Source organism: Lutra lutra, chromosome X (assembly GCF_902655055.1).
Source record: "Lutra lutra chromosome X, mLutLut1.2, whole genome shotgun sequence".
Lineage (NCBI taxonomy): Eukaryota > Metazoa > Chordata > Mammalia > Carnivora > Mustelidae > Lutra > Lutra lutra.
In genome coordinates, this window is record NC_062296.1 from 60495725 (window position 1) to 60567813 (window position 72089).

Consider the following 72089-nt stretch of genomic DNA (forward strand, 5'->3'; position numbering starts at 1 on the left):
TCCCATCAGTATGGTGTGAGGTAGGGGGTCAAGGTTGATTTTTTTTTCATATGGATATCCAGTTGCTCTATCACAATCGCTTGACAGTTCTCCCCCACCCCCAACATACCCCCCATGTTGGATTTTTGGCTTTTGTGCCTCTGTTGAAAATCACGTGCCTGTGTATGTCCTATACCTTACACTTTATAGTTTTCAAAGCTCCTGAACGTTTGTTTTGTTCACACAACTTTGTGAGGTAGGTAGGGCAGGTATCATTAACCACATTTCACATATATGAAACAGAGGCACAGAGGTTCAGTGGCTTGTTTAAACTCACAGACCCATCAGTGGCAGAGAGGGTAAGATATACCCTCCAAGGGGTCACCCAGTCCTCGTTGCTATATATTCTGCTTCCCATCTCCTGGTTCACGGTGTAGGGCTTTCACTTCAATCTCTACTTGCTTGCTGAACTTTTGAATGCTTTTTTTTTAAGATTTTATTTATTTATTTATTTATTTGACAGAGAGAAAGAGAGGCATAGCAAGAGAAGGAACACAAGCAGAGGGAGTGGGAGAGGGAGAAGCAGGCTTCCTGCTGAGCAAGGAGCCTGATGTGGGTGGGGCTCAATCCCAGGACACTGGGATCATGACCTGAGCCCCCGGGTGCCCCTGAACATCTGAATTCTTCACAACAGCCTGAATTCCCCACATCCAGATGGAACTCACTTCTGGCTGCTTCCCCTTCCCGCTACCAAATCTGTGTCTCTTCAGCCACCAAGGCTCAGAACATTGGCTTAGGACTTTACCTTCTTTTCTCTTTTCCTCACCTTCTGTAACCAACCCAACTGCACTACTGGTCAGTTTTCCTCTGTGTTGTTCCTCCCAGCTCCCCCTTCCCCTGGGACTTGTCCCACTGCCACACCCCACCACAGTCCCTGCGGTCTGGGTCCAAATCACAGCAGAAGTCTCCCTTTCTCTAGACTAATGGCTCTCCGCTCTGGCTGCATGTTGGGATCTGCTGGGGAGCCTTCTTTCTCTCTTTCTCCTTCTCTCTTATTCTTCCCCGCTCCTCTCCCCTTCCTTTCTCTCTCTCTCTCTCTCCCTCTCTTTTCCTTCCTTCCTTCCTTCCTTCCTTCCTTCCCTCCCTCCCTCCCATTCCTTCCTTCCTTCTCTCCCTTCCTTCCTTCCTTCCTTCCCTCATTCTTTCCTTCCTTCCTTCCTTCATCCTTTCTTGCTTTCTTGCTTTCTACTTGCTTTCTTCTGAGATAAAATAAAATCCCCCCCTCAAGATGTACAACATGGTGCTTTTTAGTATATTCACAAAATTGCACAACCATCATCACTATCTAATTCCAGAATATTTCCATCACCCTCCAAAGAAATCCCATCCCTGTTAACAGTCCATTATTCTGGGGAGCTCTGAAAAAGTATTAGTGCCTGGGCTACACTCCCAGAGATTTAGATTCAGACAATCTATGGTGAGGCTTGGGAATCGGTATTTTTAAAAAGCTCCCTCAGCGATTCTCACGTGCAGTTAGGGCGGAAAAGCACTGCGTCTGGTCACATCCTCTGTAGTCCATCCCCTGTACGTTTGCAGGCACAGCTTCCTAACACATTACTTGTATCAAGTTATCATCCCCAGCTCCGAAATGGTCACTAGTTGTCTGTTTGTTCAGAGCAAAATCTGTTCTGATATTTAAGGCTTACTGGGACTGGCTCCCCATTTCAGAGCTGTCTGCCAAGTCACCATCTTTCCTCTTCCATGGCTGCCCCACCTCAGCCAAACTGGTTTAGCTTTTGTGTTTTAAAGATTTTATTTATTTATTTATTTATTTGACAGACAAATCACAAGCAGGCAGAGACGCAGGCAGAGAGAGAGAGAGAGAGAGAGGAGGAAGCAGGCTCCCCATGGAGCAGAGAACCCGATGTGGGGCTCAATTCCAGGACCCTGGGACCATGACCTGAGCTGAAGGCAGAGGATTTAACCCACTGAGCCACCCAGGCGTCCCAGTTTTTGTGTTTTAAAACCCCAAATGTGTGATGATCCACATTTCAGCCTAAGCTCCTACCAGAAATTCTATGGCTGTCTGAGGTGGGGGAGTCCCTAGGATTAGGGCACTTTTTATGGGAAGATATAAAATGTGGAGCTGTGTACCTCAGAGCAACCCAGAATGATTACGTTTACCAGAAATAAGACTATGTTATAAGTATATAATATTAATAATATAAAAAAACCACACAGCCAGGAGCAAACATGTCCCTGAAAAAAGGCAGTGTTTACCCTCACTATTTCATTTATTTTATTGACTTCTCCCAGATAGGCAGCAGCAAGCACCAAAAAGAGAACAACTTCTAAGCGATTTATCTGTTAAGTTGTTCTTGTGTGTGCATGCTTGCCCAGGAGAGAGAGACAGACAGACAGACAGAGACAGAGATAGAGAAGTGAGGAGAGACCATCCCTACTGGAGTTGGCTGGGACCCCGGGTCCCCTGCCCAGGTCCCCCTGTAATTCTCAGGCATGCAGAGGACATGTACTCTCTCCCCGGTTGTAAGTCCTTCGGAGGCAAGGTTGTGCCTTTCCAGTGTTTGTACCTTCTGTGTGTAACACAGTGAGTGCCTGACTGTTATCTGCCCTGGGTACTTAGGGATGTGGCCCAGGCTTTGGGCTCACACAGACCTTGCCTCCTCACCTCCTAGACAAATTAGCTTCGGGGCCTCATGTTTCCTCATCTTAAGAATGGGGGCAACAATGACTGTTTCGGCTTAAACCAGCTACCATTGTCGGGAGACAATTCTCCACGGGTCTCTTGTATATCTGCAGGTCGTAGGAGCAGAGATATTGCTCACAAAAACAGAGAGCTTTTGTTCCAGAGTGTGTGTTCAAGGGTGTTTGTACAGCAAACCGCTTCAGAAGATAGAGATAGTATCTCCCACCAAAGGAGACGGCCGATTTGTTTGCTGTCCTGTATTGTAAAGACAATGTCTCTTTCTGGAGCAAAGTTCAGGAAGGCTTACTGCCCATTAGAAGAGATTTGGGTTCCTTAAGACTGGAGTTCCTCTCCTGGAATACAGCCACTGTGTGTGCCAGGCTTCACGTGGTCTTCACAGTATCACCTTTAGGGAATTGGAGCTCAGGAAACGGGGATGAATGATGATACTCTGGCTACTGCTACTGTTATGATAATAACATGTCCTTTGTTGGGGCGCCTGGGTGGCTCAGTCAGTTAAGTGTCTGCCTTCGGCTTAGGTCATGATCCCAGGGTCCTGAGATCGAGCCGTGCATCAGGCTTCCTGATCAGCGGGGAGTCTGCTTCTACCTCTTCCTCTACTTCTCCTTCTGGTCCTGCACTTGTGCACGCACACACACTCTCTCTCAAATAAATACATAAAATCTTAAAAAGAAGAAGAAGAAGAAGAAGAAGAAGAAGAAGAAGAAGAAGAGAAAGAAACTCAGCTCCTCAGGCCCCAGGCAACAGCTTCTCCCTCTGACTCTGCTTTCTGACATTCAGGACTTGGGAAGGAAACAAGGGCTTGTGTGGGACACAGGAGCAGGAGTGCAAGAAGGATTTCTAGAAGTTCAATGTGTTAGGAAGGATACATGGGAAGGATGCGCCAGAGTCCCAGGCTCCAGTATCAACTGTGTCTGGATGGAGGCTATCCTGAACCAGCCAGCATTGTCCTCCCCCAGACAGAAATGCCCTCAGCTTCCATCAGGAGAGGTGCTCAGAGTGCATCTCATTGAATAAGTCCCGCCTCCAGTCCGCAGAAGACTATGGAACAGGTATAATGTCCAGAACCCAAGGAGTTTCCTGTGAGCACATGGAGAATCAAGCAGTGCTGAGAAGGGCAAGGGACCTGCTCTCTGGGTCGCCACTCAACACCTCTCCAGATTCATCCCTGTTTCCGCTAATTCCTATTCAAAACAATTTGTGTGTGACAACATAAACAGCTGTCTCCTCAGAGCCACACCTTTTCTCTTGAGGAGGGCTGCCTTTATTTCCCCTTTCAGAATCTTTGTCTTGTAAGCTTGCTAAATAGTTTACGTATTTGTTTGGCATATCTTTTCCCTATTAGAATGTAAACTCCACAAGGGCATGGGTTTCCCCTCTCTTTCTTGTTTCTTTCCTTCCTTCCTTTCTTCCCCCCTTCCTTCCTTCCTTCCTTTTCTTCCTTCCCATAAACCGAAAATTTTAACTTTTTCCGCAGTTTAATTGAGATATAATTGACATATAATATGTGTCAGTTTCAGATGTGCCATATAATGATTTGATATTTGTATATCTTGTGAAATGATCATCACAATAATTTCAGTTAACATCCATCACCTTCCATCGTTATAATTTTTTTGTGATGATGAGAACTTTGAAGATTTACTCTCCTAGGAACTCTCAGATGTACAATATTGTTAACTACCTACCCTTATAATTGGAAGTTTGTACCTTTTGACTACTTTCACCCATTTGCCCCACCCCTGACTCCCATGCCTCTGGCAATCATCAATCTGTTTTCTGCATCTGTGAGTTTGTTTTTTTTTTTTTTTTTTTTTTTAGATTTCACATATTGGTAAGATTGCACAGTATCTGCCTTTCTCTGTCTGACTTATTGCACTTAGCAAAATGCCCTCAAGTTTCATCCATGTTGTTACAAATGGAAAGACTTCCTTATTTCTTGATGGCTGAATGCTATTCTGTTGTATCTATATATACCACATTGTCTTTATCCATTTGTCCATCGCTAGACACTTAGATTGTCTCTAGGTCTTGGTTATTGTAAATAATGCTGCAATGAACATGGGAGTGTGGATTTTTCTTCGATTTTGTTTCCTGCAGATAGATGCCCAGAGGCAACCCACAGAGGTGCTGGAAAACACTGCCCCCAGATTCTCAAACATTCTCCAATGCTTCCCCCCAACCCCCACCAAGAAAGTCAGATTTAAAGGGCTGTGAAAAGGAGTGAAAGTGAAAGGAGAAGGGCTTCCTGAGCTTTCCGCTAGGACATACTGACTTGACCCCCTTATCCTGAACCTTTGAGTGGGGTTGTTGGAAGGAGCAGGAGTGATGGGGAAGTAGAAGTCCGTCTTTGGCTCCAACCCCTCCCATATCCCATAGCCTGCCCTGTCATTCAGATCAAAAGCCAGATTGTTTACTGTGGCCCATAAGGGCCTACAGAATGACATTCCTATCACCTCTCTGCCCTACTCTGCTGATCTTCCCCTGGTTCGTTCTGTTCTTACCACTCTGGCTCCTCCCTGCTCCTAGAATGGGCCAGGCTGACTTCTCATTTTTTACTGGCTGGTTTTTTCTGCCAGGAATGCTCTTCATTTGACCCTTCATCTCTTTTAGGTCTTTGCTCAAAAGTCATCACCTCTGGGAAGACGAGTTCTCTGATCATTCTACTTATTTATTTCTTTATTTAAAAGGTTTTATTTATTTATTAGAGACAAAGAGAGAGGGAGCACACAAGTTGGGGTGGGAGGGAGGAGGGGCAGCAGGAGAGGGAGAAGCAGACTCCCTGCTGAGCAGGGAGCCGGATGCGGGGCTCGATCCAATGACCCTGAGATCATGACCTGAGCCGAAGGCAGACCCTTAACTGACTGAGCCACCCCAGGTGCCCCTCTGATCATTCTATTTAACATTTCAACTTTCTCTCTCTCCCCCATCACACTCTCCATGCCCCTTTTCTGGTTTGTTTTTCACCGGAGCTTTTCCCACCACCTCTGTGTTAAATATTTTATGCATTTATCATATCTTTTTCCCACGAAAATGCAAATTCCATGAGGGCATGGGTTTTTCATCTATTTTTTTTATTACTATAGCCTCAGAGTTTAGAACAGTGCCTAGAATCCAGTAGGTAGTCAATAAATATCTGTTGAATAAATGAATTAGTGAAAGAGTAAATAGTGCCTTCCCTTCTGTTTCTTCAACTATGAGATCTGTGTGAATGATTGCATGTATGTGTATGAGTGTGGTGGAGGGCCTTAAGAGATAGGTCACATCTAATCCCAAATTAATGGCGTGCGGGGCAGCAGAGCCTCCAGAAATCCACAAATTACCTGCGGCACCTCAGATTATTGGAAGGAATGATAGGACAGTGGGCTACAGACCAGGTTTCAAAGTTAATCTTTACCACTAACTGGTCAAGTTATTTAACATCTCTGGGCTTCAGGCGAATCATCTGTAAAATGGAGAGCTTGGAATAAATAATCACTGAAAACAATGTAGAGCTCTTTATGGTTAAAGAAATTTTTTTTACAGGGCACCTGTGTGGCTCAATTAGTTAAGTGTCTGACTATTGCTCTCAGCTCAGGTCTTGATCTCAGGGTCGTGAGTTCAAGCCCTAGGCTGGGCTCCATGCTGGGTGTAGAGCCTACTTTAAAAAAAATTTTTTTTTTTTGCATTATCTTTGAATCTTGTGAGGCAGCCAGGGCAGGTCAGTAGAAGTGAGAGAACACAAAACCTTTTTGTTTTGTTGGGTTTTTTTTTAAGATTTTATTTATTTATTTGACAGAGAGAGATCACAAGTAGGCAGAGAGGTAGGCAGAGAGGCAGGAAGAGAGCCCAATGCAGGGCTCTATCCCAGGACACTGAGATAATGACCTGAGCCGAAAGCAGAGGCCCAATCCACTGAGCCACCCAGGCGCCCCATTTTGTCGTTAATTATAATCCCTGACTGGACCCTAAAGAGGAGGGTGGGTCCCATAAATGGAGGACCCTTTGTTTGCTCAGCAATTGATGGGGGACAGATTTGGACTTGCCAGAGGGCTAAACTGTGTTATATAAGATAGAATCAGCTAAGACACTGAAGACAAGGTAAGAACCTGGAGCAGGGGTGGGAGAAGCAGAAGATGGGGCAGAGGCCCATTTGTGTGTTTGGGGAGGGGGCGTGGGGGAGGGGTTGTCAAGAAGAGGCAGTTTTGTGGCCAGATGAGCAAGTGGGGTATGGGAGAGAAAAAATAGAGGAATTGAATTTGTTCTGCCAAGCTTGATGTAATCCCTTCCTACATCTACTTCAGAAAATCCAAGTTACTTCTGAATGCTTTGGCCCAGCTGAATTCTCTCTGGAGAACAGAAATCCCTACAAACCCTGCTTGAAGGCTGCCAAAAGGGAAGGGATTGCCAACATCGTGGCCACATGATGGAGAAAAGGAGAGCTCAGGTTCACTGAAACAAGGCTCTGGCCCAGAAAGTGGGGCTATGACAGGCAATACCACCCGTTCTTGTACTGATATATTCCATTTTTCCCCCAATATTGTGTAAAGGGTCTGCTGTAGACTGAATGTTTGTGTCCTCTTCAAATTCACATGTTGAAACCTAATCCCCAAGGGGATGGTACTAGGAGGTGTGGTCTTTAGGAAGTGGTTAGGTCATCAGAGTGGAATTGTCATGAATGGGATTAGTGCCCTAATAAAGGAGGCTCCAGAGAGCTTCCTGGCTTTTTCTACCATGTGAGGATCTGGCAAAAAGATGGCCGCCTGTGAACTAGGAAGTGGGTCTTCATACTTGATCTTGGACTTCAGATCTTATTATTTTACTGTGTCATCAGTTTATTCTAATGACACACTCTATTCCCTTGAGCTCTGTAATTGCTTTAAGCAGTAGAGTCTTATTTAGTCTGATAAAAGAGTCATCATGTTAAGAGTCATTAGGGTTGGAATTGAAGAAATCTAGAGCTTTAGCTTAGCACTTTGACTTCACAATTAAGTTTTTGATTTTGCAAACTTAGGTAAATGGAAAAGCACTTTGAACTCACTTTTGGATAATTAGCAGAAAGAGACAATGGCTTTGCAAGTCACAGTGTGGCAGGGTTCAAACTGAGCAAATGAGAACAAAAATCAACACTTTCATATTCATACAAACCTTCTGCCACAAAGAATTTTCATTTAACGTAGGGTGATAAATCTGGGTAATTATGTGATAAGATTATTCATAAAACTGTTAATCAAACTCATATATTTTGTGGCATCTCATACATAACTCTGCAATTGGAATCTTAAAGGAAAATACATTATTTGAATCTAAAAATATCACTCCATTGTAACCATTTATCAGCAAAAATGGAAAAATGTCTCTTGGCTAGTTCTGTTTAGTCACTTACTGCAGTAGGAGGTGTTATAGCCAAGACATACAATTATAAATAATACAACGTATGCCTGTTTCTAATGCGTACTCCCCAATAAACATCCAATGTAAATAAAGAAATACACTTTTGGTCTAGAATAGATATTAAAAAAAATCCTTTTAAAGTCAGGGTTTGCCATGGATAAAGACAGAAAAATCCTTTCTCTATTTTATTTTGTTAAATCCATACATAAATACTTTTGGAGGGTATCTAATGCTTCTACTAGCCAGGATCTTATTCAGGCATTTGCCATCTGAGATAGGAAGGTATAAATAACACCAGAATGAAGATGGCAAGTTTGAAGGTAATTTAAAAAGCTGGATGTGTGCTAAATCGCTGAACATGATACCCAGGGCTAGTACATTCGGAGGGAATCCACAGACTGACTTTCAGACACTAAGCTTCACTTATGCTTTTCTCTTTATATGAAATTAATTCTCACGTGGTCTGGGGGAGCACCTTTCAAAGGAATATTCCCTTTTCGGTAGCTTAGAAGCATTCATTTGCCTCCCTTGGATTACCCATATTCTCTTTCGGCTCAGCAATTTCCACCTCACTGTAGAAAGTCATTTCATCCTTGGGCAGAAGTGCATTTCCGGATATATTGGGCACTTTTGATCCCTGTTGGCTCAGGGGACTTCTTTGAAGATCACAGTCAGGAAAAACATTTTTCTGTGGATAACAACAATTGGGAGAATTCTGGGTAACTCTTAGAACCACTGAAATCAGTGCATTTTCAATAGGTGTGGTTCTCTCATAGATTAGCAGATGGGTTGGCAGTCAAGATTAAAGCAGCATATTGAGGACTGAAAAAAAAATGAGAACTTAATTAACTTCATTCTCCTGTCGATGGACATTTTAGATTGTCTGCTCTTTTTCAGTATTACAAATAATATTGCATTGATACTCGTGGCTGTGTAAGATTTCCTCTAGACTATATTCTCATAAGTAGAACTGTTGGGTCAAAGGGTATATACATCTTTAATTTCACTAGATATTATCACATGGCTCTCCAAAATGCCTGTACCAATATACTCCCATCAACCGGACGTGAGATTTTCTGTTATTCTACCTCTTCACCAAAACTCAGTAGTATCTGAGTTTTACATTTTTATTGGTTGTCCAATGGTGGTAAAATTGCATTCCCTTACTGTTTTAATTTGTACTTCTCAGAGGAACAGTCATATTGGATAACTCCTATATCCTTTGGCCCTTAAGCTTCCTCTTCTGTGAGTTACCAATTTCTATTCTGCTGGCTTGTTTTTTTTCTCCTATTGATTTGTAAGATCTTCTTTAAAAATACCCTTTGTAATTTTGTTTCGCAAATAGCATCTTCTAGTTCATGGATTTTCTTTTCATTTTATCTTTGGGAGTATTTTGTAGGTCTGAAGTATGTAATTTTAGTGTAGTTGAATTTATTGATCTTGCTTTTTGTATATTTAAGAAATCTTTCCCTATACCTTGGTCACAAATATATTTTCCTAAATTGGGTTCAAAAATGTGTAAGGCTTGATTTTTCACAACTGGAATTTATTACTTTTGTTTATTGTGTATTAGTTCTCTATTGCTGTGTGACAAATTACTACAAACGGCAGCTTACAGTAGGACAGATTTATCAGCTCAAAATTCAGTAGGTCAAAAGTCTAATACAAAATAGTTGAGTTCTCTGCTGATGATCTTAGGAGGCTGAAATTTAGTTGTTGACTATTTGTGTGTTCATCTTCCAAGATAACATGGTTGTGGTAGGATTTAGTTCTTTGTAGCTGTAGGACTCAACTTCTAATTTCCTTGCTGGCTATTAACCAGAGGCCACTCTAGCTCTTAGAGACCATCCACCTTCCTTACCATGTGGCCCTCCTCGATCTTCAAAACCATCTTTAAGGCCACTCTCTTGTGTTAAATCACTCTGCATGCTTCAGATGTCTCTGACTGAGAATCTCTTCTTCAGGAAGAGTCCTGTCCTTTTTAAGGGCTCACCTGATTAGGTCAGGCCCACCTAGATAATCTCTCTATTTTAAAGTCAACTGATTTGGGATCTGAATTACATCTGCAACATTCCTACACAGCAGCACCTAGATTGGTGCTTGATTAAATAAGTAAGAGAAGCTGTGGGTATACCATGGCCTCCATAATTTGGGGGCCATCTTAGAATTTGGCCTACCACATGCTATAAAGTAAGGATGCATATTTTTTTTTCATTTGGATCACTACTTTCATTTTGGAAAATTTAAGACATATACAAAAGTAGAGAAAATAATTTCATGAACTGTTATGTTCCCAGTACCCTGCTTCTGTAATTTCACATGGCTAATTTTGTTTCATCTACATCCCTTCTCCCCATACCCCACCTGCAGATTATTTTTCAGCAAATCTGAGACTTAGTAGTCTGTAAATCTTTCCATATGTATCTTTAAAGACAATAATTTCGTTCTGCCTGGAATTAGCCAAACTCGGGCACCATTCTTCAGACTGCCAAGTCTGCCCAAGACTTCTGACACCAACTGCAAGTTCAGAGGTTTCCTAAAATCACCTTCAGTTTTGATAATTTGCTAGAAAGTTGCAGAGCACTCACAGAAACTGATTATATTCACAGTCACATTTATTATAGGCAAAGAAAGCAAACTAGAAGATACGCATAGGGCAGTATCTTGGACTAGGAGGGCTCCAAATGTAAAGTTTCCATGTCCTCAGGGATGCATTACCCGTCCAGCATTGATATGTGGCAATAAGTATATGGAGTACTGCCAAGTCAGAAAGCTCACCCAAGCTTTGGCGTACAGACTTCCCACTGGGGTCTCATTATGTAGGCATGATTGATTGAATCATCACCCATGTGGTTGAACTCAATCTCCAGGCCCCCTCTGCTCCCAGAGGTCAAGCTGATACATGTGGCTCACAACCCCAACCCTCTAATTACACGGCTGGTCTTTCTGTCGGGGCCAGTCGCTACCCTGAGTCATCTCCTACCCTGAGTCATCTCATTAGCATAGACTATCAGGCAAAGGCTAAAGAACCCACCATGAATAAAAAGACATTCCAATCATTTAAGAAATTCCTAGGGTTTAGAGGTTAGCTCCCAGGAACTGAGAGCAAAGGCCAGCCAAGTCTGTCCATCCATCCTTCCTTTCTTTCTCCTTCCTTCCTTCCTTCCTTCCCATGATACCACTATGACACCTAAAAAATTAAAACAATTTCTTATTGTCATCAAATATCCAATAAAGGTTCTAATTTCCCCCCATTGTCTCTTTAAAAAAAAAGCCAGTTGATATCTATAAATCAGTATCCTAACAAGCCTCACACATTGCACTTGGTTGATATGTATCTTAAGTTTCTTTTAGCTTATAGGTTCCTCTTCCCTCTTCCCCCGCCCCCCACCCTTGCAATATATTTGTAGAAGAAAATGAGTCATTTGTTCTATAGAGTCTACCATGTTCAGGATTTTGCATAAATTACATAACCATAAAACACCGTTTACACGTGACATATTTGAACTCACTGAGCTAGAACAGACAGTTCAAATACACCTTGCAGCACACATTTCACAGGCACAGGCAAACATTTTAAAGACTCTTGTGAAAAAGCTACTGGTTGAGGGAACAGCTGGGTGACCTGGGAACTCTGGAATATCTGTTCTGGTCTGTCCTTGATCATCTTCCACGTGGAACGGCATGTTACCCTCTTGTGAATGAGTGGTCCAGTGCTTGGAAAGCTCTAGGACTTCAAGGCCTGTTTCTGTATGACAGATAACTTCAAAGAGGCCTGTACCTATGGCCCTGCCTAAGGGGATTTTCTTTCTTTTTTTTTTTTTTTTAAGGGAAAGTGAGAGACTCTTTTTTTTTTTTTGACAGAGAGAGAGATCACAAGTAGGCAGAGAGGCAGACAGAGAGAGGGGGGAAGCAGGCTCCCCGCCGAGCAGAGAGCCCGATGTGGGGCTCGATCCCAGGACCCTGGGATCATGACCTGAGCTGAAGGCAGAGGCTTTAACCCACTGAGCCACCCAGGCGCCCCTAAGGGGATTTTCTAAGAATAAAACGAACTGCGTGTCTGTCAGTGACTTGGAATCCCCCAAGACTTCTGCTTGTCAGGAAATGAAGATTTGACCAACAAGGGCTTTGGAGATCTGTGGTCCAGCTGTATAAACTCTGGAAAAAAACAAAACTGGGACTCTGGCTGAATTGGGAATCAGATGGGCCCAAATGTGGGCCCAAATGACTTCTAAGTCAGAATGACACAGATTTATAGAGTTCAACTGTAAAAAACTTGACTAAAGAAAACTGGCCCTGTCTCAAAAACAGACATGTCTTTCAACAAAATTCTTTGAGAAGTGCTCAGAGGTGAGAGCTGAGCCCCCAAGAAGTGCCTTTAGAGATCCCATCACGATTGTCTTGCTGCTGATAGATCTGCAAGTCTTCAAAAGAGCTTTGGTGTCGTGGGAGAAATCGGTCCCCCACAATGAGTATGAAGTCAGTGTTCTTAATATATTTTCTTTTTTAAATTTTATTTTATTTATTTATTTTTGAGAGAGAGAGAGAGAGAGAGAGAGAGAGAATGAGGGGGACTGCAGAGGGAAAGGAAGAAGCAGGCTCCCTGCAGGGAGCCTGATGCGGGACTTGATCCCACGACCCTGGGATCATGACCTGAGTCAAAGGCAGAGGCTTAACCACTGAGCCACCCAGGCACCCTCTTAATATATTTTTTTAAAAAGGCAAAGCTACTTCTTTCACTTGTGGCTTCACTCTGGGCTTTTGTCCTGGTGAACACACCATTTGAGGGTGGGATGGATACCATGGCCAGGAGCCTTCAGCTTATGGGACTGCATGAGGTACTCTGACCAAATAAATGCCAAGGTGTTTGGCAGATTTAAAATGTAGTTATACAAGCTGATCTGTCACAGTGCTGAAACTCTGAAGCACATATGCTTCCATATTCCAAACCCAGAACTCGCTCCTTCCCAAGATCTGCCTGTCTATTACCTGTCTAGCAACACAGATGTGAAACCCAGAGCACCAGCTAAGCTCCTTTTTAGGGAGCATGGGCTGCTACCCATGGTGGGCTTCAGGGATGAAGTTAGTACCTTTCTTCCTCCCTGGCTTCTATCACCAGAATCTCCATTTGGACCACGAAGGCCAGCTTCTGGAAAACAGAGGTTTGCTCATTGTGGGCTCGGGACAGTTTCCTTGGCCGACTGTCCCATGGGGGGAAGGTTATATACATGGAAGCGCATTTTCCATGAAGAAATGGAGCTCACTGGATCGTTGTTCCTCCAGAGGAGAGCTGCTAGGAGAAACCCTGTGTTGGGAGCCAGACCCAGCGAGGGCAGACTTGTAGGATAGCCCTGAGGAGCTGGAATGTCATCTTGCCATGTGGCTCGGGGAGGTGGAGGATGAAGCTGGGTTCTTACAAGAACCGTGCTGGGGGCTGAAATGCTTCCTGAAGAGGATGCTGGGGAGGAATGGACTCTGAGACTCAGTGGAAGACTTCAGGTCTGGGAGGTTGTTGCCAAATGGAACTAGGGGGGTGGGGTTGGGAGTGAAAGTTCTGTGCTGCCCAATGCCACGTACAGACTGACTTGGGTCCAGGTTCTGTGGTGCTGCAATGAAGACTGTTGTTCTTCTGGAAAGCTTTGCTCAGGGGAGCCTGGCAGGAGCGCACTTTGTAGCCAGAACTCTTGGGACTTTTCTCCTCAGACTGCTCCAGTGTCACTGTTCATTCCACCAGAAAATTGAGGGTGATTACAGAGAACCAGAGCAGGGTGGATGGTCCAGAGGGTTGGGCTTTGGAAAATTCCTTTTTTACTATACATAAAGATCTGAGACTTTGATGCAAAGCAATGGTGTTGCCAGCTTTGGCTGAAAGGATGAGGACCATGTTATGAGGCTTAATCTATGATTCCTTCACCCTGACTTTGAAAGAGCCATTCCTTTCTTCTTGGTCAGTATTGATGTCAGCAGCCCATGATGTGGTCTACTCTCCTTACATGGAGACGTGGTCTACACCCAGCCTTGGGGCCAGAGAGTTTGGATCTCAGCATCCAGGAAAGGTTTCACCCTTCTATTCCCCAGAATGGCTCTTGTTTCTTTCCAGACCACTGTCTGACAGAGCACCTCCTTGATTTCAGCATTCTCTCCCAATTTCTTCCACGCTCTCTTCCCCTTTTCCTCTTCTTTACCAGAACAAATCTGTTCTCTCTGCTCTGTGTCTTTCTCCTCTTCCTGCGTCTCTGCAATCTTTGCTTGTGTGTGTGCCTGGCATTCATCCTGGTACTTGGCCAGCTGCTCTGGCATCGCCCTGCCAATAGCTTCTTTCGGTTTCTATGGTGGCTCCTTCAGATGCACTGGCCCCTCCTGCCACCCCCCAGCTCCCAGAGAAGTTTTAGAGACAGTATAAGCAGGATGTTCTTGCTGCAGAGCAGGAAGGAACTCCCATGGCCATGCATTTCAGAATGGACTTGGCTGCTCAGCTCCCACGTTTGTACCTCCATATCTGATAGGATCCCATTAATATCCTAGGCAAAGGGCTTCCTTTGTACCCTCTCTTAGTGGTTCTGGAAGCCCGACCCAACTCCTCAGTACATCTCTCCAAGGCACTGACAGGTCTTTGCAGAGGAAAGAGAACTCTTTGAATTCCTGGTTCAATCCACCCCATGGGAATCTCTTTCATCCCCCATATCACAGAGGGGTCTTCCTTCTGTAGACTCACTGAGCAGCTACTTCAAGTCCAAATCAGTGAGAGAGACCATGGCAGTGACCTCCTGGACAAATCATTGTCAGAAGCAGAGCAGAGGGTTGAGATCAAGGGGTGGGAGGTGCTCCCCTATTCCCACAGGCTTATGCCCCTCATGCCTGTTTTGGGGGTAGACTATTTCTCTTTCTGAAATTTTTTTACTGTCTCTTTATCATTTGGTGCCCCTTGAGCACTCCTCTTCCTTCCTCCTCTTCTTATTCCTCCTCCTCTCCTTCTTCTCTTTCTTCTCCTTCTCCTTCTTCTTCCCAGCATTAAGGGCTGTGAAACCAGTTTAGGAAAACCTGGGCTTTTTTCACTTCTTCTCCCTGTTGAAAGTGTCATCTTTTTCCTTTTTTCTCTTCTTACTCTCTTCCTTCAACTTGTTCAGTAATTTTCCTTCTTTAATGAAGTTGTTGTCAAATTCTGTTGCTTGTCATAATTGCAGATCCTCAGGTTGATGTAAAGTGCTCCCATACTTCATCAGAGAAGCAGGAAGAAGCTCATTACATGCTTCAAGTCCAAATCCACAGGCAGAAGAGTCAGATGCATCACACTCATGCCCCATACCAATCAACTCCCATATTTGGTCTTTTCCATGATTCTTTCCACCTCATTTCCAGATTGAAGACCTTCTCCTTTTTCCTGCACACTCTTCACTAGCCCTGGGTAGAACTCTGGGCACCTTCATCAGCTGGGTCAAAGACATGAGTGTAATCTGAACAGTTGCTGCAGCCAGCTTAGAATCTCGATGCTCTTCTGCTCTCCCAACTTCCTCATGCCCAGATTTCTTTAAAAATTTGAGATTTGGAGGGCCTGGGAAAGAGGTGAACTGGATCCTGTGGTGTTCCAACATGACTACAAACAAACGTTGGCAGCTATCACTGTCACAAGTGTAACAGCACGGTGGGCTGCAAATGTTTCCTTGCTAGCAGGCTTGGCCAGATGCATTGGCTGCAACTCTTGTTATCAATTGGACCCAGAAGCAAGTCTACCAATGGTGCCCCATACAGTTCCACAGTCCATGTCCATGGATCAAAATACTCCCATGGGAGTCAGAAAGGAGAAGGAAAATCCCAACTCAAGGTCTGTGAAACGTTTCAGGGGACAGTCTGGTGGCTTGTAGTTAATGCCCTGGGAGAACTTGGAAATTAGGCTTTTCAAAAACTAGTTGTTAAAGAAGAGCCCTCACTTAAGACTCAAAAATAAGAAAACAAACAACCCAGTTAAAAAATGAGCAAAAAGACCTGAACAGGCACCTCACCAGAGAAGATATACAGATGGCAAATAAGCATATGAAAAGATGCTTCACATCCTATGTCATTAGGGAAATGCAAATAAAAACAACGGAGATACCACTGCAGCCCTATTAGAATGGTCCAAACCCAGAACACTGACGACACCAAATGCTGGCAGGGTGATGGAGCAACAGGAACGTGCATTCATTGCTGGTCGGAATGTAAAATGGTACAGCTACTTTAGAAGACAGTTTGGCAGTTTCTTACAAAGATAAATATACTCTTATTATACCATCCAGCAATAGTGCTCCTTAGTATTTATCCAAAGGAATTGGAAACTTATGTCTACACAAAAGCCTGCATATGGATGCTTATAGCATAATTGTTCATAGTTTGTTCATATTTTCCAAAACTTGGAAACAATAAAAATGTTCTTCAGTAGGTGAATAGATAAAAATGGAATGTTATAATAGAGTTGTTCAGTGCTAAAACGAAATGAGCTATCATGGCACCCGGGTGGCTCAGTCAGTCGGGCATCTGCCTTTAGCTTAAGCCATGGTCTTGGGGTCCTGGGATCAAGCCCTGCATTAGGCTCTCTGCTCAGCAGTGGGTCTGCTTCTCCCTCTCCCTTTGTGATCTTTTGCTCTCTCTTAAAAAAAAAAAATTAAATCTTAAAAAAAAAAGAATGAGCTGTCAAGTCATAATAAGACTTAGAGGAACTTATAGTGCCTGTTCCTAAGTGAAAGGAGCCAGTGTGAAAAGGCTACATGTGTGCTTCCAACTATATGATCTTCTAGAAAAGGCAAAATTATGGAGACAGTAAAAAGATTGGTGGTTGCTGAAGATTGGGTAGGAGAGAGGAATGAGAAGGGGGAGCACAGAGGATTTTGGGGGGCAGTGAAACTATCCTGTATGACACAGTAATGGTGAATACATGTCATTACACATTTACACTATGGACTTTAGTTAATAATATACCAATACTGGTTCATCCATTGTAACAAATGTACTGCATTGATGCAAGATGTAAATAGTAGGGGAAACTGGGTTGGTGGTGGAGGGAGTAGGCATTTGGGAACTCTCTGTACTTTTCAATTCATTTTTCTGTAAATCTAAAACTACTCTAAAAAATAATTTTTCAAAAAACCCTCACAACCATGGAGGAAAAGAAAAGACCTTCTGTAGGAAGTCTCCCAGATGAGAGTGGCATCTGGAGCATAGTGGAGAGTGCTCACCGAGCCCAGAACCTGGAAGAGAAAAGGAGACCAGGCTTTCCAGGGTCATGACCAAGCAGAGCCACCACGGGCAAAGGAGTAGCTCTGCATGGGATTCATGGCCTTCAGGGAGAGGGGAAGCAGGTCTTGGGGGTGAGAAGGCACTGAGGGGGTAAGTGCTTGTGATCAGAAGCTAAGAGTGGGACACTTAACTGACTGAGCTACCCAGACGCCCCTGCAGGACCCCTGCTCTTCCTCTAATGCATGTTACACCTTCACTGATCTAGAGCACCTTAAACATGACTATTCTGAAGTTTCTTTCTGTTCCATAACATTGACTTCACCTGTACTGAGTTCATTATCAGATTATTTTGTTAGATTTTTTCCTTAGCATACGACTTCTTTATGTGCTCTAGATTTTTTGTTTGCACATTCATTCGGAGTGCCTTTTCCTTGCTTTTTGTTTTCCTTTTCCTTTGTTTTTCACCTACCTTTTGACTTCCTTGAAAGGTATGGCAATTGCCTCAACTCAGCCCTCCTTCACAGTGGGAAATTGAATGGAAGTGGCACACACACCCTGTTTCCTGAGTTTGTTACTCTGTATACCATCGTGTGTGTGTGTGTGTGTGTGTGTGTGTGTGCGCGCGCGCGCACGCGCGCATATGTGCATGTTTACTTCCATAGTGAACCCGGGGCATCTCTTGGAAAATGATTCTGTACCAATTCAGACTTCTCTCTTACCAGATTCCCAGCCATGCCCTCTTTCCAGCCTGAAGCTCCAGCCTCTGTGTGCACAGGCTGCATTCAAATTTTGGTGAACTTGACCCCAGTCGAGGTTTGATGGAAGAGAATGGCTCTCTTCCTATTTCTACCTGCTTCTTCTATATAAACTATTCTAGAATCTTTGCTTCCATTTGCTGGGGAGTCAGAGAAAACCTTTCTGCAGTGAAAGGGAAGAACAAAGCAGAAATTCAGAGAGAAATAAAAACATCTAAAGATGAAGAGGGAGAATTCATGAGTACCCCATTTTCCTCAAGCCCTGTTCTCTCTGCTATTCTTGAAGTTTGATTGTCTAACTCTACCTTCTATTCCAGGACACACCTTAGTATCTTTATAATACCCCTCTCATACATTTCTGCTGAAGCTAGCTCCAAAGGGTTTCTGATACTTAAAATCAAGAGGCACAGTGAATATGTGTCTTTTGGGCATCCCTTGGTCCAGGGTGCTTATGATTGCTGGATCCCACACTGTGGGAGTTCTCAGTCCCAGAACCCCTGCATTCAAGTAGCAATGTTGGCTCTCACTGTGCACCAGGAAGGTTTGGATATCTCTCAGTCTAAACAAACTTTGATGGGAAGACAGGGTTTGGTTTGGTTTCCTGCCGCACTGTGCATTGCAGGAAACTAAGGGCTTAAGGGTTTACATGATGTGGGGAACCTAGGGGAATGAGGGTCTACAGGTTGTGGATGGAAGATTGGAGTAACAGCCATCAATGCTTCCAGCATGAAGCACTGGCCAGGGACACGCCATTCTCAAAAGTTCTCCGGGCAGGGGGTGGGGGAGGCTGGGTGGCTCAGTCAGTTAAGCGTCTACCTTCAGCTCAGGTCATGATCCTGGAGTTCCAGGGTGGAGTCTCACATCGGGCTCTCTGCTCATCGGGGAGTCTGCTTCTCCCTCTGACCCTCCCCCTGTCTCGTGCCTTTTCTCTCTCATTCAAATAAATAAAATCTTTTAAAAAAAAAGTTCTCCAGGAAATTACAGCTCTCAAGTGTCCAGAAATGACCCAGCCAGCTTTCTCTCCAGCAGGGAAGTGGGAACCTGAGACGTTCGGGAAGTGATGGCATTTGTCCACGGTGACTGCCAAGTGGGAAGTGGCAGGCAATTCCAAGAGTCTGGAGTTCACAGAGAGCTCTGAGAAAATGGAGATTGTGGAGAAGAACTTCGAAGTAGGAGGTAACCATGCAAAGCTGACAACAAACAGTTGAGCCCAAGGACCCTTGAAGACAAGAAAATCGTGTGTATTGAGAACCAGAGGACTCCTGAGGTGAAAACGGATGAACCAAATGATCTCTAAGGCCTTTTCCAGTTTTCAGATCTGGCGAGTCTTTAACACAGTCCACTCAGTGTCCCCTGTAGACTCATTAATAGCAAGGAAAACCCAGAAGGGTGCAAAACTGGACCACTCTTAGTAAAGTGACAAGAACCCTTTGCACACTGGCCTATGATTGGGAAGGTGGTGCCCAGTATTTCACTATGGTTTGCTTTTCTTGAACTTCAGCTTTCCTGAACAAACCAACCCTTCCTCCACTCCTTAGCTTTCTCCCATTATTTCGGTCCCTTGCGTTTGGTGCTGTGACCTGCCATTGAGGACACACTATCCTGCCCCAACTTACTTGCTCAATGTTGGTTCATTAATGGTGTCCTTCTTTCCAGTTTGGCTGGAGGGGAGAGAAACCCATTTGCCTCCTTTGGCTCCTTGACCAATCTGCTTAACCGAATGCACCAGGTGCCGGGACAAAGACCCACGCCTCCTTCCCACTTAAAAAATTATCCCATCTTTTTTCAAACTGCTTCTTCAGCCAGCCTGTTTTTCTCTCCTCTCTTCACGGAATATGTAAAATCTTTCTTGTACATTAAGAGCTTGTGAAAGATTTCCTTGCCTCAGCCACATGATTTCCAAAATGTGTTAATTATGCATTACTCACACACTCTCTGAGCTTTCGCTGCTAATGTCGTTTTACTGGACTGGGGAGAAGGCACTTATAAGTGATTACATAATCTTCAGACTTGCTGACAAGGAACTATAAGCCACTATAATATGCTTAAGTGGGGGGGTCCTCGTTTTTGATTTATTGTCCTGATGAAATAAAATCCTACCGACATTTTCTTCCTTTAGTTAGATGGTAAAGGAAGTCAGCATTTTCTTTCATCTGGATGTTCAACTTTACTTCCATAGACGAACATCTCTGAAAGATTGAGGTAATACTGATGATCCAAACCAAGGACTCAAAATTCCTCTAGTAAAGATTAATGGGTTTTTGGTTTTTTCTGTCAAAGTAAACCGTAGTACGTCATTTCATCCCCTCAAATCTTAGTTTCAGGGGTGCTTGGGTGGCTCAGTTGGTTAAGCATATGGCTCTTGGTTTCAGCTCAGGTCATGATCTCAGGGTTGTAAGATCAAGCCGTGTATCGGGCTCTGCACTGGGTACGGAACCTGCTTAAGATTCTCTCCTTCCCTCTCCCTCTGCCTCTCCCCACCTTTCTCTGTCTCTTTCTCAAAGATAAATCAATCAATAAATCGATATTAAAAAACAAATTTTAGTTTCAAAAAGGATGCACAGTGCAATCCTCATAAACATGGTGAAATTGGTCAGAAATTCTATAGTTTCTTCATAGTTGCAAATGGTATGATTATTAAATAGACTGATATAGAACACTTGACAGCTCTTTCCTTCTTCTACACTATAATTAATCTTGAAACCAGCTTTATCTGTCAGTTTTCAAAAATAAGTCAGTGAAACATGCAGTTAACACATGGCATGATTCCATGACAATTAGACATGATTCACAGTCCAGAACAGGTTCATGCAGAAACCAGCTTTGCCTTTGATGAAAAGTCACTGCATGTTTATAGAGCACCCTCTGAGTGCTTAAGGAAACCTTGTATTTGATGCTGAAATGCATCTACTACAAGTTGATCTTTTCTGCAGCATGGATTCAATTGTTTATTTTGGTGAAATATTCTTCTTGGGCCCCATCTGTACAATCACAGGAATAAAGAACCATGACAATTTTTAGACATGTCCACAAATTCCTTGATGCTCTTCTCAGGTGTGTTTTATGGCCTCTCCACTTGAATCTGGGCTGTCCTTAGCGACTCCTTCGTCACCAATGGAACCAACAGAAATGAGCTGCATAATCTCTGAGGCAAGTTCAGAGAAGGCCATGTGGCTTCTGCTTGGTTCCTGGGACACCTGGCTGTGGAGAAGCCAGGTGCATGTAAGGAATCTAACCACCCTGAGATCCACATGCTGTCAAGGCCATACGGAAGTGCTCCAGCAACCCAGCGCAACTGAACTTCCAACCAACAGCCAAATTGCCAACCACGTGAATGAGCCATTTTGAACATCCAGCTCAGTCGAACTTTCAGATCACTCCAGTCATTGAGAGAGCTTAAGCAAGAACTGCCCAGCTGAGCCCTTCTCTAGTTCTGCAATCAAATGGTCTAAGGGACAATTCTGCGTCTTTAAGGAGATTCAGAAGCACATTGTAACATTAAGGGCTCTGATAAGTTCTGCAGCACAGAAACCTAGGTAGCCTAGGGGCGCCTGGGTGGCTCAGTCGGTTATGCATCTGATTCTTGATTCTGGCTCAGGTTATGATCTCAGGGTCATGAAATCGAGCCCCATATCAGGCTTCACATTCAGTGGAGAGTCTGCTTGAGATTCTCTCTCTCTCCCCCTCTCCTTCTGCCTCTCCCCCCACCTCTCTCTCCAAAATAAATAAATAAATCTTTAAAAAAAGAGAGAGAGATAGAAACCTATGGGGCCTAAATTTAAAACATTTTGGGAAATACTGACTTTCCATTATAGCTCTGAATTAAAAAAGAAAGCCTATTGCAGTTGGAAAGTAAGGGGCTATTGGTTAAAACAAAAATTACACACAAGTGCAGGGAGTACATCAGCTATCATCAGGAAGGAAGTTACTTACCCTGAATAGGAAAACATTTGGGTTTTAAAATGTCCTATGGTTCTGCCTCTTTGGGTTGTCAAAGGAGAGGCAGAAACTCCTGGGTGGGTTTCAGGCCAAATTTATGTATGTATATATGTATGTATGTATGTATGTATGTATGTGTGTATGTATGTATCTATCTATCTATCTATTTACCCATCCATCCATCCATCTTCATTCATTTTATTTGAATAGGTAATATATTCATATAGTTTAAAATTTACAAGATACAAAGTGATATACGCCATAAATTTCCCTTCCACTTGTCTTCCAGCCACACTGTTTCCAATGTCTTGTCTATCCTTCTAGGGTTAACTTAAACATATATAAACACGTGTGTATATATGTTCTTAAAACAGACATATATAGTGGCATACTATACATATTACATTCTGCACCTTGCTCTTTTCACGTGGAAATACATGCTTAAAGGCATCCCATATCCATACATGGGAAGTTTCCTTACTCTTATTTTTCCCACACCTATCAAATATTCTGTTGTATGGCTGTGCCGTAATGTAACTAACCAGTCGCTTATTGATGGGTCTTTTCCAATTATAAACAATGCAGCGATGAATAAACTTGGATGTGCATTACTTTGCACAAGTGCAAACATACAGAGGATAAATTACTAGATACGGGATTGCTGGGTCCAACGATGGCAGTTGTTGTTGGTGCCTGGCCCAGAACTCTTTTATGGGACTGGCATACCCATTTCCTAGCTGCAGCAGGTGGTGGTTGCTGAAAGTTCACACCTGCTTTCTTTTCTGGGGAACTGCTGTTGACTGACAGTTGCTGCCTGACCTGCAGATGTCTTAGAAGTCACACGCCCTTCTGGAGGTGGCCCTTGACCAACGACTAACAGGTGCATGGGTGTAGCAGCCTGGCCTCTTTGTCTCTGGCCAGGACGGCCTCTACGATCCACTTTTCACTTAAGAGCGCCTTGTGGGATCAGGCTGAGGCTAGATGGATCTGAATCTGCATCTTGCCCTAGTTCCTTCTCCTGACACCCCGCTTCCCTTACTCCCCTGCAGGTTTCTCCAGAGAACATTTCCTCAGTAAGTCACCTGCACAAGAATCCTGGTTGCAGTCTCTGTTTCTAGGGAAAGTAGTCTGCGACAAATGGTACATGCACGTGTAATTTTTGTAGATTTCATAGATATTGCTCAGTTGTCCTCCAGAGAGATTGTACCAAGGTAGACTCCTCCTAGAGAAGAGAAAGTGTTAGGGAAAATCTGATCATCTTAATTGCTCATCAAGTATTAGTGAATGAATGAATATATGCCATATTTTATTTTGGTGATGCTACCTTTGGTGCAGTGTACCCATACTTTTTTGTTTGTTTCCAGAAGAACAGGGACACATATCTGCTTAAAATTTATGCTTCCATCTCATCCCATGCGGCTACTGATTCCATGGCCCTTCCCCTTGCCGTGACTGCCAGCGAGTGCTGGAAAGTAGATGGCATGGGTAGGCAGAGGGAAGGGTGAGGAAGGTTTAGTACATTTTAGGATATAACAGGATATAAGGACTGGTGACTCTTTTCTTTTGAAATCTTGGCAAAGCACGAGATATCCAAATGAGAGGAAAATCTTTGGGTCCTACCGGGAGATTCTGCTTATGGATCTAAACCCGACCTATATTTTTAGGCAGCATATGGTTTAAGCTGCAGCGTTGTCTGCATAAGCTAGAGGCAGGTGGCTGTGGGCTTTGCGGTCAGTGGACTTGGCATCCAATCCCAGCTCTTGATGACTTGTAGCTCAATGACCTTATCTCTGAATCTTGGTTTCATTTTCAGTAAAACAGTAATGTACATCTTGCCAAGTTGTTATGAAGATTCATTGTGTTTGGTCCCTAGTTGGGGTTCTGTAAAGAGTAGTGGGAAGCGAGTAGGGATTGTGGCTATTATCATAGCACTCTCACTGATCATGATAAAAGTTTTCCACACTAGGGAATTGTGTTTAGTACAGAAGAAGGCTACTTATTAACGTTGTCCTATTCCAATTCTTTCATACTAACAAAGGCCCATGCTTCCCTCCCATCCCCTCCATCTCCCCAGTTCATTCAGGGGCCAGCAGAGACAACAAATAAAAGAAAGCTAAAGCATGTGGGTTTCAGGGTCTTTTCTTTGGGTAAATGTTTGGGAACCCAATGACATACACCCAAAAGGACGGACAGACTTCCTGTATGGCAAAGGATAGTAATGGTGAGAAGTTTTTCCATTTCCATTGGAGACAGCCTAAAAGGCAATGGAAAGGCTGGAGCCCAAGGGATTAGGATGGACTTAAGTAAGATCTTCTAAGACCCTCATTGCTAGAACATTCCATACCTTTGGGTTTATTTGAGTGTAGTCCAGCTTTTTGATTCAGCATTGGCTTTGTACTATCTAAGCCACCCCAAAGAACTCTCATGAATAATACAAAATGCACACATTAAGAACAAAGGAACAAAGCCAAAGATTGGGTTTTGGGAGTTTGTTTTTTTTGTTTTGTTTTTGTTTTTAGCCCTCCATTATGTTTAAAATCATTTTGGGGGGAAGTTTCAAATTATCTGCTTTCATTATATTCCCCACTGATGTCCTGCTCATAAATGTCACATAATGAGTAGGGCTGTGGACAACTTTATTTGCTGATTTGTTTTGAAGGAGGAAGGAAGGCTTTCTTGAGAAAAGAAAACTGGAACATTTACTTAACAAAAGTTTATGCTGAAAGAGTTGTCTCTGTTTTGGAAAAATAGGGAAGCCAAATCTGTTATGAGCCTTTCATGTGAGATAATGGTTTCAGAGTATCTCTTTACATCTTGTAATCATTACGCAAATTATTCTGTGTTCTTTTCCACAATAAAGTACTTCTCGGTACCCACACTTGAAAGAACTTACAGATTGGGGCAGAGTGTGCTCCAAGCTCCCCCACCCCCACCCCCCGCAGTAGGGAAGGCAGATTCAGTAAGGGTCCAAGCAGTATGTAGTGTTCACAGTGCACACATCCAGGGGATGCCATTACATTGTGTCCTATGGGAATGATGACCCCCGGGAATTCGAAAGTGTAAACACTGAGCCCCAGAATTGCACCTCACTTAGTAATGTCACATTTTGCCTCTAAATGCCGCTTTGGGGGTCTTGCCTCATCAACTTTCCCTAGGAAGCATTATCTACAGTCCAGGCCAACAACTTGCAATCAGTGTTGTCAGAGCAGAAGCTGGCCGCCAAATCCAGCTTAAGACACTCTTCTTCCTCTGTGTCCCAGTGGGGTGTAGAAGAGTGATTAAGGCTTGGGCCCTCATGGTCCTCATGGCATAGAGGAGAACTCATGAAAAGCAAGAGATTTTAGTGGTGCCTGGGTGGCTCAGCCAGCTAAGCATCTGTCTTCAGGTCAGGTCATGATCCTGGGGTCTTGGGATTGAGCCCCACGTTCGACATCTTCCCACTCCCGGGTTCAGTGGGTGTCTGCTTCTCCCTCTCCTTCTGCCTCTCCACCCAACTCATGCTCGCTCTCTCAATCAAATAAATAAGATCTTTTTTTTTTAAAAAAAAGCAGGAGATTTTGGTCCTGTGGTCTATGGGCATGGTGACTATATTTTTTCAAACAAAAATCAAGACAAAGGATCTGGCAAAGGTTTATTTATAGTCTGTGGATATAGTTAAAAGGACTCTTACAGATAGTGGTTTTATGTGATTTACATGACAAATCATCATGTTTTCTAAGAATGAAGTTATGAAATTGATGTTGTCCTAGGAATTGTAAAGTGCACTCACTTACCTATTATATGAGTATCATTTATCAAAAGCTTATTATTGAAACATCAAATTAAGTGCTTTACAGAAATTATCTCGTTTCCTTCTTAGGACAGCCCTAGGTGGGGGGCACTGTAAATCCATTTTCCAGAGAAGACAACTAAAGTTCTGGATGAGAAGGAGCTTACAAAGAACGTGAAGCTCATAAGTGGTAGAGCTGATATTCCTACCTAGGCTGGCAGAACCCATTTTCTTCAATGATTGGGCTCTATACTATCTCTTCTATTTCATGGGGGCTTTCTACTCTTTTATTGGCACATTTTACTGTTTTATTTGGGTCTGGAGTGCAACAAAAGGCTAGAACTCCACTAGGCCTACAATTCTCTACAAATATCTGCAACAGGAGATTTACAACTCTTTCCTATTGGCAGAGAATAAGTTATTCCTTATCTCTTTGGATTAGTTCAGGATAACACACATATATTAAGGATCTACTTAGTACCAGGCACAGGATTAGTAGCAATAGAATATAAAGATTAATGAATATCAGTACTGCACTCTTTCTACCCTCAAGATGTGTCGATTAGAGGGAAAAGGTAAGCCCACGAAGAACTAATACAAGGCCAACTTTAATATGTGATGTACTTGAGAAGCTAATTGTTATGAGAGTTTCCAGAGGTGGAAATTAAATCTGACAAAAGAGGCCTCCTACAGAGACTAGCGTTTAATTAGGGCACTGGGAGATCATAAGGCTGTCATGGTTTCTCTGGTTGTGTAATTTACCTCAGAACTTAGTTGTGTAATTTACCCCAAAACTTAGTGGCATTAAACCATCCTTTTAATTATCTAAAAATCTTATGTTTAGGAATTCAGGAAGGTCTCAGTGGAGCAGTTCTTCCTGGGGGTCTCTTAAGTGGTTGTGGTCACATATGATGGTGTACAGTCATCTGAAGCCTCCAGGGGCTGGATGTCCAAGATGGCACCCACACAGGGCTGGTGTTGATGCCGGCTCTCAGCCGGAAATCATTTGAGAGCTCAGGTGGGCTGCCACTGGGGTGCACGTGGCCTCCATAGCATGGTGGTCTCAGGCAGAAACCTGTGTGGGCTTTTCTGACCTGGCCTTGGGAGTCACGCAATGTCACTTCTGCTGTATCTTATTGGTAAGGAGAGAGCCAGTCCAGATTCAAGGATCAAGGTCACACTGTAGAAGAGAATGCACACAGTCAGCCACAAGGGTGAAGGTGGAGTTGTGGGCAAATTGAGCTCTAGTGAGATAAATCGGCAGGAGCAGGAAAGAGGGATGTTCAAAGTGTTTGGAAGGAAGAACCAGTTGTCTGGGAGAGCTGACACGAGGAGTGTGATGAGTTGGGAGAAGATAAATTTGAGAAATTATTTTGGATCCTGTCCATAGAGGGCTTTGAAAGCCCGAATGCTGTGTCTGGGCTTACTGAGAGGCAACCTAGTGATGAGACATGGCCAGGAGTCAGCCAAAACACTTTCTGGATCAACCCTTGATTAGCTGTGGATGTTGGATAAATCTTACCCTTCCAGAGACTCTATGTTCTTACCAGCAAAAGGGGATTATTGTAACTTTGTTGCAGTGTTACTTTACAGGATAAGATAGTGTATGTGAATCACTTAATATATAATAAAGGGTGGCCGTTATCATTACACTGATAGTAATAAGGCAGCCAATGAGAGTGTTTGAGGATAAAGGAACATGATCAGATTTGACATTCAGAAAGTTACCAGACAGGGGCGCCTTGGTGGCTCAGTTAAGGTTAAGCATCTGCCTTTGGCTCAGGCCATGATCCCAGGGTCCTGGGATTGAGTCCCACTCAGCGGGGAGCCTGCTTCTCCCTCTACCTGCTGCTCCACCTGCTTGTACTCTCTCTCTGTCACATAAATAAATAAAATATTAAAAAAAAAAAAAGATTACCAGCTAGGCCTGAAGTCAGGAAGACCAGTAGGAAGAAATGCCATTACTGTAGTTAAGAAGCCACGAGAGCCTAAACTGGGGTGGTGACTGGAAAGCACTCAGGATAACAAGATGTTGAGGAGATAGAGGTTTTATTTGGTGGCTCATTGGCTACAAGGGTGAGGGAGAAAGAGGGAGCACCTGATTTGGGTCAGAGGTCAGAGTGCAGAGGGCAGGTCCTCTTGGTTGGTTGCTACAAAAAAGCAGCATTTCTGTTGTCTAGGATGGCTCTTGCTCTCCACATCAAGGAAGTGTCTTCCACAAGGTTCTAGAAGCAGAACCTGAGACAGGGATTTCTTGGGCAAGGATTCTCAGGAGAATGAGAAGGAGGGAAGCTGGATGGAACAAGGGAAAACATGAAAAAACATGGTGGTTTCACCTGGAGACTAGCTTCAGAGGGATCCCCTAGGGAGGTTTGCAGTTTGACTATACCACACAGCCACACCTTCAGGCAGAGTGGGCCTGACTTTCGTGCTTCCTAGCCAGTCAGTTGTCAGCTTTGGGGTAAGGTGTCAACTTCCTTGCTAGATGGTTCCATTCGGCCAAGAGCAATTCTCTGAAGAAAGAAGAAGCTGTAAGCTTTCAGCAACTACCATCCCTAGCAGCTAGGGAACAGGCGTACTGGCCTGGGAAAGGGAATTTGGATGAGGCACCACTAGTGTGACCATTACAAGGGTAAGGGTTATGATCAGTTTGCTCAATACCTTTTCTGAGTCGGGGAACCACGGCAACTGCACTTCTGCTCAGTATGCTTCTGATCATCGTAGACTATTCCTTTAGGTTGCAGGCTGTGATAAAAACTATGTTTAGGAGTTCATCGTGTCTTCTTAAAGAATCTTAGAGTATGGCATTATGCGTGTGCAGACGGCTGAAATGTAGGCTGGCGGTGAGTCTATGGAGCCTCTTGGCCTGCTGACAGGAAGAGAGAGAGAAAGGGAGGGAGGGAGAAAGTACCCATAGAAAAGACAGCACACGAAGATATGCATTACGTCATACTTACTGAAGAAGTTTCCTCATAATTTATGTGCCTCTCAAACGACCCAGCAAGGGCTATTTATTTCATCTCTAGTTCTGCGATCTTCTGTTCCATGCACACTGGATTTGATTGATATTAGACAAATCACTCTTTTCTTTGAAACGGGAAACGTCTGAAGCAATCTCTGTACATGGGGCATGATAAATTTAACTTTTTGCATAGGTACTGTTTCCTTCTTTAAAGTCAACAGAAATGATTAAACAAGAATAACTTACATAATTCAAAGTAAATACGTACACACATACCAAGTCTGTAGATGAATGGTTAGGCTGCCTGCCACCAGAAATCTCCCACTTCCCTTTTATTATTAGAAGCAAACACAAAACCGAATCAACACCATCAAGGGTTTGCCCACTTGGAAAGGATATTGCATTCCAGAGAAGGCCAAAGGTTATGCTTCTCATGACAATTATATATTGTTTTCTCTCAAGTTCGTGGGAAAATAATAGTTGTTATTTTCTGCCTCCAAGCCAGGTTTTCAGCACTCAAAATCCTTCTAGAAGGGAAAGGCACCCCTGTTTTGTGCCTTTTATAAATGACCCTCTTTGGCCATTCTTCAGGAAGCCCTCCTACTGGACTGAGCTCGTCTATTTATCGCCATGGTTCTACTTTATTCTGTTATAGCCATCTAAGACATCCTCAGTTTCAGAAGGAGAGAACATACTCATGAAAACCACTCACAGACAATCACCATTTCTATGCTGGACAGACAACCATGTAAGAATGAGCTGCCAGAGGTTATGTTTTGACCAGATGACCACAGATAAATGGTTTCCAAATATGTGTTAGATGCTGTTGCATTGAGTGAGCTAATTAAGTCCTAGGGATTAAATGCTAGTGGGGTTTCTCACTTCTGACAAGATTAATGTTTAAGATGAACATGTTCTGTAGATATTTAAAATGAAAAAAACTCAGGTGCCTGGGTGGCTTAGTTGGTTAAGCATCTACTTTCAGCTCAGGTCATGATCCCATGGTCCCAGGATCGAGCCCCATAACGGGCTCCCTGCCCAGTGGGGAGTTTGCTTCTCCCTCTCCCTCTGCCGCGCCCCCTGCTCATTCTCTCTCTCTCTCTCTTTCTCTCTCAATGGCTAGCTCACTGTGTCTCAAGGAAATAAATAAAATCTTCAAAAAAAAAAAAGAAAGAAAAGCACTCAACTTTTCTCATCTGTTGTATGATGAAAAGATGAAGATTCAAGAAACCCTGACTTGCAGTGACACGAGACTTTGGACAAGTCTTTGAGCCTCAGCTTCTGGATCTCTAGAGTGATAATATATGTTAGACCTGTCACCCAGCATTGCTCCTTACATCTAAAGAGATATAAATGGAAAGGAACTTTGTAAACTCCTGAATGATGTTCAAATACTGGAAACTAGGAGACATTAAAGTATTATACACTTAAAATGTCTTCTTTTATTCCATGACATAGGAAATATATATTCGTAACAAAAATATAGGAAACAATTTAAAAGGGAAAGACAGTTATAGGATTTAAGAGGTTATTAGTTATCATGAGGGGTTGAATGGGAGCCCCCAAAAGATACGTGTGAGTTTTAGCCCCCAGGTACTTGTGAACGTGACTTTCTTTGGAAAGAGGGTCTTTGCAGATATGATTAAGTTAAGCATCTTGAGATGAGAGCATCCTGGATTAACTGGGTGGCCCTAAATCCTAAAAGAAGTGCCCTTATTAGAAGAGGAGAAACACAGGCGACAAATGTAGAAGAAGGCCGTGTGAAAATAGAAGCAGACTGGAGTGATGTGTCCACAGCCAACCGGAGGCTGGAAGAGGCAAGGAAGGAGTCTTCCCTAGAATCTTCAGATGAAGCATGGTTCTACTGACACCTTGATTTCAGACTCCTGGCCTCCAGAACAGTGAAAGAACACATTCTTATTTTTTTGGTGGAAGGGAGCAGAGGGAGAGGGTGAGAGAGAGAGAATGTTAAACAGGCTCCACACCCAGCAGGGAACCCATCACAGGGCTTGATCCCATAACCCAGAGATCATGAACTGAACGAAAATCAAGAGTCAGACGCTAAGCCAACCGAGCCACCCAGGTGCCTCAAGAGAATACAATTCTATTGTCATAAGCCACCTAGTTTGTGGTAATTTGTTATGGGCGTCCTTCAAAATTAACAGAGATGCTCATCATAAAAAAAGCCCAGTGAATTTCCTCAGGTCAGGGAATGAGCAGAGTTTTGAAAGACAAGGGAAGCCTGGGGTTGGCAATCTTCAGTGCATGGCTTTTCTAATAAAAAAAAGTTTATTGCCTGTCCTCTCTAAAGGAGCACAGTCACTTTAAACAGACCAGAGGAAAACAGCATTAAAAGCTATAATAAAGGCAAGTTAGGGGAAGGTTGGGAAGGAAAGTAATCACAGCAAATAATAAGATTGAGTCTGTTGAGGGGCCTTATCTTGTATTAAGGAAAGACTTTTGGCATGGAATTAAGCAGGTGAGCATTTCCTCTCAAAGTGGAACATGGGGATAAAAGAAGAAAGGGATTAGGAATGGAAACAATTAAGGAATAGAAGAGAAAAACACCTAATCGATCCAGAATGTAGACCTCCTTTGCTCAGACCTTACCTGTTTTTATTTTTTGACTACATTTAGTTGTGTTTAGACATTTTTTTTTTAATTTAGATTCAATTAGCCAACATAGAGTACACCATTGGTTGTGTTTAAACATTTTAATAAAGAGATTGATTTTTATCAAGTCATGTTGGGAAAATTTCATTGTTTAATTGGGGTGAGTCTCAGCAAAGGAAGTCTTTGACTAATTAAGCCACTTTAATGAGGTACCTGGTACCTGTAGCTCAACCACTTGGAGCCCTAATTGATAATTTGGATTTTCCATGTCCTGAGACTGATCTCTTCCCCAGAAGGCGATTTACAGGAAGTCCTGCCCAAGGCAGAAGTCACCTTAAGGTAAAGTCTGCCTGGTTCCTATTTTGTCAATCCCCAACCCCCTTAATTTTCTTCTTTTCTACTCGATACATTTCTATGGTTGTTTGGTTGTTAAAAAGAATAATAAGCACCAGTTACCTCTGGGCATTTATGATTTCACAGATACTCTTTGACTTTTGTGATGATCTCGGGAGGTACCTATTACCATCCTTGTTTTATGCGTGGAGAAACCAAGGAGCTATGGCAACATTGAAGGTAGTGTGGGGAGTGGAAGTCAAATAGATTTGGGATTCAATTTCTGGCTCCATATTCAGAAATAAGCTGTATGACATTGTTTTATTTTGTTTCAAACTGTATCCAGCCTTATTAAAGATTATTTTTGGGGCACCTGGGTGGTGCAGTTGATTAAGCATCCTACTCTTGGTTTCAGCTCAGGTCTTGATCTCAGGGTCTTGAGATGGAGCCCCGTATCAGGCTCCCCACTCAGTGCAGAGTCTGCTTGAGATTCTCTCTCTCCCTCTGCCCCTCCTGCTCATACTTTTTTCCTTCTCTCTCTCTAAAGTAAATACATAAATCTTTTTTTAAAAAAAATATTTATATTTATCTGGCAGACAGAGATCACAAGTATGCAGAGAGGCAGGTAGAAAGAGGGGGGAAGCAGGCTCCCCGCCAAGCAGAAAGCCCGATGTGGGGCTCAATCCCAGGACCCTGGGATCATGACCTGAGCCAAAGGCAGAGGCTTTAACCGACTGAGCCACACAGGCGCCCCAATAAATAAATTTAAAAAAATAAAGATACTTTTCATAAACAATCACAGTATTTCAGGCAGGACATGGACAGATGATAGTTAACAGTATACAACAACCTTTGAACTCCCTTCTTTAATGGGCTACCAAAAGCAGAAAGCCTCTACAAAACCTAATGAAGTCTTCATCTGATGATCTGAACACGGAAAGTTTAGAGTGAGAGTTGACAGTTGACATTTAGCATGTTGCTTAACAGCTTTTCACAGGCTGACCCTGATTTTCTGGAAATGAAATGAAAATGGCAGAATTACGAATCTAAAGATCCACAAGCTAAAAAAGGAACTCTTTTGAGAGATGCCATCTCCATGGTGACGCTGTAAAGTCCAGATTGCCTGACATAATGAGAACCATGCCTTGGGGTCAGGTTCCAACAGGCCTCTGGGTTTAAGGGGGTCAAGTCTATGTTGAAGGCAGAGAGGGAGAAGAGGATATAAAAAATGAATTTTAGTCTTTCCACACCACCAAGGCATTTGTGCCAAGGTAGCTCATGTGTGTCAACATCAAGAAATCCCTCCTCTTGGCAACCGAGAGAGAAGTTTCTCAAAACTAGAAGGGAAAGGTGTTTTTCCCCTTGGTTTTTTTGTTTTGTTTTTTGTTTTGTTTTTTAAGATTTTATTTATTTACCTGAAAGAGAGTGAGGGAGCACAGCAGGGGGGTAGGGGCAGGGACAGAGGGAGAGGAAGAAGCAGTCTCTTTGCCAAGCAGGGAACCCAATGTGGGGCTCGATCCCAAGACCCCAGGAACATGACCTGAGCCAAAGGCAGATGCTTAAGTGACTGAGCCACCCAGGGGCCCAAGTGTTTTACCCTTTCATCGATCTAGCTTCAGAGATATGTTAGTGACAATATGTCCCTCGCCCAAAACAACAACAAAGCACTCTGTGTGCCAACAACACATCATTAAAAAAAAGTAAAACAAAATTCTGAATTTTTATAAAACTTGATAAAAAAAAAAAACAGTATTTCAAACTGTGGGGTCACCAGAAGTACACAGTTATCAAAAACGCACATGCTTCACTTGGCATGTCCAGCACCTTCAGCTTTCTGTGCCTGGTCAATTGGGGCACCTCGGTTTTCTGAGGGGTTATTCCCATCCGTGCCCACACCAGCTTCCCCCTTTTGCCCTTTGGGTACCTTCTCTCCCTTCTTGGCAGGGGACCTTTTTAGGCTTGGGCTCTGGCTTTGGAGGAGTAGGATTAGCAGACAGCAGATCTTCTCTGTGGCTTAATCCTTCACCTTGACTTTATCTTCTTTAGCTCCCCCTTCAGCCTTTCTCCTGGGCACGGTGGCAATGGCGGAACGTAGGTCCTGGACGCTGGGATGCAGCGACACTCAGCCTTTGGCTGGTCCAGGGGTCGTTCTTGCCTTTTCTTCTTCACACTGCTTGTAAGATGTGTGACCTAGGCCAGATAAGGTTCCCTAAGCCTCAGTGCTCTCATATATGAAATGGGATACTTACTACTCCATTTTCTTGTGCTCTAAAGAGCCTTTCATTTTAATTTTTTTGAAGGATTTTATTTATTTATTTGACAGAGAGGAACACAAGCTGGAAGAGAAGCAGGCAGAGGGAGAAGCAGGCTCCCCACTGAGCAGGGAGCCCAATGCAGTACTCAATCCCAGGACCCTGAGATCATGACCCGAAGGGAAGGCAGATGCTTAACTGACTGAGCCACCCAGGCATCCCTGTGGAATTGCTATTAAACTGATGATGTATTCTCATTGACAGCATTTGATAATTGATAATTGAGCCATTCCCTTCCAGGTTCTTATAAAGATGAAAGATTATGTAAGTGCTTGATACAGAGTCAGAGCTCAAGAAACTTTGTTACATTTCAGTAACTTGGTCATAGGCTATATTACTAGCGAGTGAGAAAGCCAAGATTGGAACTAAGTTTGTAACCATAGTTACGGAGCTCCTTCTCTATTAGCCTTAAATTCTAGCCTCAGCTAGTGGGGAAAATAGCTCATTATATGTGCTGTGAGTCGGTCTCTCATGTCATGGCCCAGACTCCTTGATTCTCATAATTCTGTCTGCTCTTCCTAATTCCTACGATCTTCACCAGGCATAAATCATGTTGAACCCATCATTTTAAAATTGAAATTGTAATCCTTAAGTCAATGCACACAGGACTTTTATAATTATTATTTGTTACATTAAGTTGCATACGTTATCTTTTCGAGACTGAGCTTCTGGGATAATAGGAACGAGGTGAAGCATCAAATAGGCTAATAGGCAAATAGAAAGATAAATCTTTAAATTGTCGAAATGAAGTTAAGTCTTTAGCCGACTCCAATACTCTCTGTTTTGTACTGCTTCTTTTTCTCCCAGAGGGAATCAATGATCCACCGCTGTATTAGTGATTGGTGTTAGTGTTCCCCTAACTACTGAGAATGGCTCTGAGTTGGGGAGGGGAGTGTGGCCAAGGATCTCAACCACAAAGTTGGTGTAGTAGGTGATGATGGTGATGATGATGATAATGATGATGATGAGGATGATGGTAATGATGCTTTCTCTGCCCAGCATCCAGTCTTCTTTTCCATCAGAGAAACTCTATCTTCCCTCCATCCTTGTGATGTTCCAGAGGTCAGATTCATCCTAGGGGTGGTTGAGAAACCCAGACCTGGACAATCAGCCCATTTTATCCCTTTGGCCACCATATTTGTTACAGGGATGAGTAAATCACTGAACATTTTTTGCTTAATCTAGTTTGAGTTTTAACTTTTTAATATGTTCAGTTGGAAAAGTCCATCTTCACTAATGTAATTGGAAATCAAGACCAATTGGCAACTGAGGACACTCGCATAGCCATGGGCTCATGTGAGAACTAAACCCTTAACGAGGAGTCGATGAGAATAGTTTTTCAGGTCCCCTGGCACCATCAAGGAAGAGGCTTGCCCTGCTGGACCAACCCAGATGTAAAATCAGCCAGGCAGATATTTTCATTAGCCCTGAAGTTATCCTTGTACCACAAATTGATAACCTTTTTTAAAAAAAAAAAAATCACCCAACTCCCTACTCTTGACTCTAGTGTCTGCCAGCTAATCATTTGGACTTAATGTAACCCTTCTTCTCTGGGAAGGGAGTACATACAGCAGGTGAAACCCATACTCTGGGAGGTGTTTGGGAGGTAGTACAAATAAATAAACTCACGGGTCTCGTTTGTAAGTGAACCTCCTGCAAATCTGATTATCACGAGTCAGTCCAATTAGTGAGCTCAACTTCAGATAATTTCGCACGTTTGAATTTCTGAACCTGCCAATTTGAAAATCATTGGATCCTAAACAGTAATGATTAGCAGCAAGTGAAGAACCACCTTAAAGATGAGCTCAAAATACCAAATCTTTAAATCACATACTTGCTGTTTTCTCTTGAGCATAGACTGGAATTCATGTTCTTTGAAATGTATTTCCCTTATCTAAGATCTAAGATCCTGTATTAATCGCGCGGGCATTCAATGAGGGTGTGGGGGCTGATGGACTTGCCTGCTTTTCCCCAAGACCCCAGCCACCAAACTTCACAATCCTTTGTGTGGTTGCTTAGGTATTAGCTATGAGAAGCTGTGACAGCCCTGGTAAGATGTTCTAAAATGGTACTTGACAAAGTGGTTCAGTCTTTCAGAAAGTTTATATCCATGACTACCCTGGGGAGGTGTGAAGTTCTAGAGCCAGTGGTGGAAAAAATCAAATGTCCGATTTATTTGACAATATGGCTTCCTGCAGCATCTTCAGATAAAGAATGACATTTAGAGAAGATGTCTCTTCATTAAGAAGACTTGATATTCCTATGGGAATTGCAAATATTAAACTATTAATAGATTTGCTAGGGATTTTGTTTGTTAAGTACAACAAATGCCAAGTATCTGCTATGTACATGGCATGGGTTAAGTAAATGTTCTTTTTTACACAATCTAAGTGCAAGATACTGTCAAACTAATTTCATAATCATTTCATAAGCCAGATAAAGGCACTTACCATAAAGGTTGTAATGTTTTTTAAATGTCAGAGCAGTAACTGAACAATTATAAGAGTTAGGGCACATTTTATTATTAATTTGTCACTCTTACTGTGACATTAACTTCCTTCCTCCAAATTGCTCATTTGACATTTTTCCAATCCAGACCGTGTGAGGAGCTTCACAATGGACATGGACTTATCTTCCTTTTTCTTTTTTACAATGTATTTTTTAAAAAGAACTTTCTTGTCATGAGAAAAAGTTCAAATGATATAAAAGCAAATGTTCCCTTTTATTCATACCCAATCTTACTCCCCTTTCCAGAAGTTAACTGTTTAGTGTCTCTACTTCCAGCCACTTCTGTATGTATTTATGAAAAAATATGTGCACGGGTCAGTTAGTATATGGTTTTATTTTTGGTGTGTGTGTTTATAAATTGGAACATAGTGTATATATTGCTTTGCAACTTGCCTTTTTCACTTAATGGGGATGTTATGGATCTCTTTGTATCAGTAAATGTAGATTTATTCATACTATCATTCAACAAATATCTATTGAGCACTACTGTGGAGTTTATTTTTTTATTCTTTTAAAATATTTTATTTGGGGCACCTGCGTGGCTCAGTTGTTAAGCATCTGCCTTTGGCTCAGGTTATAATCCCAGTGTCCTGGGATTGAGCCCCGCATTGGACTCCCTGCTCAGCGGGGAGTCTGCTGCTCCCTCTCCCTCCGTTGCTCCCCCTGGTTGTGTTCCCTCTCTCGATGTGCCTCTCTCTGTCAAATAAATAAATAAAATCTTTAAAAATAAATAAATAAAAGATTTTATTTATTTATTTGAGAGAGAGATAGCACAGAGGGAGAGGGAGAAGCAGGGTCCCCACTGAGCAGGGAGCCCAATGTGGGGCTTGATCCCAGGACCCTGACATCATGACCTGAGCCGAAGGCAGATGCTTAATTGACTAAGCCACCCAGGCGCCCCTACTGTGGATTTTATTGTTGTTCAGCAAATATTCCCTCTCCTTTCCCCAGCTTCTCAGGGGAGGAGTATATTTCCAGTATATTTCCCTATCCCACTGATGTGGAGTTTGCTCCTATGACTCGCATAGGTCAATGGAATGTGGTTGGTGGAAGTGACAGTGCGCCGGATCCTATCAGAAGCTTTTAGAAGCACTGTAAGTTCTGTTAGCCTTCTTGGGCTCCTGCTGAAAGAATACTATGTCTCCCATGTCCTTCAGCCTGGTCCCTGGTAGAGGAAGACACATGGAGCAGACCTGAACGCAACCCACAGCCTGGAACAGAGTTGTTACAGGTGACTATAGAATGATAAGCAATAAACAAAACATTTGTTGCTGTAAGCCATTGGGATTTGGGGATCTTTGTGACTCAGCATGATCACACCCAAAGCTGACGGATACAAATATGTTTTATTTGCCAGGCATTGTTCTAGATGCTGGGAAAGCAACAAAAATCCCTGTCTACATAGATTTTACATTAAAAATCAGGGTAGTACTCCATGGAACAGTTGTACCATAGTAAAGTATTCTCTCTTTTTGAGTCTCAGAGGCCTTTTGTAGAAAATGCTTAACATGCAATATCTGTGTGTCTTCAAATCTTCTGCCCCCTCCATCCCTTCCTTCCTATCACGACTGCCATCTGTTCACTTCTCCCCTCTTCACCTTCTACATTGACTGTGGAAAAACCCATTGGTTCTCCTCTTGGTTCTGTCCACCCTCAGATATCCTGTGCATTATGACAGGTGCAACTTCTAGCCATGACCTTGCCTCATGCCAAATGCAGTAACCCATTTTCCTTCTTTACAAAATGTGACGTCTGACTTTCAAGGTCCACCCCCTCTCAGTTTTCCAGTTTCATCCTTTCCTTAGTCCTGCAGGCTCATGTCTTGCCAGATCAACCTGCTTGCTGCCCAGAGCACACATCTTGTAGTGAACTTCACCCAGAATTTTCCTTTCAGTACCAAGTTACTCATTCCCCCAAGTGCTGGGAGTGTTGGTGGATGCTGGCTTTCATATGCGTACCTCTCTGTGGATTGCTCTTGGATGGAGAGGACCACCTCACACAAGATTCACATTCCTTTCCCAGGAACAGCCTACATCCAATGACTGGTACACAGTGGGGGGGAGGTGTCTATAAAGACCTGTCCCCCTTGTCTCAAGGCAACTCTGAAAAGTCATTCCAGCTTCTGAACAATTCATGTAATTGGCTAAGGCCTTTTTAATGACTGTACTATAGCCCAACACCCTCCTTTGCCTAATCCTACTTTCCTTGCTCCCCCATAGAGGTTGATCTCAATGACTCCATAATACATTTTTGGAATGCTAAACTCTAGCTCAGAGTCTGCTTCCTGGGAGATACTGACATAAAACACACCCTGTAGGTCCTTGGGCCCTTCCCATGGGACCCTTGACCATGCTATTTCCTCCACCTGGAACACCCTCCCTATAATCTTCTGCTAGTTAAAACTCTACCCATACTTCACAGCCTCCCCTAAAATCACCCACTCCATAAATTTATCCCTGATTCTTGAACCCAGAAGTCCTTGCTCTCCCCTCAAACACTCCATCAGCAATATTCTTTTCATGCTTCTGTTAACGGTGCTATGGGGGCTGGCAGGTTGTAAGGGAAGAGTTCAGAATTTGGAGTCTAGCAGATTGGTACTCCTCCCCTTACTAGTCAGGTGACCATGGACTCCTCAGTTTTTCTTATCCATAAAATAAGGGGAAAAAGGCTACTTTGTAGAACTAATATGAGCATTAAGTGACATAACGCAGATAAAATGCACAAATGGTGCATAAGAGGTGCCCAAGTTCAAGATCCTGCCAACACTGTCCTTTCTTCTTCCCTTTATTATATCTTGCATCTTTGTTAATTATGCCAGTCATTTGTGCACTTGTCTCATCCACCAATATGCTTGGTAAGGACTGGAATATGTCTTCTTATTTTTGCATTCATACAGTGCTTAGCACAAAGAGCTTAATAAATGTTATTGAACTGAATGCCACTTCTGGGCAAAATCTTCTGGTTTGTTTTTGGAACCAATAATTTCTCTGTTGTATCCCATTATTCATAAATTTATCACACAAGGGAGTCCAGAATGTCTATTTATGGGATCTCAATGAGACCTGTACTCCAGCAGTACTAAAGCGCTCCATGCCTTTGCCCATGCTGCCTCTCTTCTTAGAATGTCCTTCCCCTCCTTTGTTGGGATAACGTCCACTCATCTTTTAAAATTAATTGCAGAACGGGGCACCTGGGTGGCTCAGTCAGTTAAGTGTCTGCCTTCAGCTCAGGTCATGATCCCAGGGTCCTGGGATCAAGCCCCCCATTGGGTCCCCTGCTCATCAGGGAGCCTGCTTCTCCCTCTGCCCCTCACCCTACTTGTGCACTCACTCTCTCTCTTTAAAATACATAAAATCTTAAAATAAAATAAAATAAAAAATAAATAAGCTTGCAATAAACGGGTCTTTTAAATCTTCTGAGTCCCTTTTCACCTGACTGGCTGGCTGTCTTGCAAAACAAGCATCACATACAATTCTTTTTTCTGGCCTGGTATTTCCCAACTAGCAGGTTGGGACACTCTGGTAGGTCATGAAGATGCTCTTAATGGGTCACAATATCCTTGATTTCCTCATTCTCTGTTATCAATTTCTGACAGGGAGGGTAGGATTAGTGGTATTGTGGTAGAAAGAGGAGGTGGGACAACACAGGCAAATACATGTGAGTGACTAGAGGCCCCATGTTTGGGGGTGGGGGTGGCTACAGAGCTGGATCAGCGAAGGACTGGATGGGATGCAGCAGGAGGCGAGAGGCTGCCCACCCTGCCTGTATCCCGCTTTTGCACAAGGTTGGTAAACATAGAGATTTCAAGTGTCGGCAAATGAAAATGTGTCCCATAGGTGTCCATGCAAAGAGTGCTCACATGTTACAACTCTTGTGGTCGAAAAATGATGGAAACTCACCTGGAACCACCTTAGGCAAAATGGGAGATATAGTGGCTCATGTAGAAAACTCTGGGAAAGGCAGAGATGGCGCTGGCTTCTGGGAGGAACAGGGATAGGGGCTATTGCCCCACTAGGGTAGAGAGTGCTGGTTTCTCTGTGTCAGCTTTCCTCTTTCAGACAGGCTCTTCCACTAGACTGAACCACAGATGACACAGCTGCCAGTTCTCATCTTCCCACGTTTCATTCACCCAAGTCACAAAACAAGTATCTATGGAGCACCTATTACATTGCCAGCCATTGTTCCAGATGCCGGAAGAGCAGGGAAAGAAAAACAAGAAAAAAATCCTTCCTTTTATATTCTGGGGGAGGAAATTCAGGCAGTATACAAAAGTAAAAGGGAGGAGTTTATAGTATGTGAGAAAGTAATAAACACTATGGAAGAAAAAGTTCAACCATAGAAGGGGGATCGGGAGTGCTGGGATGGGGGTGGGGTTGAATGTTGTGATTTAAAAAGTCAGGCAAGGCCTTACTAAGGAGATCTCATTGGGGCAAAGATCTGAAGGAAGAGAAAGGGCGAGCCATGCAAGTAACAACTGAGAGAGAACTGCAGGTGCAAAGAACACAAGGTAGGCGTGGGTTGGCATGTGCAAAGAACATTAGCAAGACCACTGAGACCGCATTGGAGCGAGCAGGGGGAAACTAGTAGGCAAGGAGGCCAGGGTGGTAAGCAGATCACATGGAGCTTTGTGGGTCATAGTAAAGACTTTGACTTTCACAGAGTCTGAGACAACCGCCACAGGGGTTTGCAAGGAGGAATGACATTATCTGATTTGCATTCGGCTCTGTCTTGTAGTGAGAATGAATCGTAGAGAGGCAAAGGCAGAAGGAGGGAGACCAGTTGCCTATTGCAATAATCCAAGTGAGATATGATGGCGGTTTGGACCAGGTTTGCTCTCTGAGAGGGACTGCTACTCTTTCCCAAGCTCCAGTGTAAAGGGGCATGAAGGCTATGAGGTCATGGGGTCACATGGTCACAAGTATGGCTTGTTGTCCCAATGGGAGCATTTGGATGGCACGGAAGAAGGAGCAGTTTCTCTAAAAAGGAGAGAGCTGTTTCTAGAAGAAGGGAAAAGTGGGAGGAAAACACTTCAAACACCGTTTACTCAAGATGGCTTTAAAAATGAACATAGGGGAAGGGAAGGACAAATAAAAAAAGATACAGACAGGGAGGCAAATCATAAGAGACTTTTAACTAAGGGGAACAAACTGAGCGATGCTGGAGGTGAAGTGGGTGGGAGGATGGGTAACTGGGGGATGGGCATTAAGGAGGGCATGTGATGTGATGAGCACTGGGTGTTACATGCAACTGATGAATCACAAAACTCTACCCCTGACCCTAATAATACACTATATGTTAACTAAATTGAATTTAATAAAGAATTTTAATTAATTAATTAATTAATTTTAAAAATTAGAAGCGTTCTCCTGCCTTTGCCTCTGTGTTTGAAGGGATCTGGGAAAAATTCTCTGCCTGTAACTCAAACAATGTAGTCCTCTACATCCATGGATGAGTCCGTGGAAAACAGAGCTAAGGTTTTCATGAAGAATCGAGGCATGAGATTCCATCCTGACACCATGTCTTTTAAAGTCCTTGTCTTCCTGCTCAGAGAAGTTTTCTTTGTTGAAATATAGCTTACTTGGTTTCTCATTTACTCTCACAACAAATGACCTAAGTGGTTTCATACGTGTGGTCTGTTTTTTTAAAAAACTACCTCTTTAGAGCACCATTCTGATTCTCAGAAAAGAGAGAATACATTACAAACATTGTATTATTTATGTCATCTTTGCTTCTGAGTGACTCCTGAAAATGCTGGGTAGAAATTTAGGAATCTAAAGAGTTATAAAATAAGCTCTTCCAATATTGCTGTTACAATTACAGTGAAAGATTCTAAGCATAGAAGTTGTCTCCCTTTCACTTGCCTTGAGTGGTCTTTTGTACTTAACCATGATCAAACTCACTGGAGTGGTCCTGGAACAGTAGTCTCTTCCATCTCAATTTTTTTTTTTCACAGAAGTATGATATGATGAGATCTGCAGCCATTTCAGGCTATATTCAGTACTGAAATATGTATCTTCCACAATTTCAGTGCTTGCTCTCCATATCAACTTTTTTTATTATTATTATTTTAGAGAGAGAGTGAGAGAGCAGAGCAGGGAGGAGAGAGAGAAGCGGACTCCCCACTGAGCAGGGAGCCTGACGGATGCAGGGCTTGATCCCAAGACTCCAGGATCATGACCCGAGCCAAAGGCAGACGCCCAACCAACTGAGCCACCCAGGTGCCCCCATCTCAACTTTTATTGTTATTATTATTTTTAAAGATGTATTTATTTATTTTAGAGGGAGAGGGCTGGGGAGGGACAGAGAGCATCCCAAGGAGACTTTGAGCTGAGCACAGAGCCAGATGACACAAGGCTAGATACCACAAGCCCAAGACCACAATCTGAGCCAAAATCAAGGGTTGGGCACCCAAACCACTACGCCAGCTAGGCACCCCTAAACTTCTATTATATTTAGTATTCTTGGGTTAGAATGTAACGTTATAACATGGAATGAGAAGCTGAATATTTCTTTCTTCTTCATTTACAAGCTTATCTAAGGACTTTCTAGAATGAGAAGTTTAGACTTTGTCTCTCTTGTATACTCTCTGAAGTACACTCAGTTAGGAATAATTCTTGTTAGGGCACCGTTCTGTTCACTGCTGATTCTATGGTCTACATCTTCTGACAGCCACAAACAAAAGAAAGTATGCAATCAATTCGTAAGGTATAAAGGACAATGTGACAAGTATATGCCAAGGCAACTTAATAAATACTACTAGATCCCCTGTATATCCTTCTCCTGACAGATCCTTTTCCATTATTCCAGAGGCTACTCCTATCCTGAATTAATCTTTATTTATTTCTTCTATTTTATGTTATTTGCTTGTTTTCTTTCTTAATTGAGTAAGGATTATTTTGTACATACAAAAGAACGTAAGAGGGGCGCCTGGGTGGCTCAGTGGGTTAAAGCCTCTGCCTTCTGCTCGGGTCGTGATCCCCGGGGTCCTGGGATTGAGCCCCATGTCAGGTTCTCTGCTTGGCGGGGAGCCTGCCTCCCCCTCTCTCTCTGCCTGCCTCTCTGCCTACTTGTGATCTCTGTCTGTCAAATAAATAAATAAAATCTTAAAAAAAAAAGAACGTAAGATAAGTAACAAACACCCATGTATCTACCAACTAGCTGAAGCAATAGACTATTACCAAGACCATCCAAGTGTCTATATTCCTCTTTGATCTTAGAAACCACATGCTGCGTGCCTGGGTGGCTCAGTTGGTCAAGCATCTGCCTTCAGCTCAGGTCATGATCCTGGAGTCCCAGGATCAAGTCCCACATCGGGCTCCCTGCTCAGTGGGGAGTCTGCTTCTCTCTCTCACCCTCTCCGCTCTCATACTCTTTCTCTCTCTCTCTCTCTTATTCTCTCTCTCAAATAAATAAATAAAATCTTTTTTTTTTTTAAAGAGAAACTACATCCTCCAGCTCTTTTCTAAATTTTGTGCTTGTCATATCCTTGTTTGTCTTTATAGGCTTACTATGTTTTTACATAGCACTAAATAACACATTCTTCAGTTTGACATTTTAAACTTCATGCAAATGGTGTAATATTGTGTATATTTATCTGTGACTTGCTTTTTGTGATCAGCATTATATGTATGGGAGTCTAAGGCAATGGGGACAAATTATCCTGGCTGTGTACTACACAACTGTAGAGGATCTATTTGCTTTGAGGTCCAGGCAAATGGTAACTCCTGGAGATGTACAGTGGATGACTTGCTTGACTGTACCTGATGGCTATGATAAATTGTGTTTCCAAAGAAGGCCGCAAAAATCTTTCCCATCCCACAGGCTCTTTTGCCTTCTGATCTCATCATGCCTTCATCAGCAAGAGGAGTCTTTTTCCCCTCCCATTGGATCTGGGCTGGCCCTCTGAGTTATTTTGACTCATAGAATGTACCAGAAGCGATGGCAGTTGACTAACAAGGTTAGGAATTCAGAGATCTATACTTTCTGCCTTCAGTATTTGGAATGATCCCTCTTAGAAGCCAGCCACCACGTAAGAAATCAGATTGCTGCAAGAGCACCGTGCTGTGGGAATGTCCTAGGTAATCAAGTGGTAAGACAGAGTCCACTCAAGGGAGCATTTGGGTGCCAGGCACGTGAATGAAGGAAGCCTTATTGGATCTTCTAGTTCTGCTTAGTTACCAACCGAATGCAGCTGAATGAATAACCCCAGCAGATACGATGTGGAGCCCAAATGGCCAGCTAAGCCCAAAGCAAATTCCTGTCTCACAGTATCATGAGCAAATGAAATGAAACTAGAATGGCCCTTCAGAACATTCATGGCTATCCCGAGTTGGGTTGACCAGTCATTGGATGTGGCCATCCCAGTAAGGAAGGTGACCTTGTACCAGGCAGTTCTCTGAAGCTGAGGCAGTCCCTGAAGGGTTTGACAGGTGAAGGTCAACAGCTGACAGCACCTCTGGCAGCTGGGGCCACCAGTCCTTCCTTGAAGGGAGTCTTGGAAGTGGATCACGGTATCCACAAACTGTATTGTATGTGATTATTTATTTAACTCTTCCTATTGATGGATATTTGGATTCCTAAAATCATTAGATATTCTCTTGTGGGTTTTGTTTTAAAGATTTTATTTATTTATTTGAGAGAGAGAGAGAGAGCATGAGCAGGAGGGGTGGCAGAGGGAGAAGCTCTGCTTATCAGACAACCTGATGTGGAGCTCAATCCCAGGACTCCAGGCTCATGACCTGAGCTGGAGGCAGATGCTCAACCAACTGAGCCACCCAGGCACCCCTTCTCTTGCATTTTCTAACTATATTAAAATTTTGCTGCTCATATTTAATTCCTGCATGAATCTGGAAGTTATTTTTTTTTGGTATAAGGTAAACATCTTTTTTTTTTTCATGTAAATAACTTAGTTTGCAGTGATGCTTCTGTCATATATCAAGTGTCTCTGTATATTTTAGTGTGTTACTGGCTGTTGATTGTGTTACTGTGTTCTGTTGGCTCATTTGTCCATCTCTGAGCTAATATCATAGTGCCATAATTACAATAAATTTATAAGACTTAGAGCAGGTTTCCCTCAACATTGTCATTCTTTTGATATCTGAGGGATATCTGAGCTATTCTTGACTCAGCTCTACCATATAAATTTTAAATCAGTTTGTCAAATTCCGCACACACCCAAAATCTATTATAAATTATTTGTTTTGTCCTGTTTTCTTTGCAAATGGCTTTATTTTAGAAGTGGTCTGTATCCTATCGTAATTTGAGAAACACTGAATTGAGAGATTTGCTAACGACTTGTAGTGTGGGTCGAAGGGTGTCTTCCCACATGCCCCCCCTTGCAAAAATAATATGTCCATCTTTTAATCCCTAGTACCTGTGAATGTGATCTTATTCAGAAAAGGAGTCTTTGCAGATATAATTAAGGATTTGAGATAAGGAGATATCCTGGATTATCCAGATGGGCCCTAATTCCAGTGTGAAGTGAAGTATCCTTATAAGAGACACACAAAAAGGCAAAAGAGAAGAGGAAGAAGGAAAGTGTCCACAAGGACAGAGTGGAGTCATGTGGCCTAAGCCAAAAGAATACCTATAGCCACCAGACGTTGGAAGAGATAAGGAATGGATTGTCCCCTTGAGCCTCCAGAGGGAGTACAGTCCTCCTGAGACCTAGATTTCAGACTTCTGAATTTCAGAGGATAAATTTCTGTTGTTAGAAACCACCCAGTTTGGGGGCGCCTGGGTGGCTCAGTGGGTTAAAGCCTCTGCCTTCAGCTCGGGTCATGATCCCAGGGTCCTGAGATCGAGCCCCGCATCAGGCTCTCTGCTCAGTGGGGAGCCTGCTTTTCCCCCTCCCTTCTCTCTGCCTGCCTCTCTGCCTACTTGTGATCTCTGTCTGTCAAATAAATAAATAAAATCTTAAAAAAAAAAGAAACCACCCAGTTTGTTTAATTTGTTACTGTAGCCACAGAAAACAAACACACCACTCATTCTCTATTTTCCCTAAGATCTTCTCCTGTATTGTTTGATCTCTAGAAGGCAATAAGCCAGAGGCATATTATTACCAGTATAAATATAAAGAAATATTAAAAAGCACTCACTGAATTGAAGCCAGATAGTAAGTAGCTTCCAGAATTTCCTAGAAAGTCTATATAAGAAATGGCAACATGAAAAAAAAAAAAAGTCTGCATGTTCTGCAAGGCAGGAGTGCTCATTCCCAGGAGAGGGTCAAAGCAGAACATTCCTGTGGGCGAAGTGTGTGTCCTCAGTCAACCCAGGCAACAAAGCATGAAGTGGAGAGCCAGAAATTCACAAGTTCTGGTCCAGACTAGCCAAACGCAAAGAAAATTCTTGGTCAGGTTCACTCACAAATCCTGTTCTCAGGTTAGAAAGATGGGGCAAAGGCAGTGGGCATCTTGGTAGTGGCATCCCTCAACATTTCTATGACGTGCATCACCTGTTCTAATTTGGGCTGGTTGCTTATGTCTGATGATGCACAGTTGTCATCCCATGATATCCCTTCACTGTCTACCTGGGGATTGTCTTTGTGTTTTCCGCGATGGATCTCCTATTTCCTGGGTCTCATAACTTCTTTTGTCTTGATTTGGTCATCTAATTTTGGTGAGCACTTCCTCCAGTAGCTTCTTGGGAAACTGAGCTTGGAGAATAAGTATTCTGAGACCCTGCATATCTACAAATACCTTTATTTATCTATGCTAAAATAGGAGTTTAGTCAAGTACAGAATTTTAGATTGGAAATAATTTTCTTTCAGAATTTTGAAGCATCATTCCATTGTTTTCTTGATTCTGTTCTGCTAAGGATAAAGCCATTCTGATATCTGATCCTTTGTATAAAACCTATACATTTTTTTCTGTTCTAGAATCTTCCATTAGTTCTCATTGTTCTAAAGTTACCTTGAGGTATGTCTATTTTCTTCAGTGGTGCTTTGTTTTAACTAGGCCTTTTTATCTGACAATTCATGTCCTTGAGTTTGGAAAATTTTTTTCTTTAATTCCTTCAGTGATGATTTTCTCATCCCTGCTTTCAATATTCTTTCTTTCTGTAACTCATATTTTCCAGATGTCATACTTCTTGGTCTGGTCCTTTCTTTTTCTTACATTTCTTTCCTGATCATTATTATTCCTTTTCTCTCCTTCAATGTCACTACTGAGTGTTTCATTTCTGCTACCATCTTACCATGTTTTTACTTTCTGAGAGCTATTTTTGTTTTCTATTTTAATAATAGAATTAGATTCTTGTTTCAGAGATCCAATATATTTTCCAGTCTCTTTTAATATATTAATAATATTATTTTTAAAATTTTCTTTTCCTTGCATAGATTATATTTCCTTCAGGTTGCTTTCATCCCTTTGTGTGTTCACTGGTCTGTTTGTTTTGGACTCTATCTTCCACATTAGCGGTTTTCCTTTGATGTTTGTTAGACTTTGTTTGACTGCTCATGATTAAGAGTCTAGGATTAAAAAGTTGATTGAAATCTCTGACCCCATGAATGGAACTTGTTGACTTTGAGCTTTACCACTGAGTGATCTGAGTACATCATTTGGTGGGGTAATCCTTAAGGTCAGTATCTTTAAGTCTTTCTTCATAGATTTGCTGAATTCCCCAGAGGGAATTAGAGGAGGATCATCTAATTGGAGGCTAAAGGTTTGACTGTCAGAGTTTTGTGATTCAACTGGAGAGGAAGACTTGAGAGAGCAGTGGGGTAGAATCTCAGTATTTAACGTTTAGTGATTTGGTCACATACTTCCTGGGTTGGTAATAAGGTACTTCTGTCTTCCAATGTAGCTATTGTCTGCAGTGCAGAGGCCTCCTGTTGACTTGTATAAAGAATAAACCTCCATGTTTCTGTCAGTTTGGGGAGGAACAGTTGCTTTAGCTTTCAGTAAAGCTTCATAACTTTCTCTATAAATGTCATGTATATGTTAGATTTATTTCTATTTAACTTTTTTTGCTATTATTAGTGGTATATTTTGAAACATTATGTTTTCTATCTGTTGCTGTTGTATAGAAATGAAATTTAATTTAATTTAATTTAATTTAATTTTAAAGGTTTATTTTAGAGAGAGAGATAGTCAGAGAGAGCATGAGCAGTGGTGGGGGCAAAGGGGTGAGAAGGAGAAGCAGTCTTCTTGAGCAGGGAGCTTGATGCAGGGCCCTGGGATCATGACCTGAGCCAAAAGCAGACACTTTAACTGACTGAGCCACCCAGGTGCCCTGAAATGAAATTAATTTTAGATCTCTCCATTTTAACCAACATCTTCAATTATTCTATTAACTCTAATTATTTGTCAACTAATTCCCTTGGGTTTTCTGTGTTAGCAATCAATTACTTTTCAAATAAAGATCATTTTTCCCCCTTTTCAATCTCAATTGCTTTTCAAATAATGATCATTTTTTCCTCTTTTTCAATCTCTATAACCTACAAAGGCTATAAATTTTCTTTCTCATTTTACTTAACAGATAGGACCTCTAGCTTGGTGTTGAAATGAGGTGGTAGTAGTCCTTGAGTTGTGTCTGATCTGATTTTAAAGGTGAACTTCTCATGTTTCAAATTTAGGTATTAGGTGGGTTTTTAGTTTTTGGTAAATAATTTTATTATGGTATCTTCTAATCCTAGATCATTAGGCAATTTTATTCCAAATAGGTATTGAATTACATTGAATGCTTTCACTGCACTTAAGGTACTTATTTTTCTCTATTACTCAGTTAATAAAAATAATGGATTTTCTAATATTAAACTAAGCTTACCTTCCTGGAATAAGCATAGCTTAGTTGTGATGTTTATCTCCTCGGTTCATTGGTGATTTAGTTTGCATACAATATTTTTAAGGCTTTTAAATCTGTGTGGGTAAGTAAAATTATGCTGTCTACAGTAGTCCTTTCTTGTACTCCTATCTGTGTTTTCTATCAAGGTTGTACTAGCCTCATAACATTAGAGAGCTGGAGAGTTTCCTTTCTATTTCTGTTCCCTGGAAGAATTTTCATAATTTTTAGATGAGATATTTTTGAACACTTGGTAGACTTTGACTATAAAACCAGCTGTGCCTGGTGTTTTTACCTATTGATTTTGTCTTCCAGTACTTATAGGACTACCTAAGATTTCTGTTTTTCCCTGAGTCAGTTTAGGTTGGTCATATTTTCTAGGAGGTTTTCCGTCTTGTATCAGTTATCAATTTATTGATATGAAGTGTTTCATAGTATTATCTTTTCAATTAAGCCAACTTTTGCCTTTGTTGATTCTCTCTGTTGTTTGCCTTCCCTTTTATTATTTATTTATATATATTTATTTATTATATAGTTAGCTATATCATTTCCTTTTTTCTATTTTCTTTGAGTTTTTTCTGTTTTTCTTTTACTAACTTCTTATGTTCAATGCTTAGCTCATTACTTTTTGTTTCATGTTATTTCATGATTTTAAAAAACTTCTTTTTTAATTTTTTATTTATTTAATTAATTAATTGTTTAAACAAACTTCTTATTTTGAAATAATTATAGATTCACAGGAAGTTGTAAAAATAGTACAGAGAGGTCCTCTATACACTTTACCCAATTTTTCCCAGTGATTACATATTTAGTAACCACAGTATAATATCAAAATCAGGAAACTTTCATTGCTACAATGTATGTGTATAGTTTTATGCCATTTGATCACATGTATTGATTTATGTAACCACCATCAGTCAAGATATAGAACCATTCCATCACTACTCAGATCCCCACCTCCTAGTCTTTTTCATTTATTTGCTTTGTTTGTTTTGTTTTGATTTTTTTGACGTGTAATTGACATACATTATATTAGTTTCACGTGTGCAACATAATGACTCAACATTTGAATATATTTCAAGATGATCACTACAATAAGCCTAGTTAACATCTGTCACCATATATAGTTATATACATTTTTTTTTCTTGTGGTGAGAACTTTTAGGATTTACTCTTTTAGCAACTTTTAAATATACAATATAGTGTTATTAACTCTAGTTGCCATGCTGTACTTTACATGCCCATGAGTTATTTATTTTATAACTGCTCCCCTTCACCCATTTTCTCTATCCCCCAACATCCATGCTTCTGGGTACCACTAATGTATTGTATGTATCTATGAGCTTGGGGTTTTTCTGTTTTTGTTTTTAGATTCCACTTACCAGTGACATCATATATTATTTGTGTTTCTCTGCCTGACTTATTTCACTTAGCATAATGCCCTTAAGGTCCATCCATGTTGTTGCAAATGGCAAGATTTTATTCTTTTCTATGGCTAGGTCATATTCCATTGTGTATGTGTATATATATGTGTGTGTGTGTGTGTGTGTGTGTGTGTGTGTGTGTGTGTGCATAATATATACCACAATTTATCCATTCACCATTCACTGGACACTTAGGTTGTTTTTGTAAATCTTGGCTATTGTAAATAATTCTGCAATGAATGTGGGGGAATGTATACATCTTTTTGAATTAGTGTTCTTATTTTCTTTGAATAAATACCCAGAAGTGGAATTGTTAGCTCATATAGTAGAACTATTTTTAATTTTTTGAGGAACTTCCATACTATTTTCCACAGTGGCTGCACCTATTTACATTCCCACCAACAGCATACAAAGGTTGCATTTTCTCCACATCCTCACCAACACTTGGTATTTCTAGCCTTTTTGATAATAGCCATTCTGACAGGTACAAAGTGAGTGTCATTGTGCTTTGGGTTTGCATTTCCCTGATGATTAGTGATGCTGTTTTGACCATCTCTGTGTCTTCTTTAGAAAAATATCTCTTCAGATACTCTTGCCCATTTTTATTTTTCTTAAGATTTCATTTATTTATTTTTTCTCTTAATAAACTTGCTTTTGGTTTCATGTTTGCCTAGCCTTAGGCCCAAAGATTTTCCCCCATGTTTTCCTCTAAGTTTTATAGTTTTGTCTTTTGCATTTAAATATATAATTGATTTTTGAGTTAATTTCTATATAATGTATGAAGTTTATGTCGAGGTTCATTTTATGGGTTGATTGATTGTCTATGGATATCCAATTGTTTAACACCATTTATTAATAAGATTATCTTTCCTCCATCGAATTGCTTTTTAACCTCATCAAAATTCAGTGTGTCTTGTTTCTCTGTTCTACTTCTGGGTTCTCTATTCTGTTTTATTGATTTATGTGTACATTCCTCTGTCCATATTACACTGTCCTGATTACTGTAGCTATATAATAATAATTGGTTGGAGTGCTCCTTTCCAATTCTCTATTTCCTAATTCTATTTCAAAATTCTTTTAGCTGTTCTAGTTCCATGACTTTTCCAAATACGTTTTAGAAAATTTTGTTTATATTTACAAAAAGTCTTACTGGGATATTAATAAGAATTGCATGAAAACTGTATATCAATTTGGGAAGAAATGAAACCTTTATTATGCTGAGTTTTCTAATCCATGGATTTGCTATGTCTCTCCATCTATACAAATATTTTATTTCTGTCATTGGTGTCTTGTAGATTTTAACATAAAAGTATAGTACATATTTTGTTACACTTATACCTAAGTATTTTTTTTTTGAGTGGTTGTAATGGTATTATGTTTTTCATTTTGGTGTCCATGTGTTCATTGGTAATACACAGAAATACTACTGATTTTTATATGTTGATCTTGTATTCTATGACCTTCCTAAATTGACATATTAGTTCTAGGAGTCTATTGCAGAATTTTTGTCATTTTCTATGTAGACCATAGGGATGCTTTGATTTCTTCCTTCTTGATCTGAATCAGGTTTTTATTGCCTGATTGATTTGGTTAGGATTACAGTATTATGCTGAATAAAAGCAAAAAGAGCAGACATCTTTGCCTTGTTCTGGATCTTAAGAGGAAATCATTGTTTTTCATGTCCGTTATACAATTTTTTAAAAATATTTATTTATTCAACACAGATATCACAAGTAGGCAGAGAGGCAGGCAGAGAGAGAAAGGGGGAAGCAGGCTCCCCGGTGAGCAGAGAGCCCGATGTGGGGCTCGATCCCAGGAACCTGGGATCATGACCTGAGCTGAAGGCAGAGGCCTAACCCACTGAGCCACCCAGGCGCCCCGTCCGTTATACAATTTTTTTTTTAAAGATTTTATTTATTTGTCAGAGAGAGAGGGAGAGAGAGTGAGCACAGGCAGACAGAATGGCAGGCAGAGGCAGAGGGAGAAGCAGGCTCCCGCTGAGCAAGGAGCCCGATGCGGGACTCGATCCCGGGACGCTGGGATCATGACCTGAGCCGAAGGCAGCCGCCCAACCAACTGAGCCACCCAGGCGTCCCCGTTATACAATTTTTGAAGGCATTCTTTGTCAGATTGAGGAAGCTACTCTCTATCCCTAATTTTCTGAGCATTTTTATCAAGAATGTGTTGAACTTTTTTGAAATATCTTCGTTAAGATAAAATGCACATAACAAAGGATATTAATTACTTAAACTATTTTAAAATGTACAATTCAGTGTTTTTTCGTATATTCACAATGCTATGTAACTATCACCACCAGCCAATTCCAGAACACTCTTGATACCTTAAATAGAAATCCATACACATTAAGCAGTCACTCTCCAATCCCCCTTCCCCTCAGCCCTTGGCAACCACTGATCTGCTTTCTGTCTGTATAGATTTATCTATTATGGGTGTTTCATAGAAATGGATTCATACAATATGTGACCTTTGTTTCTGGCTTCTTTCACTTAGTATAAACTTTTCAATTTCATTCATGTTGTAGCATGTGTCAATCCTTCATTCCTTTTCATGACAATAATTTTCCATTGTATGGCTATACCAAGGTTTGTGTATTCATTCACCAGTTGATGGACATTTGAGTTGTTTCCACTTCTTGGCTACTAGGAATAGTACTGTTATGAACACTCATGTATAAGATTTTATGTGAACATATATTTTCACTTCGGTTGGGTATATATCTAGGATATATAGTAACTCTATGTTCAGAAACAGGCTGAGTTTTGAGGTAGGGAAGTTAAAGGAAAACCTTGTGAGCTGATCTTCCAAGGAGCTACCAGATGAGTCAAAGCAATTAATTACAATTCTTTGTAAATGAGATCTGTTTTGCTCCCCTCCACCCCAGTACCAGGAAGGTGGGGTTATTTTCAAGTCTACCACTGGGCTTGGGATGGGGGGATGGAACCAAGATCTGTTAAAATTCCACAAAGCTTCTTTTCTCACTGAGATTTGGCTTGATTTTTGTCTTCTCTTTTTGTTTTTGGTTTTCGATTACATTCTCCTTGTCACTGTAAACTTTTAGTTAGTTTCCAGAGTTCTGGAAAAGTTGCTTTTGCCAGGTTTTTAATTGCTTTTATGGAAGGGCAGATTTTTGAAATTCCTCTCTTCACCATCTTTGCTGATACCATGCTTGAGTGATAAATTTTGTCAAGTGCTTTTTCTGCACCAATTGATATGATCGTTTTACTTTTCTTCTCGAGACCATTAATTAATATGGTGGTTTACATAGACTGATTTTCAGATATGGAACCAGCTTTGTATCCCTGGAATAAATCCTCTTCATTCATGATGTGTAATTATTTTTGTGTGTTGCTCAATTCCATTTGATAATACTTTGGTAAGTAATTTAATGCCTATAGTCATGAAAACTATTTGCAGTTTTCTTTTTTTGGACTATCTGTCTGATTTTGGTATCAGGATGATACTGCCCTCATAAAATAAGCTCAGAATTGTTCTCCTTTTTATATTCTGGGAAAGATTTTACAAATTTGGTGTTCTTTTTAAAATGTTTGATAAACTTCACCTAGAATTCATGTTTGGTAGAATTTATGTGAGCCTGGGGATTACTTTCTTTGTAATTTTAAAGTTACAAACTTCTAAGTAGTTATTATAGGGCTACTCAAATTGGGTGAGTTGTGCTACCTTGTGCTTTTTGAAAAATTGCTCCGTTTCATCTAATTCATCAAATTTGGTAGAGTTGTTCACACCATTTCCTTATTATCCTTTTGATGTTTGCAGGGTCTGCAGTGATCACCCATGTTTCATTTCTGATAGTAGAAATTTGTGTCTTCTCTCTTTTGTCGTTTGTCAGTCTAGCTAGAGACTTGTCACTTTTATTGCTCTTTTCAAAGAATTAGCACCTTGTTTTATGGATTTTCTATATTGCTTTCTGTTCTCAATTTTGTTGTTGTTTTTTCTTTCCTTTTGCTTCCTTTGGCCTTACTTTGTGCTCCTTTATGAAGTTTCTTAATATTAGATGACTGATTTGAGATTTTTCCATTTTTTAAATGTAAGTATTTAATGGTAAAAAATTCCCTCTCAGCACTGGTTTAGCAGCATCTCACAAATTTTGATATGCTAGATTTTAATTTTCATCCAATTCAATGTATTTCTTATTTTCTTTGAGAGTCCCTCTTTGATCTATGAATTATTTAGTAGCATGCTTTTTTGTTTTCAAATGCTTGGATATTTTCTGTTATCTTTCTGTTACTTGTTTCTAGTTTGATTCTTTTGTAATCAGAGAACACATTCCTATTTCCATTATTTTCATTCTGTTGAGATTTGTTTTATGGTCCTGAATATGAACTATCTTATTCTCTGCTCCATAGATACCCTGTTATTTTTTATGTGTATAGCAAAATGTTTACATTTACAATTACCCACCTGGACTCAGTTTAGATGATCCCAATTTTGTTAGCAATATCCAAAGTGTCATAGCCAGAGGCCAGTTGAACACATGCCTTCTTCTCTTTATCAGGCCTGATCAGGATGTTGACCTTGGCCACCTCAATGTTGTAGAGCTTCTTCGCAGCCTGTTTGATTTGGTGCTTACTGGCCCTGACATCCACAATGAACAGTGTGCTATTGTCTTCTATCTTCTTCATGGCTGACTCTGTGGTCAGGGGCAAGCTGACAATGGCATAATAGACAAACTTGTTTCTTCTGGGGGCATTCTTCTAAGGATATATTGGCTGCTTTTAGAGCCATAGAGGCTTGAGCCACTAGAAATTGAGTGATGTGTCAATATACTCCTCTTCCTCTTCCTTCTCCTCCTCCTTCTTCTTTTCTTCTTTTTGTGATTCCAGATAACTTTCAACACTGCTTTCTTGGCCATTGAAACCTGGGCTTTAACTTTGGGAGGGGCAGGGGTTTCCTTCTTCACTTTCAGTGCCATCTTTGTGCTGTGGACACTTTAAAAGAATGTGTATTCTGCTGTTATTGGATGGAAAGTTATATAAATGTTACTTAGATCCTGTTGGTTGATGATGTGTTAAGTTCTTATATATTCTTGTTGATTGCCTAGACATTTTATCAGTTGTTTATAGAGGGATGTTGAAGTCTCCAACTGTAATTGTGTGTCATCCTTGTGCAGGGGCCATGCTAATCTTTATATCGTTCCATTTTTAGTATATGTGCTGCTGCTGAAGTGAGCACTCTCCAAATGTAATTGTATTAATTTTTACTTCACATATTTTGTAGCTCTGTTGGTTTATGCATACAAATTTAGGATTTCTATGTCTTCTTGGTAGACTGACTCTTTTATCATTATCTAAAATTCCTCTGTCCAAGGTAATTTTTTTTTCCCTCTAAGGACTATTTTGTCTGTTAATAATATACTCATTCCTGATTTCTTGTAATTCATGTCTTTATAGTATATATATTTTTATTCTTTTAATTTCAACCTACCTATATGGTATTTGAAGTGAGTTTCATGGCTGCATTATATGTTTGAATCCACTCTGTCAATCTTTGCCTTTCAATTGGTATAATTAGACCACTTACATTTAGTGTATATAATGATATGGTAAGGCTTATGTTTGCCGTTTTAATTTTTGTTTTCTGTGGCTTGTTTTTTCTGTTTCTTCTGGCTGTGGGTTACTTCTTCCTGTGGGTTACTTGAACATATTTTAGAATCTCATTTTGAATTATTTGTAGTATTTTTTAAAAAAATCTTTAAGAGCTTTTCCAAAAAATTATAAAAATAATACGTGTTCATTATAAAATATTCAAATAATACCTAAAGTAAAAAGTAAAGATAACTCCATTCTTCTGAAGAAGTACAAAATAAACTAAGTTTTCATTTTTCAAACTACAAGATTGGCAATATTAAGAGAATGATGAATCGATGATGGTTATGGAAAACAAATTATCACTGGCTACATAGAAAGCAGGTAAAGGGAAACATAAATACAAACTTAAAAAAAATGTTATTAAAAAGAATGATAATATCAGCACTGGTGAGCATGTAAGCCAGGGTTTTTCAACCTTAGCACTATTGATATAATTATTTGTTGTGAGGGACAGTACTGTGTGTTGTAGAATGGTTCACAACTCTGGAATGTAACACTAGATACCAGTAGCATCCCTAACCCTGTCTGCCTCTGACCCTAAAGTATTTTTTGAGTATATCTCTTTCTACAGAGTTTTAACGGTTGCCCTAGATGTTGCATACATGAGTTATCACATTCTACTAATGACTACATTTTACCAGTTTGAGTGAAGTGTATAAATCTCATCTCCCCATAAATTCCTTTCCTCTCTCCCATTTGTAATTATCTTAAATATTTTCTCTACATACACTGAGAACCATATCACATAATGTTATCTTTTAAATTTTTGCTTCAAAAGTAAAAATTTAAAAAACTCAAGAGAACAAAAGTATTTTATTTACCTGTATTTTTACTATTTCCCTTATTTTTTATTTGTTGCTGATGTTTTCAAATTTTTTATCATTTCAATTCTTTTTCAAGAATTTCTATTAGCTATTCTTTTAGAGTAAATCTGCTGATAAATTCTCTTAGTTTTCTTTATTTGGGAATATCTTGATTTCCCCTTCATTCCAAAGGAGGATTTTTACTGGTTATAGAATTCTACATTGACAGTTCTTTTCTTGTAGCATTTGAAAAATTTTGTGTTATTTTCTTATGGCCTGCACAATTTCTGATAAGAAATCCACTGCCAAAAAAAAAAAAAAAAATCCACTGCCATTTGAATTTTTTCACTGTAAATAAGGTGTTATTTCTCTTTCATTGATTTCAAGATTTTTCTTAATTTTTAATTTCTAGAATTTTGATTACCATGTGCTGTAGCATGGATTTCTTTGAATTCTGTGTAGAATTCTTTAAGCTTCTTGAATCTGTAGGTTTATACTTTTTTGCCAATTTGGGGGAATTTCAAGCCAAGATTTATTCAAATCCTTTTTCAGCCCTACATTTTTCCTTTTCTTCTCCTCATGACTCCAAAGAGTGAATGTTAGCTCTTTTGTTACAGTTCTACCGTTCCCTGAGGCTCTATGTATTTTTCCCAGTGGCGTTTTTTTTTTTTTTTTCCTTTCCATTGTTTAGACTGGGTAGTTCCTACTGTTCTTTCTGTTCATCAGTTCTCTTCTCTGTCCTCTCCATTCTGATGTTCAGCCTATTAAGTGAAGCTTCCCCCCCCCCCCGCTTTGGTTATTGTGTTTTTAGTTCCAATGTTTCCATTTGATTCTTCTTTTTATCTTCTCTTTCTTTATTGACACTTTCTTTGATTAAACTTTCCATTTTTTGATTTATTTTAATCATGTTCATAATTGCTTCTTGAAAGATTTTTGAAATGGCTACTTTAAAATCCTTGTCAGATAATTCTAGTTCACGTCTTGGTACCTCATTGTTGGCATCTGTTGATCGTCTTTTCTTACTCAAATTGAGATTTTCCTGGCTGTTGGTATAACTGGTGATTTTAGATCGTAGCTTGAACATTTTTAGTATTATGTTATGACACACTAGATCTTACTTAATTCTCGTTTTAGTAGACTTCCTCTGACACAATGCTTTCAGCGTAATATGGACACAACTTCTTTCTTGCCAGGTTGTAAGCAGAAGTCTGGATGTCTACCTCAGCCTCTGTTGACACCCTGGATTGGAAGTGGCACTTTGTTGCCACCAGGTGGTGGTGAAAGTCTTGACTCTATTGGGCCTCCTTTGACACCATTCCAGCAGGGAGAGGGCTGGGTTCCTTTTTACCATCATGTGGGAGAGGAAGTCCTGGTTCCCCATGTGATATCCACTGACACTATGGGGGATAGCTCATTATTGTCTGGCTGAGATGAAAGTCTAATCACTTGGTCTTCTGTCATACCACCCTGACAGGGGAGGTGAGTCGCTTCATTAAAGCCTGGTGAGGGTGGAAGTCTACTTTCTCCCCTTGGCCTTTTCTGGTGTGTAGAGTGGTAGGGCCACGATTTTTTCCAAGGTGTTTGGGTTGAATAGTGTGGTTGTTGTCCAAAAATTTTCTGTCTTGCAAGTTTCTCCCTTTCCTGGTCCTACAGTTAGAAAGAGCAAGATTTCTTAGGGATTTTTTTTTTTTTTTTTTTTTTGGCCTTTGTCTATAGGCATTTCTGTGCTGCCAGCATCTTTAGGTCCCAGTATGAGATATATAAAACAAAAAGAATGCCCAGGAAACTCATTACTGTGTCATTCCTTAGGTCCCCAGTTTCCTAAGTGTTCCCCATTTCAAAATATAGAGTATCCAGGCTATACTTTGTGGGAGAAATAGGGGGAAGTGTGTCTGCTCTTTTCTGATCAGGACTAGAAGTGTCTATTTAACAATATTAAATATGTCACATTTTCATTGTTTTTGTTTAAGAGCTTTATAATTTTCTTATGGTTTGTTTTTCTTTTACCAATGAGTTCTTAATTTCCAAATACATGGGATATACTTTTTTTGGTTGTTTTACTAAACCTATTTGCTTGTGGCTGAGAAAGTTGTTTAAAGGAATGTGCTTCAATTTTTCTCCTATAAAGTGGAGGTATTAGTAGTTCTGCTCTCATGGGTTGTGAAGATTAAATGACTCTGTCCATGAACTTTCCTAAGAAATCATAGGTGTGTTTTCCCTCACCATTTTTGCCCTGATTCTTCTTCTATATAATTTCCAAGGTGTTAGAATTCTGTTTTTTTTTTAAATAAAAGCCTTATTGAAATATAATTGCTGTGCCATGCAAATCACCTACTTAAAGTGTACAATTCAATCAATAGCATTTAGCATATTCACAGAGTTGTACCAACATCACACAATCAATTTTAGAACACTTCCATCATCCCGCAGCAAAACCCATTAGCAGTTACTCCCCTTCCCTCCCTGGTATCCAAACCTAAGCAATCACTAATCTACTTTTTATCTCTATGTATTGCCTGTCCTGGACATTTCACATACACAGAATCATACAATATGTAGTCTTTTGTGATGGGCCTCTTTCACTTAGTATTATATTTTCAGGGTTCATCCATGCTGTACTGTGTATTAGTATTTCTTTTTTAATTACCAAATAATATTCCATTATATGGTTATATCACATTTTATTTATCCATTCATCAGTTTATGGACATTTGGGTTGCTCCCACTTTTGAGCTATTATGAATAATGGTGCTACGAACATTCATGTACAAGTTTTTGTGTGGACACATGTTTTCATTTATCTTGGGTAAATTCCTAGGGGTGGAATTTCTGGGTCTTGTGGTAACTCTATGTTTAAACTTTTGAAGAACTTCCAAACTTTTCCATGGCAGCTGCATCATTTTACATTCCCATCAATAATATATGAGGGTTCTAATTTCTTCTCATCCCCACCAATACTTGTACTTTGTCTTTTTCATTAGAGCCATCCTAGTGGGTGGCTCTCATTTGGGGTTTGTTTTATTTCTCTGATGATTAATAACACTGAGCATCTTTTCATGTGTTTATTGGCCATTTGTGTATTTTCTTTGCAGGAATGTTTATTGAAGTCTCTTGCAATTTAAAAAAGTTGGGGTATTTATCTTTTGTTGTTGTTGTTAAATTGTAAGAGTTCTTTTTATATTTTGAATACAAAAATCTTTATTAGAGATATGACTTGCAGATCTTTTCACCCATTCTGTTTGGTTGCCTTTTCACTTTCTCAATAGTGTCCTTTGATACACAAATTTTTAATTTTGGTGAAGACCCATTTATCTATTTTTCCTTTTGTTGCTTTTGTTTTTGGTGTCATGTCTGAGACTCCATTGCTAAATCTAAGGTCATGTAAGGATTACTGCTACATTTTCATCTAAGGGTTTTATAGTTTTAACTACTTAATTTAGGTCTATGATCCATTTTGAGTTAATTTTTGTATATGGTAAGTGGTGGGGGTCAACTTAACTCTTTTGTTTATGGATATCCAGTTGTTTCAGCACTATTTATTGAAAAGAATATTCTTTCTAATTGAATTGTCATGGCACCCTTATCAAAAATCAATTCACAGTAGGGGCGCCCGAGTGGCTCAGTGGGTTAAAGCCTCTGCCTTCGGCTCAGGTCATGATCTCAGGGTCCTGGGATCGAGCCCCGCATCGGGCTCTCTGCTCAGCAGGGAGCCTGCTTCCCCCTCTCTCTCTGCCTGCCTCTCTGCCTACTTGTGATCTCTGTCTGTCAAATAAATAAATAAAATCTTTAAAAAAATCAATTCACAGTAAATGTGAATGTTTATTTCCAACTCCTAAACCCATTGGTCTATCCTTCTGTTGGCACCATGGTATCTTGATTACAGTAGATTTGCAGCAAATATTGAAATTGGGAAGTTTGAGTTGACAGACTTTGGTCTTCTTCTGAAATATCATTCTTTTTAAACAATTTTAAAAGATTCTTCTTTTAAAAAATTACAGTGGCTATTCTGAGCCTCTCGAATTCCCTTATGAATTTTAGGATCAGCCTGTCAATCTCCACAAAGAAGTCAGCTAGAATTTTTATGGGGATTGCACAGATGTTGTAGATCAATTTCAGGGACTATTTTGATCTTAACAATATTAAGTCTTCTGATACATGAACACAAGATGACTTTTCATTAGTTAAATCTTTAATTTCTTCTAGTGGTGTTTTGTAGTTTTCAGTGTACAAGTTGTGTACTTTTTTTGTTAAATACATTCTTAAGTGTTTCGTTCCTTTTGATGCTGTTGTTTAAGGTGTTCTCTTGAACCATAAAGATGAGGGCCGTATCCTAGGAATGGCAGACCAAAAGCTGGAAGGAATCAAGTCACCCTACACACTTGAGGACCCAAAGAGTTCTGTGCCTCTTACAAAGAGGTAAGAGAAATTATGGGGGAAAAGAAAGATGTCTATCTTGTCCAAACATTTGTTATTTTGGGTGAGCTCTCACTTACAGATGAACTCATTTTAATAAATCTAACCTATGATGCCAATCACTCGTTTATTCACTCATTCAACAATTATCTATTGAACATATAAAATGTCATAACATTGTGCTAGGTCCTGAATGAGATGAAAAAGACATTTAAATTCTAGCTATGTAAGGACCTCTCAGTGAAACATACACCCTAATAAAAACTTTCAAGCATTGACCTAGTACCATTTGTCCCTTCAAATGAATAACAAGCACAAACCAGGCTTCTCTCAGCAAGTCAGAGAACACAGGATAAATAGGAAAGAGGAGAGATCCCTGAGGACTGGAGTCTTAGCCGAAGATTTGAGGGAGGAGTCTTGAGCTGAAAAAGCAGTGGAATCTCAACAAGCGGAAGAGATAAGTGCTTGAGTATTTCAGATAGAATGTTTGGTGAGAAAGAGCAATGTTAACACAGCATAGAAATGGAACAAGGATGGCAGAAAAAAATTGAGGTGACAGAGGAAAAAGGGGCCAGGACCCAATGAGAGGACCAGGATGAGCCATCACCTCACACCAGTCAGAATGGCTAAAATTAACACAAGAAATGACAGGTGTTGATGAGGATGTGGAGAAAGGGGAACCCTCTTGAACTGTTGCAGATTGGTGCAGCCCCTGTGAACACAGTTTGGAGGTTCCTCAAAAAGTTAAAAATAGAACTACCTTATGATCCAGCATTTGCACTACTAAGTATTTACCCAAAGGTGACAAGAATACAGATTAGGAGGGGCACATGCACCCCGATGTTTATAGCAACATTATCAATAACAGCCAAACTATAGAAAGAGCCTAGATGTCCATCAACGGATGAATGGATAAAGAAGATGTGGTATACACACACACACACACACACACACACACACACACACACTGGAATATTACTCATCAAAAAGAATGAAATCTTGCCATTTACAAAGATGTGGATGGACTCAGAACGTATTACACTAAGCAAAACAACTCAGAGAAAGATAAATACCATATAATTTTACTCATATATGGAATTTAAGAGACAAAAGAGATGAACATACGGGAGGGGGAGAGAAAAACCTAAACATTCTCCTCTGGACCTTCATTAACAGATGAGAGGACTCCTGGAGCAGGGTAAAGAGGATGGGATTTAGAATTAGAGAATCTGGGTTTGAATTCTGCCTTTTTAAAAAAATTGAATTCCTTGATAGTTTCAGTAAACCAGGATTTTATATGAAGTGAAAAAAAAAAAGGTATACAGCATGTTGATTTGATGCATTTATAGGTTGCAAAATGATTAACATCATAGACCAGCATAGCGTTAGCTAACATCTCCATCCTGTCACATAGTTACTGTTCCATTTTGGTAGTAAGAACATTTCAGATTTACTCTCTTAGCTTCAAGTATATAATACAGTATTAGCTAAAATCACCACGCTGCACATTAGATCACCAGAACTTATTAATCTAATAACTGGAAGTTTGTACCCTTTGCCCAGTATGTCTCCGTTACCCCTACCCCCGGCACCCAGTAAACACCGTTCTACTCTCCGCTTCTCTGAGCTCACCTTTTTTAGATTCCACATATAGGTGAGATCCTATAGTATTTGTCTTTTTCTGTCTGACTGGAGAATAATAAGTTTGTAATGGTTCATAACTATCAGAGCTATTTTAGGCACACTTTGTCTCTAATTCCTGTGGTAATGCATATTCCTGAGATTAAATAGTTGATTAGAAATAAGCAGTGATAGAGGGTGGTGTAGTTGGTTAAGTGTCCGACTCTTGATTTCAGCTTCGGTCATGATCTCAGGGTCATGAGATCGAGCCCCATGTGGGGCTCAGCACTCGCATGGAGTCTGCTTAAGCTTCTTTCTTCCTCTCTCTCTGCCCCTCCCTCCTGATCTCTCACTCTCTCTCTAAAATGAATAAATAAATCTTTTTAAGAAAGAAAAAAAAAAGAAATGAGCAACGATACCATGGTGATTATGAACCAGAAGAAGATGAAATGGTTCAATTCTTTCATTCTAGGTTTATTACTTGGAGTGTGTTTTTTTTTTTAAATTTAAAACAGTGAAGCAAAGTGCAAACTGTGATATTTAATATTTTGGCTGGTAAGTGAAAATATTAATTCCTACATAAAATATTTAGTTATTTGAACAATGTTGTTAAAATTGAACTGTATTTTTTTCAATCATTAGTTGCTCATTTTAAAACAAAGGAAAGCCTCAAGAAAATCATGATGTATTTTCTCATAGAGAGATGGGTATGCTAAAAAAAAATGATCGATTCTCGCTGTCAGGTTCAGTAGGTAGTTGTCGTCATCTGGGTTCACCAGAGGAACAAAATAGGATCTATATATTTTATTACATTTATTTTAAAATATATTTTAAATAAATATATTTTATTATTTACTTAAATGTATTTATTTAACATATAAATATATTATATGAATATATAAATATAATAGATAATAGATATATTGTTTATTTTATTTATATTAAATATTAAATTTATATTAAATATATATTAAATATTATATATTATAAAATATATAAATATATTACATAGTAAATAAATATATTTAAATAAATATATTTTAAATTGTATTTATTATATTTATTTATTCTATTTATATCTATTTATTATTATTATATGTATTGCATTACACGCTTATGGAGGCTGAGAAGTTCCAAGATCTGAAGTTGGGAAGCTGGAGACCCAGAAATGCCAGTGGTATTGTTTCAGTCTGAGTCCCCAAGGCCTGAGAACCAGGAGAGCTAGTGGTGTGGTTCCAGTGTGAGTCTAAGTTTGCAGACAGGAGAAGACTGATATCCCAGCTTAAAGATAGGCAGAGAGAGAATTCTCCTTCCTCAACCCTTTTGTTCTATTCAGACTTTCAGTGGATTCGATGTGGCCTGCTCACATTAGGGAGGGCAATCTGCTTGACTCAGTCTACCAACTGAAATGCTAATCTCATCCAGAAATACCCTTGCAGACACACCCAAAAGAACTTTTAATGAAGTATCTGGACACCCAGGGGCTCCGTCAAATTAACATCTAATTAACCATCAGAAGTGTAGGTCACTGGTTTGACCAGAGAACCTGTCTTTACACATTCCTTCACTGCACACATACTCCTTGACTTTGATTATTATAAACAATACCATGACCTCCACGCACGCACGTTAAAGGAGTTCAGATCATCAGCTGTGTCCAAGTTAGCATGGAAAAGTTCTTGTGATTGCCTCCAAGAGCAGAACACCCACAGCCTCCGAGAACATTATGCTTGGCGAACTCATCCTTAGCCACTGCAATTGTGAAAACACTCCTTCATACATGAAGAGAAGACTTCATCAGAGCAAAGGAATGCACTTTGGTGCCCTACAGAAAATGTCCTGTCTCAGTGCAAAAGTGTTCAAGTAAATAATGGAGGCCTAGAGAATCCTTGTACTGAAGCTAAGAACTGGAGAAACAAATTTGGCCATTTCTAAATTCTGTGACTTGAAGGACAAATATCATTCTGTGAATCAGCAGTTTGACATAAAACTTTCTAATTATGTGACCGTGGCTATTTTACAGGATAAATCTTTTAGCCTAACACCAAAGAGTATATAAAATGGCTGTAACATGGTTAGTTTATAGGATGGGTGTCATTCTTATCCTGTCTCTATATTAATATGGGGAAGGTCCTGCTGTATGCCTGATTGAATAAGCATATTCCTTCCGGAGTGTATGGAATGAAGCCCATATGCTTCCTTGGGGGAATTTCCTTCCCATTTATGAATGTTTCTTGGCTCTCAATGAACAACACAGGCTCCATTTTATTTGTGTATGTATCTGACCTTCCTGGTTTCCTTTTTCGCTGTTTTTCATTAAGTTTTCGTGCACCACCATTTACTGTGGTAGTTTATGTTTACCTCGAGTGACATTTATTACAGTCTCTAACTTACAGATCTTTATATAGATCTTTCGCTCTCAAAATCATTGAAACCATAAAAAGCATCAGAATGTAGGAACTCAGAGCAAACCATAAATCTTTATTTTTTATTCCTAGGCAGATAGACTTCCAAACGATTTTAGATGACAGCTTGGTATCTGAAATGATTAATCTACCCATTCTTTCACACATAGCTATTTGTATGAAACATAATCTTTAAGTAGACACGTTATCAATAGGTGCAACCCTTAAACGCATGAAGAAGTCATTGCAATGTGACTCCCTTTTTTGGATCTGCGATCTTAGGATGTTTCAGACACCACTCTCCTCATCCAGAAGAAAATTGTTCACTTGCAAGAGGCCCTTGGGCATGACATGACATTTACAATACATAGAATGTGCATTTTATGTTTATTTCTCATGTATTTCCTTTGGTTAAAAACTAATATGCAATCTACAACATCCAAATAAAGGATTTGACACATTTTATACAGCACATGTTCAAGTAATTAATTTTCTCATGGAAATGTCATACCATTTCACTCATAGTTATGAGCCAAATATTTGTGCAGTAGTTTGTAATGAATATATGCATAATCACAGATTGCCCTATTTTCTTTGTACTCAAATGTAATTTAAAGGGACAGAATCAGGGTGGAGCAGTCTTCTCATTACTTAGTGCCTGGTGCCTATCAGGTTCTCTATAACCCCTTTGTTGATGAACAAATAAATGACTGACCATTTTGGCAGACTTTTATCAAGTCCTGTGAGTTTAGGTTTTTGGTTAGTCTTATTGGAGTTTTATTACTAATGACTAACACAATTAACTACATGTGATATGTTTTGAAAATACTTGGTTGCCAAAGACTACAGCAAAGATAATTATTGATCTATATGATCAAAAAATGCCATACAAAAACCAAGTAGGGAATACATGTAGCAGATTATTTCTAGTAGCAAGTAACAGAAATAAGGCTCAAACTGGCTTAATAAAGGCCATTAAGAAGTCCTTAATAAGGATATTTATAAGATATCCTTAATAAGAGGTCCTTAATAAGGATAATTAAGATGTCCTTAATAAGGACATCTGTCAACATTCCCAAAAGTAATGCAAGCTCGAGGCACCATTTGAGCAGGGCCCTGCTTTCTTTCTCTCAGTTCTCTTGGCACTGCCTTCTGTCATGTATTTGTCTGTCTGTTTCTTCCTTTGTCTGTTTGTTGTCCTTGGTCTGACCTCCTTCACGGTCGCAAAGTGGCTACCAGTGCCAGCATGCTCATGTTCAGTGGGAGAGAGCAAGAAAGCTCCAACCATGGCTTATATGTCCTTTCCTACAGTGCAACTGGGTGGCGTAAGGTCTTCTGGGCACAGTCGCTTGGGGAAAGCCATCCACTGATTTTCCTAAAACCTGGATTTCTGAACTAATCATCGACAAAAATGGTACAATTACCTGGAATAGCTGAGAGCAATCAAGACCTATTCCTGGAGCTGAAGAAGGGGCTGGAGTCTCCTGAGTCAACTGGACCCTGTGGAGGTAAGGTAAGGAGGATGCTTGAATAGAACTGGGCTCTGTTCAGAAGGAAGAGGAGCGAAACATATCCTGTGTATACAACTAACAGTGTCTACCCCAATATGGCACTTCTTTTAGAAATTATTATTATTATATTTCTTCAGCGTTTTTTTGTTTGTTTTGTTTTTTACTAAAGACTCTATTTTTCTACAGCTGTTTTAGGTTCACGGCAAAACTGAGAAGAAGGTGCAGAGATTCCCCATATACCAGCTGCCCCCACACAAGCACAGGCACCTCCACTAAACATTCTCCGCTGGAGTGCTAGTACACTTGTTACAGTTGATGAACTGACACTGACACATCATTGTCACCCAAAGTTCATAGTTTACATTAGAGTTCATTCTTGGTGTTGTACATTCTATGCGTTGGGACAAATATATAATGACAGGTATCCATCCTGAGAGTATCATACAGATTTTCACTGCCCTAAAAATCCTCTGTGCTCTACCTCTTCATCACAACCCCCCGAATACCACGCTTTCCCAAAGAGGAATTGAAATAGTCAATCAAAGATAAGTATTCCTATAACTCCACAAAAACAAGGATTGATTCTCTCCTGAAGATATGCTCATCAGGGGCGTCTGGGTGGCTCAGTCAGTTAAGCGTTTGTCTTCAGCTCAGGTCATGATCCTGGGGTCCTGGGATTGAGCTCCCACATCAGTGGGGAGCCTGCTTCTTCAACTCACCTCTTGTGCTTTCTCTCATTATCTCTGTCTCTCTCTGTCTTACTCTCTCAAATAAATAAATAAATAAATAAATCTTAAAATCGTAAAATAAATAAATAAATAAATAATCTTATAAATAAATAAATAAATCATTATTGCTTCTCAGTGAATTAAGGAAATGAGGACAGAATGGGAAAATATGGTCAGTCCTTCTCAAGTTTTTTTCTTTTTTTTTTTTTCAAATTCACTTTCTTCTTGATTGGTATGTATCGAAGACCTGATCATGCTTTAGTTCACTTTACCTGCTGCCTATTCTCTTACTTTCTCTTTTTAAGAGTGATCAGCTTCTTTGTACCATCTCTCTTAGAAAAAGAAAACATGTTTTTCTCTTAGAAAAAACACTTCTAAGAATCACCAAAATAAACCCTTTATCACTTCCTGTAGGTTTTGCACCTTCTTCAGTTAAACTTGATCTGGGAAAAAAAAAAAAAAAAAACAGCAAGAAAGGAAGTCCCACCATCCCCATCGATGCTTATTGAAAATACTATGGGCTTGTCAGTTGCATTCTTGTAGGGATCTCAGCTCTCTGATAGTTAACTTTTTCTGAAATTACTTAGATTAATGAAGGTTAGAGAACCCTGTGCCTGTGGCCACATCTGGTTTAAGAAGAAAGGGAGTGGTGGGGCGTCTGTGTGGTTCAGTCAGTTGAGCCTCAGACTCTTGGTTTTGGCTCAAGCCATGATCTCATGGGTCTTAGGATGAGGCCCCCATCAGGCTCTGTGCTCAGCATGGAGTCTGCTTGGGATTCTTTCTCTCTTCTTTTTCTCCCTTTCTGCTTTCCTCTCCCCCCACACTTGCACATGTTCCCTCACTCTCTCTCTCTCAAATAAAAAATAAGTCTTAAAAAAAAAGAAGCAAGGGAGTTGTGGGTCATCAGCTCACTGAAGGGCAGGCTAACAGGGTTCTGGTCACTTGGACAAAGGGACAGAAAACATGTGAGAAATCTGCTGAACCAAAGAGAGGGACTTTGGGAAGAAAACAAAGCAGGCTTCCAGGATCCATTCACTTTCTGTGCAACCTGGTACAAGCTTTTGGATGATCATACTAGGCAAACAGTTACAGCCTGTGCTTCTCTGGAAGAATTATTGCCTTTTCTTTAAGGTCGTGCTTTATGTAACTGTCAGAATCAAACATTAGGGAAGGCAGAATCTCTTATATGGGAAGAAGAGGAGTTATTTCCTTTTAAATTGTTTTTAACTCCTCCATCTTTTTCCACACATATGCTGTATAAAACATTTCCTATGAAAAAACGAGGCCATGATTTTTACATCCTGCCCTTTTCACATTTAAACATTTCCCAGTGGTATTGGTCTTCAGAAAAATGATTTTTCAATTAATGAATTTATTTATCTAAAGGAGTTTATTTATCTATTTGTGAAAGAGAGCATAAGTGGGGGGAGAGGGAGAGGCAGGAGCCCAACGTGGGATTTGATCCCAGGACTCCAGGACTATGACCTGAGCCAAAGACAGATGCTTAACTGACCGAGCCACCCAGGTGCCCTCAGAGAAGTGATTTTAAATAGTGATTTTATAAGCCATGCAAGGTAAATACCACAGTTAATAATTATCTCCTTTTTAAAATTCTTTAAAAATAAAACACTTCTTTTAAAATAGAGATATCATTTACAGACTGTGAAATGCATAGATCTAAAGCGTACAGTTTGATGAGTTTTGACAAATGTAAAACACACCCTTATCAAGGTAAGGAATATTTCCATCACCCCCAGAAGTGCTCTTAGGCCTCTTTCCATTCAATAGCTGATCTCCCCACAATGGCTCTTCTGATAGCTATTACCACAGATTTGTTCAGCCTATTCCTGAAATTGATCTAAATGGAATTACACGGTACATACTCTGTTATGTCTGGCTTCCTTTTTGCTCAATTATTTTGAGATTCACCCATGATGTCATGTTCATCAGTAGTTGGTTCATTATTGCTAGTAATATTCCATTGTACGGATAGATCACAATTTTTTTACTCATAGTTGACAGATATCTGGGTTGTTTCCAATTTGGGTCTATTAGGAATCCAACCACCTTAAGCTTTTTTTTTTTTTTTTCCAAATCAATTTTAGAGGGGGTGAGAAATGGTAAGAAATGATAAATCGGTCAGTGGTTCCTTCTTTTTCTTTTATTTTTTTAATATTTTATTTATTTGAGAGAGAGCATGAGAGGGGAGAAGGTCAGAGGGAGAAGCAGACTCCCTGTGGAGCTGGGAGCCCATTGTGGGACTCGATCCTGAGACTCCAGGACCATGACCTGAGCTGAAAGCAGTCACTTAATCAACTGAGCCACCCAGGCGCTGAATTCCTTTCCTTCAGAAAGAGAAGCGGGGGATGAAGTTAAAAGACTGAGAAAGGAAGGGTAATTAAAAAAATGAAACAAAAAACGTTTTTTGAGAAAGAGTTCAGGGGGAAATTCATTTAAGAAGGAAAAAGAGAAGAATTAAAATGGACAAAGATAAGAAGTAGTAAATAAACAAACAAATGAAGGAAGGAAGGAATTAAAAAAAAAAGAAACACCTGTAAAAATTAGAATAAGTAAAAAGAATTAAAAACCACGAAACTTCTGTTTTTAATCATGGTCTTTGAGAAGTCCTGAAACCAAGACAAACTTTTGAGCTTCTTCCACACGGACTTTGGCCCCTCACATGTCCCTGATGCTCTAATGTTTTTACATGAACGCTTTCTACAGGCAACCTTCTTTCCCTTGCCTGCCAGACAGAAGAGTGTTCAAAGAGACTTTGATCAGGGCAGCACACTCAGGGCAGTCTGTAAGGGAGGAAGCCAGGAGGCTTTTTAATTTAAAAATAAGTGCTGCTTTGTCTCCCATGTTTCCTTAATTGAGGCAGAAGCTGAATCTAGGACACAGCCTGGTGGGAGATTGGCTATGGCACGGTCACGTGGAGACCAGACTTGCAGCGAGAATGGGATGTTGAGCTGCAGAGAAGCGGAAAGACACGCACATGTGCGAGCGTGTTTGTGTGTGTGTGTGTGTGTGTGCAGTTACAGGGAAGTCTCCTCAGCTGTCAGACCTGTCAGATTAAAACGTCTGAATGGGGTATGAGGGAAGGAAATAACTGAATCCGCATTAGTTGTACTATTTGATTTTTGTGGACATGTTGCAGAAAGATTGCAACGCCTTCAACCAGGGATCGAGGAAAGAAAGACAGCCTAAGATGGCTGGAATTGTTTTTGTCTTAAAGAGATTGTGCAGGCCTGAGAGTTGAAACTTCCTTTTGTACTGCGATGTTGCTGACTTTTTTTTTTTTTTAAGATTTTATGGTTTTTTATTTGAGAAAGATAGGGAGAGAGAGCATGAGCAGGGGTGGGGTGGGGAGCAGGCAGAGGGCAGAGAGGGAGAAGCAGCCTCCTCGCTGAGCAAGGAGCCTCATGCGGGGCTCGATTCCAGGACCCTGGGATCATGACCTGAGCCGGAGGCAGACGCTTAACCAACTGAGCCACCCAGGCGCCCCTGTTGCTGACATTTGACCTAGAATATTTGTTTTCTCTTGAAACAAGAGAAGGGGCACAGAAATGATGGTAAGAAATGGGAGGGAAGATGGATGAGGAAATGTGAAGACTCTGCTGATGGAGTTTTGTGGTGCTTTTCCCTAGCCCCTAACCCTGACTTTCAAATCAGTTTGAAGTGAATTTGATGGATAAAAGCATGAAAGGGAGGAAGGGAACGGGCCATGGCTGTGGTCTGCAGATACTGAAAGGTGTTAACATGGAGGGATTTATTTGGTCTAGAAATCCCAGATGGATAATGGGAAGAAATGTTCTGCAGTTTACAAAAATTCTGATGGAGAAAGAGGACCAATTTCTATAAGTCAGAACTTTTGGAATACAAAATAAAATAGGATAACCATGTATTGACACATTTGGAGGCGTACAAGTACAATGCAAATTCAAAGCATCCTTAAGACTCAACCCTTAAGGGAAATGGTGGTATCCCCACCATTAAACACACCCAAGCAGTCATATACATAATTGGTTTCACAATGTCTGTGGGTCCCAAAATACAGGGTCCAAGAACCCCATGGGTCAGATGAGACCATAGTGTATGCTGGGGTCCCATGGGGGTGGGAAATAGTCTGCCCATTTCCCTACATTCCCCAAAGCTTACCACTTCTCTTTGATGGGCTTGCTGCCCCCCCCACCCCATGTAAATGACTGCTTCTGTGGGAAAAAAACCTCACATGATCTATGTGACTAAGGACCATCCGCTTGATTTTAGGTGATGAGCTGGGGCAGGCATTAACTT

The 72089-nt window shown here is 40.6% G+C and overlaps 1 non-coding gene and 2 pseudogenes across 1 annotated transcript; all 3 read right to left on the minus strand.

The window, feature by feature from the left end:
• Positions 1 to 13979: 13979 nt before the first annotated feature.
• Positions 13980 to 22870, minus strand: LOC125091504 (ubinuclein-1-like; annotated as a pseudogene).
• Positions 22871 to 33465: 10595 nt separating this feature from the next.
• On the minus strand, positions 33466 to 33918 carry LOC125091505 (non-histone chromosomal protein HMG-17-like; annotated as a pseudogene).
• A 21870-nt stretch (positions 33919 to 55788) lies between these two features.
• Positions 55789 to 55897, minus strand: LOC125092519 (U6 spliceosomal RNA). Its single transcript, XR_007124979.1, has one exon. It is a non-coding gene; the product is annotated as a U6 spliceosomal RNA (small nuclear RNA).
• Between the last annotated feature and the right edge of the window lie 16192 nt (positions 55898 to 72089).